Source organism: Ictidomys tridecemlineatus, chromosome 1 (genome assembly GCF_052094955.1).
Source record: "Ictidomys tridecemlineatus isolate mIctTri1 chromosome 1, mIctTri1.hap1, whole genome shotgun sequence".
Taxonomy (NCBI): Eukaryota; Metazoa; Chordata; class Mammalia; order Rodentia; family Sciuridae; genus Ictidomys; species Ictidomys tridecemlineatus.
Genome location: NC_135477.1, coordinates 195415989 through 195488077, shown reverse-complemented (window position 1 = coordinate 195488077; position 72089 = coordinate 195415989). Strand labels below are relative to the sequence as shown.

At 35.6% G+C, this 72089-nt stretch overlaps 1 pseudogene; it reads right to left on the bottom strand.

Annotated features, from left to right (window-relative positions):
• Positions 1–28379: 28379 nt before the first annotated feature.
• On the bottom strand, positions 28380–36201 carry LOC144367361 (melanoma inhibitory activity protein 2 pseudogene; annotated as a pseudogene).
• Positions 36202–72089: the final 35888 nt, after the last annotated feature.

Genomic DNA, 72089 nt, shown 5'->3' with positions numbered 1-72089 from the left:
AAAGTAATTTCCATGGTATTTAAACAACAGAGGGCTTTATGATTTTATTTCATGAATCCTGACTGTTCAATTTTGTGGTTACACAGTCAGACATCACACTCAATTTTGTCCATTCATTGGGAGCCAAATTTTTAAAACTGAAACAAAGGAGAATACATTATTACCTATGCATGTACATTTCACCCTTAAGCAACACAATTTTAAACTGCATGAAACCACTTACTTGCAGATTTTTTTTTTATTTTGTTTTGGAGATTTATGACAATTTGAAAAACTCACCGATGAAGTTCATAGAGTAGAGATACCAAAACAATTTTAAAAATTCAGGTATATCATGAATACCCCAGAATATAGATAATAGTCTGTTTTGTTATTGATGTAAGATATACAGAAATTTATTATAAAAATTTTATCAAAACTTATTTACACACTCAAAGACTTGTACATGGCACCAAAATTGAAGTAATATAAATAAGCATAAAGATTCCCCATTAAATCATGCCTGCATCAAATTAACTCTAGTACATAAGGTAATACTTTAATAATTTCACAGCCACCTCTGGTTGCTTTCCTAGTGAGCTCAAGCATTGCGTGTATCTACTTAAAACAGACATGTGATACTAAACATTTTCACATGAATAGTTCATCTCTCCAGTGAATTATAAGTCATCTCTCACAGTTTTCACACATTTTTCACAATACGGAATATATTTTATATCCAATATATATGTTGAATATAAAATATATATATATTATTTATAAATTTATTTACTTATAAAAATATATATATATATTATTTATAAATTTATATATATATTAATTGACCCTTTATGTTAGCAGTAATGCTTCTGGTTAATGACAACCTATTAAAATTTGGAGAAGTTAAAGTTAGCCCTTGGATTTTTTACTTTGTTGGAGTTAGCATTGCTAGCCCTCACGTTGTTCAAGGATCAGCTGTATATAAAACCAAATTTTATGTTTGCCTTTTGGATTTTTATATAGCTCTTATATGAGCAATTGATTCCCAATATTTCCATAGATAACTATCTCCAAATTACCCAAGTGCTGGAAAATAGTATTTAACAGTGTGTTCTGGCCCTGGTAATGATTGATTGCTTGGTCACAGTGTGGAAAATAATGACTACAAGTGGCTACAAAAGATCATTTGTACCATATACACATTCAGCTTCTCAGAAGCAAATTTTTATCAAAGAAGAGAAGGCAATAATTGTAGAATTTATTGTATTTAGTGCTTATAAATAAAAATGTGTTTTAGTTTTTTATATAAAAGCATATTTTGATAGTGAAGAATCAAAAATTCTGTTCTGAGTTATTTTATGGAGATATATCTGGTCATGGAAATATCCTGGCATGAATAAACACATCTAAAGCATCATGTCTTTCACAAGGAAACCAGTGGCCATTAGAATCTGGAGCAGGTAATTGAATAAAAAATGAATTTATTTATCTTGGAGGTAGGAGAAACTCACTTAATATGGCCATAATATCCAAGAACATATATTTGAGCAGGAAACTGACAGAAGTGAAAATAATATTATTAAAATGCACAGCAAAACCCCACGATGTAAATTTGGGGAAGTGTCATCAATGGGTCCTAATTTATAGTTTGATAGCTGCAAGAAGCTCCAGCATGTTATTATATGATAGAATGACTGCAAATAACAATAATGAACTGTGTTTTTCACCATACAGAATTGTTAAGTGTTTGAAGATATGGATATGTTTACATTTTACATTGTGCACATATACTGACATATTGCATGTTCCCCATTAATATTTGTAATATTTATGTTTTATATATGTATTTTACATTAAAATAAATTTTATTAAAAAAAGAGATTATTATTGTTGGAGACTTAGAGCGTTATCATTATTATATTAAAGAAAAAACAAATTAAAAAACTGGATAGAGCAAGGAGGATGAGATTACAGATGGACATTTTGAATATTTAAACACAGTGAGGCAGAGAGACCTGCCCCAGCTCCAGGAGGCCTGCAAGAAGACAGGCACCCATCCCACCCCACCACCAGGCCACTCGGATAGTGGCAACCCCACACCCACATGGAGAGCCACTCCATAATAGGGCTTCTTAGTCACCAAAGCATGGCTCCACAGCCCAACATCAGAGTACATATAACCTTGAGGATGCTGCAGCTGAGAAACTGGGATATCCCTGCTTCTATCAAGGGACAACAATAAGGACCTGGAAAGATGTCACGAAGGTCCCTGTGGATCTGGCTGCACCAGAGGTGTCTCTGTTAGGGGTGATAACAGTTATCCTGTTGCTGAGGTAACAGGGAGTCTTCCATGGGGTTGCCTTTCTCTTGTTTATTCTATTAACAGCCGACTTCTTTTCACTAATCATATAATTTAATACCTCTATATTCTCACATCCTACATCATAAATATCTCAGACAATCCCCAGCCCCCCTTCTATCATTGAAAACTGTAATCCATTACATAAACCTATTGACTATATTTTAGAAGATAACCAAACTCATCATTTCTGATTATAACAACAAAACTGTAAATGTAAAAATAGAAGTTAACTGATCTATAGCTGCACATTGTGTACATTGAGTGCAGTGATATTAATCTTCCCCTTAAAGGTGAGGTATAGGTAATCTTTAGGGACAATATAAGAAACTAGGGCAGAATCTGTAATACCTCAAATCTACACTGCCAGAGGAAGACACATAGCCATCACGAGAAAACAAGGGAGAAAAGTGCCCCAAATAAACCAAGATACTACAACAATAGAATTTATAGATAGCACAGTAGACAAAATTTCAGAGAAGGAGTTCAGAATATACAAAACAAAAATTATCTGGGTGTGGTGAGCCGTTCCTGTGGACTGTGGTCGCCATTACATGATGGCGCTGGCTCCGTTGTGGTCTGTGAAGGACAACTCCATATCAGAGAGAGTTGGCATGTTCCCAGCTCCTTATCAGAGAAAGTTGGCGTGTCATTTTCTAGCACCCTGTGAGAAGGGTACACGTGGCAGCTTTGCATTGGGGTTCGAGGTGCTTTATTAAGGCTGGGAGGGGCATCCAATTATTATTCCGGGTAGTAGAAGTAGAGTAGAAGAATCATTAAAAGAATATCAGGGGCCTGAATAAACTGCTGAAAGAAGATTCCTGAGTCGCGTCTTCCTTGCGGGCAAGGGGGTCGTGACAAGTGGTGCCGAGACCCGGGAGAAAAGAAACAAAGAAACACCCAGGAACCAGAACTTTCAGCAGTCAGGGAGGCGCGCCGGTAAGTCCCAGGTAAGGTGGGACCCGCTGTTAAAAAGCGGAGGCTCCTCTATACATAAAGAGGGAGCATTAAAAGGTACCTGCTCCTCTGTAAAAAGAGAGAGCGTTACATCTCATAGCAATTGCACTCTGTATTTTCGTTTTTGTTTTCTGTGTATGTTCGTTTTGTTTTGTGTACTTTCACTTTCAATTTCTGTGTTTTCTTGTGTTGCGTCATGGGTGCCGTGACTTCAAGTCCACTTCTTCTGGCCTTAGATGGCCTTTTACGTTCCAAGGGACTGGAGGTGAAACACAGTACCTTGGAGAAATTTTTACAGAGGGTGGATACAGCTGCACCGTGGTTTGCATTTTCAGGCAGCCTCACTACACCCAGCTGGGATAAATTAGGCAAAGACCTTGACTTTGCTCGTGAGCAGGGCATGCTAGAGGGCGGGGTGATACCCCTCTGGAAGATGGTCCGTAGTTGTCTTACGGATGGCAGATGCCAGGAAGCGCTTGTTAAAGGGCAAGAAGTTTTAGAACAATTACATGAAGAAAAATCAGAAACAACAGAGAGTAAAGTGTCTCAGGAAGAGGGGAGTGTGCGGGGTGTGGAGAACCGGAGGAGACTGTATCCAGATCTCAGTGTGCTGCGCACGCCCCCATGCGAAAGTGGGTCAGAGGCAGAAGACGCTGAGGAGGAGGAGATAAGAACGCTGTCCCGGCAGTTAGGGAGTTTAGGTACAGGAAACAGAGATAAGCAAGGGCTCAAGAACAGACAGCCTCCCGATCCGCCTCCGTATGGCGGGGGTGTTTCAGGCTGCCGCTGCTTTCCTCTGTTCCTCAGGGCTGGCATATCATTGCTATTGACATTAAAGACTGTTTCTTTTCTATTCCTTTGCATCCTAAAGACTCACAGCGTTTTGCCTTCACCCTTCCCTCGTGTAATCACGAGGAACCAGATCAAAGGTTTGAGTGGGTTGTTTTACCACAGGGAATGTCTAACAGTCCTACGATTTGCCAGATGTATGTAGGGAAGGCACTCGCACCTCTCAGACAACAATATCCTTCCATTAAGATTATTCATTATATGGATGATGTATTATTGGCAGCCAAATTACAACAGTCAGTTTATGAGGCCTATAAAGACTTGGTGAAGTTGTTAGCTCAGTATGGATTACATATTGCACCTGAGAAGGTTCAAACAGGGGATTCTATTCAGTATTTGGGAGCGACGATTGGAAATGACATATTAAAACCACAAAAAGTTACTATAAGAACTCAAGATCTCCAAACTCTAAATGATTTTCAAAAACTGTTGGGAGATATTAATTGGATAAGAGGTTATTTACATATTCCTAATATCATGCTCCAGTCTTTGTATGCTATTCTTAAGGGTGATCCAGATCTTACTTCCCCTCGTACCCTCACTAAAGAGGCCAGAGCGGCCCTTATAAAAGTAGAAGAAGCTATACAACATGCTACTCTATGCAGGCTCCAGAGTGATAAACCTTTCCAGTTATGTGTGCTTGCCACTATGCGGCAGCCTACTGGAGTACTGTGGCAGGATGGGCCTTTACTATGGATCCACCCACATGTATCCCCAGGAAAATCTTTAGAATACTATCCTGATGCTGTTGCAGCGTTAGCACTTAGAGGGATTCAACAGAGCATTCAATTTTTTGGACAAGCACCTTCTTCTCTTATCATACCCTATTCTAAAGTTCAACTTAATGTTTTGTGTGCTACTCTAGACAACTGGGCTATTCTATGTTGCTCGTTTCAAGGGGATATTGATAATCATTATCCTTCTCATCCATTACTCCATTTTGTTAAAGAGCATCCTATCATTTTCCCTAAAGTAACTTCACCCACTCCAATTCCGGGGGCTGTTAACATTTTTACTGATGGCTCTAAGTCTGGAATGGGAGCTTATGTGATTAATGACTCTCCCCCTGTCCAGCATCAATTTGCTCCTGGAAATCCACAATGGGTAGAACTACAAATTGTCATTAAAGTTTTTAAACAGTGTTCTTTTCCTTTCAATCTCATTTCGGACTCCATCTATGTGGTGCAGGCGCTCAAAATTCTGGAGGCTGTAGGAGCTATTAGTGACACCCATGCTGTGTCTGCTTACTTTAATCAGCTTCAACAGCTTATCTGTAGCCGTACTGCCTCTTTCTATCCAATGCACATTCGGGCTCACACCTCTCTTCCTGGCCCGTTATCACAGGGTAATGCCTGTGCTGACTCGGCAACTAGAAGCCAGCTGGTATGCTTGGCCTCCTCCTTAGAAGAAGCTAAATTGTTTCATCACAACTTTCATGTCAATGCTATAACGCTGCGCAGACGTTTTTCCATCTCCAGAGCAGATGCTCGTCAGATAGTATTACAATGTCCCCATTGTGTCACATTTCTTCATCCTCCTACTTATGGTGTAAACCCACGAGGATTGAAGCCATTGGTCGTCTGGCAAATGGACGTAACTCACGTGCCTGACTTTGGCAACCTCAAATATGTACATGTTTCTATTGACACATACTCTGGAATTATTCATGCTTCTGCTTTATCGGGAGAAAAGGCACGTAATGTTATTACTCATTGCTTAGAGGCATGGGCAGCATGGGGTGCACCTGCATCCCTTAAGACTGATAATGGACCTGCTTATACTGGCAGACAGTTTACGTCTTTTTGTTCTACTATGGGAGTACAACTTGCTCATGGGTTGCCTTACAATCCTCAAGGGCAAGGCATTGTTGAACGTGCCCACCGCACCTTAAAAGAAACCTTAGAAAAACAAAAAGGGGGAATAGGAGTTGACCACACTCCTAAAGAACGCCTGTCCTTAGCTCTCTTTACCATTAATTTTTTGAATTTGGATATTCATGGCCGCTCTGCGGCCGATAGACATGTGTCCCCTCAGCCCTCTGTGACTGGCTATGTTAAGTGGAAGGATGTTCTTACGGGCCAATGGAACGGCCCTGACCCCGTGCTGACATGGGCACGAGGATCTGTATGTGTTTTTCCCCAGGATCGCACGGAGCCGCTGTGGATCCCTGAACGCCTGACAAGAAGAGTCTCGAGATCTACTAACTAGCAGCAGGAGGTGCCACAACAGTCCCATGATGAGGAGCTTCATTCTGATGAGTGCTCTGGCTCTGATGCTGGTGCCAACGGTACAGATGACACCAATGCAGTGGTGGGCAGTGGCACGGGCATGGCCAATGCCAATGCCAGTTCATAGTAATTCTAGTGTCCTCCCCACTCTTTTTTCTACCTCATGTGAGATGTCTGCTCCTTGTACCTCTCCTAGAGGGGACATGGAAGATATTTTTAATCAGTCTCAAGTTAATCTCACAGGAGTTTTTTGTTTCAGCCTTGGGAACACTAATTGTATTAGCCTTAAGACCAAAAATTTGACTAACTGGGAGGACCCATTGCGGTCCAGTAGAGTCTCAGGGAGTATTCTCAGTGCTGTTTTGAGCCAAGTAGTTTCAGGGAAGCAATCAGGCTCAGGGACCCCCGCAACTAGCTCTGTTTTAAACATAACTACTTTAGCTATTATCTCCGAGGTATTGATCCCAATGCCTCCTTCTTCTAATAGTACTTGCTATGCCACTCATTTCAAGGCCTCTCCTTACTGTACCCCTAATTTTGGTTTTCCCCCGACATTTACGCCTTGTCAGGATCATTCTTGGGAGAAACATCAAGTTGCTAAAGGTTTCTCCTTTCCCCCCCCTCTAAAGAGATATGTTTATAACTTTAACAACAATGCTGACTCCTCTACAGGAACAGGTTGGTCCTGGTTTCAATGGCTAATTTCCAATGAGAAGGGGGCTTCGGCCGATATTTCCGCATTGGCTCAATTACTAGGAGCCAAAAGTTGGCTGGCTAATGTTTCTGGCACTACTAAGGAGAGTGAACGAGGTAATAGGCTTACATCTGTTTCGTTCAACTCTCTGTTACATTATGCCACATTGCCTCCTGCAATGGTCTGTATACAATCCCCGTTCCTGTTCCTTTTAGCTAATCACACCTCATCGGGGATGCTGGATTGTTCTATTATTACCTGTTTCTTATCTGAGTGTTGGAATGGTTCTTGGACTGTAGCAGTAATTATGAAAATTCCAACTTTTGTCCCAATCCCAGTCACTGCGGATCCAGATAAATTTCCTATTGTAGAACTACTTAGAGTCCGCAGAGATTTTGGAATCACGGCAGCTATAGTGACGGCCGTGGTGGCATCTGCTGCTGCAGCAGTTACGGCCGGAGTAGCCATGGCCAGTCAAGTACAAACTGCTGCCACTATTAATCAAGTTGTTCAACAAACGTCCACTATACTTGAATCGCAAAATGCGATTAATCAACATATTTTGTCAGGGATTTTAGCTACCAACCAAAGAATAGATTTTCTTCAAGCTCAGGTAGAAGAATTGGCTGACCTAGTACTTTTAGGCTGCATTGACCAACGTGCACATTTATGTATAACCTCTGTCAGATTTAATGATTCCAGGAATGCTTCCCACATCATTGGTGGATATCTGGCCGGAAATTGGTCCATGGAAGCGGAAGACATGATCCAGTCTCAACTAACCCAGATAGCTGTCTTGAATAGTACCCGTGTCGATCCCGTGACTCTGGGTCAATTCACCAATTGGATATCTTCTGCTTTTTCCTTTTTTAAAGAGTGGGTGGGAGTAGGCATTTTTGGTGCACTGTGTTGTTTTGGTATGTTCCTCTGTTTGTGGTTTCTCTGTCGCCTTAAGGCTCGTAGTGCTCAAGATAAGGCTATGATCATACAAGCTCTTGCTGCTTTAGAAACTGGCAACTCGCCACAGGTCTGGCTTGCGCATCTTAAGCACTAAACTTTTGACATGGTCATTGCACCCCAAGTTATTATAACATTGCACTGGGATTGACATGTCTTTCCTAGTTATTCTCTTAGTGTCAGAAAGCCCTTGCACTCTGCCGGTCTTGCTACCATTGCACGCAGATGGGTTTCTACACTAGTGCCTTTGACATGGTCGTTGCACCCCAAGTTATTATAACATTGCACTGGGTACGACATGTCCTTCTTTTGTCTTTCTCTTAGTGCTGGAAAGCCCTTGCACTCTGCGGGTCTTGTTGCCATTGCACGCAGAAGGGTTTCCACACTGGTCTTTATCTATCACTTTAAAGTCCGTGCCTTTCTTTCAGGGTGCTGCCAACTTGTTTGTAGTTGTACTTCTGCATGGCCACAGTTCAACCTCAGCTATTCCCTCTTACTCACCATCGTCACGATACAGGATGCGAGGCAAGGCACTGCACTTGAGTGATCCATTGAGAAGAGGGACCTCAAGGGGAGCATGTCCTATTGCATGCGGGTTTGACGTGTCTCCGCCCCGCCCCACGAAAAAAGGCGTCGGCTGATATGGTGTCAGGTCTGGGGAAGGCGCCCCCTGGGGCTGGCCCATACTATGCAGCCACTTTTGCACAGTGGGATAGGACCTCTACTCTCGCCTATATTGTCTTAGTGAAACAAAAAGGGGGAGCTGTGGTGAGCCGTTCCTGTGGACTGTGGTCGCCATTACATGATGGCGCTGGCTCCGTTGTGGTCTGTGAAGGACAACTCCATATCAGAGAGAGTTGGCATGTTCCCAGCTCCTTATCAGAGAAAGTTGGCGTGTCATTTTCTAGCACCCTGTGAGAAGGGTACACGTGGCAGCTTTGCATTGGGGTTCGAGGTGCTTTATTAAGGCTGGGAGGGGCATCCAATTATTATTCCGGGTAGTAGAAGTAGAGTAGAAGAATCATTAAAAGAATATCAGGGGCCTGAATAAACTGCTGAAAGAAGATTCCTGAGTCGCGTCTTCCTTGCGGGCAAGGGGGTCGTGACATCTGGGAATTAAAGAAAGACCCAAGTGAGCAGATACAGGCAAAATTTTATTATCCAACAAAGAGATAAGAGAGCAAATGTAGGTAGCAAGAGATTACTTCAAAAAAGAGATAGTCTGGAAAAAAAAAAACAGAAATCATTGAATTGAAAGAAACAGTACGCCAAATAAAAAACTCAATAGAAAGCATTACCAACAGATTAGATCACTTGGAAGACAGGACCTCAGACAATGAATACAAAATATACAATCTTGACAATAAAGTTGTCCTCACAGTGAAGATGGTAAGAAACCCTGAGCAGAATATCCCAGAGTTATGTGATATCATCAAAAGACCAAATTTAAGATTTATTAGGATAGAAGAAGGTCCAGAGACACAAACCAAAGGAATGCACAATCTTTTCAATGAAATAATATCAGAAAATTTCCCAAGTCAGAAGAATGAATTGGAAAATCAAATACAAGAGGGCTATAGGACACCAAATGTACAAAATTACAATAGGTCTACACCAAGACACATTATAATGAAAATGTGTAGCATACAGAATGAGGATAGAATTTTAAAGGTTACAAGAGAGAAAAATCAGATTACATAAAAGGGAAGACAAATTTAGATCTCAGCAGATTTTTTTAACCCAGACCCTCAAAGCTAGGAGATCCTGGAAGAACATTGACCAAGCTCTAAAAGATAACGGATGCCTACCAAGAATCTTATATCCAGCAAAATTAAGTTTCAAATTTTACAAGGAAACAAAATCCTTCGATGATAAACAAAAATAGCTAAAAGAAATTACACCAAAAAAACTTGCACTACAGAGAATATTGTTGGCAAAATATTGCACAAGTAGGAAATTAAAAACACCAATAAAAATCTGCAAAGGGAAGAACTACTATAGAAGAAAAGCTAACCAAAGGAGAAATCAAGTTACCCCCCCCAAAAAATAAACAAAAATGACCAGAAATACAAATCATGTCTCAATAATAACGCTGAATGTTAATGGCCTAAACTCACCAATAAAAAGACATAGACTGGTAGATTGGATTTAAAAAAAAAAACACAACAATATGCTGCCTTCTAGAGACTTAACTCATAGGAAAAGTCGTCCACAGACTGAAGGTGAAAGATTGGGATAAAATATATCAATCACATGGTCTGCATAAAACAGCAGGAGTTTCCATCCTCATCCTCAAATAAAGTAGTCTTCAAGACTACTTTAATCAAAATTAATCAAAAGGGATAAAGGTGGACATTTCATACTGCTTAAGGGAACCATATATCAACAACACATAACAGTTATAAATATATATGCCTCAAACAATGGAACATCTACATTCATCAATTAAAGTCTTCTCAAGTTCAAGAGTCAAAAAGACTACAACACAATATTTCTGGATAACTTTAACACACCTATTTCACCACAGGATATATCTTCCAAACAAGTGCTAAACAAAGAAATTACAGAACTCAAAAATACAATCAATAACTTAGACTTAACAGACATATATAGAATATATTATTCATCAATGAGAAAATAAACTTTCTTCTTAGCAACACATGGATCATTCTTTAAAATAGACCATTTATTATGCCACATAACAACTCTTAGTAAATACAACAAAGTAGAGATACTGCCTGTATTCTATCAGACCACAATGAAATGAAATTAGAAATCAATGATAAAATTTTTAAAAAAGCTACTCCAACATCTGGAGACTAATTAATATGCCATTGAATGAACAATGAGTAGCAAAAGACATCAAAGAGTACATAAAAATTTTCCTAGAGGTAAAAGAGAACACTGGTACAACATATCAAAATATCTGGGACACTATGAAAGCAGTTCTAAGAGGAAAGTTAATTGCATGGAGTTAATTCCTAGAAAAAGAAGAACAAACAAATGCCAAAAGCAGCAGAAGTGGGATAATTAAAATCAGCCCTGAAATAAATGAAATTGAGACAAAAGAAACAATGAAAAAAATTAACCATAGAAGTTGGTTCTTTGAAACAATAAATATAATTGATAAACCATTAGCCATGATATCAAAGAGGAGAGACAAAACCAAATTACTAACATCCATGATGAAAAAGAAAATATCACAACAGCCACTACAGAAATACAGAAGATAATTGGAAAATATTTTAAAAATTTGTACTCTAATAAAATAGAAAAAAAATTGACAGCATTAAAAAAATTTCTAGAGGCATATGATGTACCAAAATTAAATCAGGATGATATACACAATTTAAACAGATCAATTTCAAGAAAGAAAATAGAGGACACCATCAGAAACCTACCAACAAAGAAAAGCCCAGGACCGAACAGATACACAGATGAGTTATACAAGACCTTTAAAGAAGAACTAACACCAATACTTCTCAAATCGTTTCATGAAAAAAAAAAAGAGGGAACACTTCAAAACACATTCTTTGAAGCCAGTATCACCCTGATTCCAAAACCAGACAAAGACACATGAAAGAAAGAAAACTTCAGACCAATATTCTAATGAATATAGTTATAGTTACAAAACTTATCAATAAAATTTTGGCAAATTGAATACAAAAACATATCAAAAAGATAGTACACCACGATCAAGTAGGGTTCAACAAAGGGATATAAGGTTGGTTCAATATATGGAAATAAGTAAATGTAATTTATCACATCAATAGACTCAAAGATAAAATCATATGGTCATCTCAATAGATGCAGAGCAAGTATTTGACAAAATAGAGCACTGCTTCATGTTAAAAGCACTAGAAAATGTAGGAATATCAGAAACATATCTCAACCTTATAAAAGCTATGTATGCTAAGCCCTAAGCCAACATCATTCTCAATGGAGAAAAATTGAAAGCATTCCCTCTAAAAACTGAAACAAGACAGAAATGCCCTCTTGAAACTCTAGCAATAGCAATTAGACACATGAAAGTAATTACAGAGATACAGAGAGAAAAAGAAGAACTCAAATTATCACTATTTGCTGAAGATATGATTCTATACCTAGAATACACCCCCCAAAAAATCCACCAGAAATCTTCTAGAACTAAAAAGTGAACTCAGAAAAGTAACAGTATATAAAATCAATACCCATAAGTCAAAGGTATTTCTGTACAGAAAAATTAGGCTCAAAGAGAAACTAGGAAAACCACCCCATTTACAATAGCCTCAAAAAAAAAATACTTGGGAATCAACTTAAAGAAAGAGGTGAAAGACCTGTAAAATGAAAACTACAGAACACTAAAGAAAGAAATTAAAGAAGATTTAGAAGATGGAAAGATCTACCTTCTTCTTGGATAGGCAGAAATAATATTGTCAAAATGACCTTACTACCAAAAGTACTATACAGATTCAATTAAATCCCAGTAAAAATCCCAATGACATTTGTCATAGAAATAGAAAAAGCAATCATGAAATTTATTTTGAAAAATAAGAGACCCAGAATAGCCAAAGCAATCCTTAGCAAGAAGAATAAAGCTGCAGAATTACTATTCCAGACCTTAAACTATACTACAAGCAATAGTAACAAAAATGGCATAGTATCAACACCAAAATAGACCAGTAGATCAATGGTACAGAATAGAGAACACAGAGACAAACCCACATAATTACAGTTATCTCATATTAGACAAAGGTGCATACATTGAAGAAAAGATAGCCTCTTCAACAAATGCTACTGGGAAAACTGGAAATCCACATGCAACAAAATGAAATTCCATCTCTATCTCTCACCATGAACAAAACTCAACTCAAAGTTGATCAAGGGTCTAGGAATTAAACCAGAGACCTTGTGCCTAATGTAAGAAAAAGTAGGCCCGAATCTTCATCTTGTTGGATTAGGCCCCAACTTCCTTAATAAGACTTCTACTGCATAAGAATTAAAACCAAAAATCAATAAATGGGGTGGTTTCAAACTCAAAAGCTTCTTCTCAGCAAAAGAAACAATCAGTGAGATGAATAGAGAGCCTACACAATGGGAGTAAATATCTACCACAAGCATATCAAATGTAGCACTAATCTTTAGGATATATAAAGCACTCAAAAACCTTAACATCAAAAAAACCAAATAACTCAATCAATAAATGGGCCAATAAACTGAACAGACACTTCTCGGAAGGCGATATACAATCAATCAACAAATATATGCATAAATTTTCAGCATCTCCAGAAGTTTCAGAAATGCAAATCATAGCTACTCTACTATTTCACATCACTCCAGTCAGAATGGCAGCTATTAAGAATATAAACAACAATAAATGTTGGGTAGGATGTGGGAAAAAGGACACACTCATACATTTCAGGTGGAACTGCAAATTCGTGCAACCAATCTGGAAAGCAATATGGAGATTCCTTAGAAAACTTGGAATGAAACCACCATTTGACCCAGCTATCCCACCCCTTGGTTTATACTCAAAGGACTTAAAAACAGCATACTATAGGAACACAGCCATATCAATGTTTATACCAGCACAATTCACAATAACTATTGATAGAAAATGAGGTTTGTTTTTTATTTTTTGTGAAATCAACCCAGATGCCCTTCAGTAGATGAATTGGTAGGGAAGTTTTTGAATACACACACACACACACACACACACACACACACACACACACACACACACTGGAATATTACTCATCATTAAAAGAGAATAAAATGATGGTATTTTCAGGTAAATGGATGAAGAATATAATGCTAAGTGAAGTAAGCTAATCTCAAAAATCCAAAAGCTGAATGTTTTCTTTGATATGAGGATACTGACTCAAAGGCAATTGAGGTGGGGGAGCATGGGAGGAATGCAGTAACTTTAGATAGGGCAAATGGGAGGGAGGGGGCAAGGAAGTCAGAATGAGGGTGGAATGAGTTAGACAACATTACCTTAAGTACATGTATGAAGACACGAATGGTGTGAAAATACAACCAGAGACTAGAAAATTTGTGCTCTATATGTGTAAAATGAAATGAATTGCATTCTGCCATCATATATAACAAATTAGAATTAATAAATATTTTAAGAAAAAATAGTGAGGTAAGCAAAGCTCTTTTGAGTGCTTACAGGAATGTTACTAGTTCTTATTAGAAAGCATTCTCATTAACTGTCCCTATTTTAATGAACATACTTCTTGACTCCAAAAATGCATGTCTTAGAATATATATATATATATATATATATATATATATACATATATATATATATATATATATTACAGATGCAATAATACATATTCATGAAGAAATAAGCTTAAAAACATTAATTACAGAGTTTTTATAAAAGAGATTTGAAAACCACAAATGTTATTTAGTTGAATGCAAATTGAATACATCGTGGTACACCACGAAAGAGAAAAATACCATATTCCCACCAGTGAAAAAAAGGGAAGTCTCACCATGAACTGATATTGTACAAAACAAGATAGTTTCTTAAATGGAAATAAGGAGATCACTATTTAATATAAAAACATTTGTATGAAAAAAAACAATTTACAATAAATACAAATATATTCTTATATGGTAGCATAGTATAATCTAACTCTTCATGGAATACCCAAGAATGAGTAATACCTTCAGTCACAGAAACTCAGAAACTGGGATACTAGGAAGAGTAGGAGAATCAAGAGTGAAGACAAATAAATGGAACACATTCTTGGGGTGGGGGTTTTCTGCATATCAAGCTCTATGAACTTGTGGGAACTGATATGCCAGTCTTCTGGCTAAGCACCTGGAGAAGTGAGTCTTTAGCCAGGCATCTAGTGCTTTTTTAAGAACAGTCTTAAATAAATGTACATTTAATCTGACTTTCTTCTGTTTTTAACAGGATTGGAAATATCTTGAAGTTTAAGTCTTTTCAACTACATTTCTTATTAAGAAAGAAAAGAAAAGCTATCAAAACACAGTTTTTCTCCAACAGTATTCTTTATGTTCACTGCAATCTTACTGGGTGATCATCTCAATTTGACAGAAAACACTTTGGTGTCTAGTGTGGTGCCTATACACTGACAGAAGGTGAACAGAGAATAACTTTTTTTTTTTCACTGTTGGTTCAGATATTGGACCCATCATGAGGGTTCTATGTGACTTTTAAAGTTGATGTTCTCTGACTATATATTTTTTATTCCCTCATCTAGGAACCTAAAATAATATACACAGAAAATTAATTTATTAGAACTGATGTAAATAAATACCAGACTTACAGTGATAGAGTTACCCTAATTTATTGATTTTTCCAGGGAAACCACGACTGTTTCCTTTGATGTTATTGAATATTGGAAAACTCTTCTTTCAAAAGCCATTTCTTTCATTTTACACAAAACTGATTATATGAGTGCTTCAAACTTTGAAGTGTTATTTCCTTTGATTTCCAGGTAGACAGAATACCCAGCATCTAACTCATAAGCATTCTTTAATGTCTTCTATAGATAGAAAATGAGGTTTGTTTTTTTGTTTTTTGTTGACTTGTACTGTGCTGGTCTTCAACTCAGTTCTTTGATCTCTATATCTACAGGCTTTTCTAACTGAGGAAATGGCTAACTAATGTATGCTGAATTAGATGGACTGAGTTATCACCAGAACTAATGGTGAGATACTTAGGTTTCCGCATACAAGCCTTGGCTGACTTTTGTGAGCTGTTAAATTTTCATCAATCTCACTGTATCATTTTTGTCTCTTTGGTTTATGTGGTTCCACAGTTTCTCCCATCATTTCTTGCTGGTGCTACCTATGGAGTAGAAATGGCCTCTCCACTTATGGACCCTTGGTGTCTTTTGATGGAGTAGGGCAGTCTCTGGTCTGTGGGCTGAAGATGCTTCCTTGCTGGAAGCTTGCTGTGCCAGGATCATCTGTTGGTCTGGGTGAGAGTGGTTCCCTGGCTGCTGGTTTTTGGGAAATTTTTTATTGCTATTGTTTTTTGGTTATTTTATTTCTTTTTGGCTCTTTTTAGCTACACATGACAGTAGAGAGTATTTTGACATATTATATATACATGGATTAGAAGTTTTTCTAATTCTCTGACTGCTTCTTGTGATGTGATTTTTTTTCCCCTAATTTGGCTTTGAGTTTTCTCTCCTGAGTTTCTAACAACTTTAGGCCTGCCCTAATGAGGCTCCTGTGGAAACTATCTTGGGTGTTTATAGTATAGTTTTCACAGAATACTTCTTCATCCTGGAAAAGGGTCTAATACCTCCAACACTTAACTAGGTGTCCCTCTCAAAAAAGACTTGTTAGCACGGCACAATACCCTTGTGTCTTTTGTCTGACTTGTGTTCAATTTACTTATACCAAGGTGGTCACTCTCTAGGAGAACCCTGGCCTAGGAAAATATTTAGGACAAGTGTGGTCAGATTAGACACTGAGAGGGTATGCATAAAAATGTATAACATGACAGAAGCTCTTTCATTGCTTACAAATCTCAGAGGAGAGAGGGCATCATTGCTCACTGGTCCCACAGGAAGGCAGTTGCTTTCTGGGACACACACACTCCACTAGCTGGTGGAGAATATGTGAGAGACTCAGGCCTATGAGCAGAAGACTTTGGGGTCTAGGACACTATCCAAGCAGGTTGTTCTTGGGAAGTTCTTGTTAAAGCAAACAGAGTTTTTCAGAGTTCCACTGTATTTGAGAGGTGGTCACACTGTCTTCCTGTGTAGTCCACACTGGATATAGGGTCAGTGGGGTGAGTCAAATAGATTGTAGTTGGCAATCTCAAGAAAAAGTAGCTTTACTCCTAGTGAAGCTCGAGATCCATTTCCTTTGCTGGCTCTGCCAGGGCTGACCTGGGGTTTTAGATGTGACTGGTAATCTGTCTCAGAGTAATGGGTTTCTCTGAAATGTCTTCTGTTTTCAGTTTAGGTATCAAAAAATGCCAGATCCATGTCCCCCTTTTCTCTAATCCTAAAATCCCAGACCAGTTGTCTTTTTTCTTGCCAATGTTCAGAAATCTTGTATTGTCTCTTCTGTAATTTCCATGGTTTTTAGTTGACCTTAACAGTAAAAATCAGGGAAAATTAATGCTTAACCATCTTGTCCTATAACTGATGTCTCAATAAATGTTTAACCACACGGTAAGTTTTATGATTTCCTTTAATAGATGCTCCTGCATTTCCTCTCCTGGAACGTAATTGTATGGAGTGCTAAATATAAGCCTCCAGCAATATTAGATATTGCATTATTATTGATATCATTTGTCTGTAGAAGACCATATTCTGGTAAAGTCTGAAAAAGTAAAGACTTTTTAGCTTCATAAATTGCATAGGGGTAAGTGTGCAACAGTCTCTCTGATCCCCCTCAAGGGAATAGCTATTGGATTTCTTTACTACAATAACTTTAGATATATCTATTTAACCTTAACCTGAGACAATTTAATGAATATGGTATTTGCTTCAATATTTGCATCATTATAGTCAAGATAGCGACAGTCTATTTAAATTGATAAGGATACTTAGATGATCTTTTAACTTTTACCTTTTAATCCTTCAGAATCATTTCATATTTAAACCAAGTTCCTAATCCCTTAAGAGAAAGATAGTTTTCATATCTAGACATGTTTTTCAATCCAGTAGAATAGTCAATGAAGTAGTCAGTCAATTAGCTGCCCAAAGTATTAATTTTATTGTAAGCCCTGTTCAGTATGATTTACATACTCAAAGAAATTTATTCAGCATAAAAATGAAGAAAAGCTATGCTTTGTTTCATTTTTTTTAATCTTTGAAGCAGTTGAAAATGTTTCACTCTTTTGCAAATGAGCTAGGGGTGTTCCCCAGAGTCAGCTTTTCATTCTGTCATTTTTATCTGCATCAAGCAGAAGGTGCTAGTATAGTTTTACATAAAATACTAGAAAGTTTAAGATGAATGTGATAGAGTGATACAGAAGAAGCTGAGATATTTTCCAAAAGAAGAAACTATAAAGAGGGTAGCTTCCATGCATAGCTACAGAAATAAAATAGATAAGAGGTATGTTTAAAAAAATAAAATTCTAAATACCTCAAAAAAAATTTAGCACTAGTTTTTTGCACTAGAAACCAGAATATTATAAAATGAGTTTAGGAAACAATATTAAAAAGGAGTAAAAAACATGCCTTGTAAAATGATTTAATTCTATTGTGGCAAATGCTGTTCTATTCTCTTTATAATTATATAACCCCATAACTATATACTCTTGTGTTTTTTTTCTCTATCTCTGGACAGTTTTAAGCTGCTCTGTTCCATCTCCACAGCCCACTGAGTTGAAGTGTTAGGTTCTTATGATCTTGGGAAAAGAGAAACATTCATGTTAAATGATAACCTACTATGTACCTGCACTTATCTCTTTCTTATTTTTATTTTCCTTATTATTATTCACATTTAAAAAAATAGCAATGAATTTCAAACAGGTTAAATAATTATTGACTTCACAACTAGAAGTATAAAATTTAGGTGTAGATCTAGATGTGCCTAGCTTAAGAGCATTCATTTCTATTCAACCATGCTTTTTTTCCTTCATATTTGACCCCAAATCATATCATTACTTTTTTAGTTCTCAAAATTATTTTCTACTTCTATTAATGATATAATCAGCAAATGCTTATGAAATTTCCCAGTATAAAAGTGGTGTGTATTTGTTATAGTATGAGATTAGTACAGAATTGTTTGCAGTTTAGTTACTCATTTAATGAATAGTCATTAAACTATTTCTAAATCACAGACATCATGTTCAAAGTGTAATGGGAAGTATTTTTACTTGCATCCCAAAGCATTTAATTATGTAATATCAAGAATAGATTTATTAAAAAATAATGATACTGCTATGGTTTGGATGTGAGGTGTCCCCCAATAACTCACATATGAGGCAATGCAAGAAGGTGTAGATGATAAACGATTGGTTCATAGGCTTAAAGTAATCTGCTAATTAATCTCTGATGGGACTAATTGGGTGGTAACTAGTGGCAGGTGTGTTGTGGCTGGAGCAAGTGGTTAATTGGGGGGTGTGGCTATGGGTATATATTTTGTATCTGGAGAGTGAAATCTCTCTCCACTTCCTGATTGTTATTTGAACCACTTCTCTCAACCCCACTCTTCCACGATGATGTTCTGCCTCACCTCCAGCCCAGAGGAATGGAGCCAGTCTTCTATGGACTAAGACCTCTGAAACTGTGAGCAACTAAATAAAGTGTTCCTCCTCTAAAATTGTGGTCAGATCTTTTAGGCACAGGAGTGAAAAAGTTTACTAAAACAGATACTGTTCTAGGAGACCTAATTAAAAAATTGCTACATGAGTACTTGAATCGATTAAAAAATAAGCATATTTGTGAGAAAAAATAACTGTGTACTGTTATTTTATATCACAAATATTTGAGATTTTTAAAAATGTTCTTTTGCAGATATATACCCTTACTCTTCCTCATTCTATGACTCTTCTGAAGTATTAACATTTTTTGGCCAGTGAGCTGTTCTCTCTGGTAAAAATAATAATGATGATTATAATCATGATGATAATAATAATATCCCTTTTTTCAGTGGGTTTTGAGTTAGCTTTATTTTCTTTATGCAATAATCTTACATTGAAAGCACAAATTAAAACAAAAAATGAAAAATTCAAAAAAATAATTAGAAGACATTTTGTTTATTAGTTAAGAAATTTTAAAATTTTATTTAAATCTCATCATTTATTTATTTTAGATGTAAAAAGAAATGAATTTGCATAAAGATTATATTAATAATATGCAAAGATAGAAGATACACAAACAATATTGTTGAAAACGTGGAACAAAAAAGTTGCAAAATATTTTACATTAAGCAGAGAGAAAAAAATACTAATTTTATCTAAAAAGTTCTAACAAGGGAATAATATAATAACTTTTAATGTTAACAAGAATTTTATTTGAAGATTCATTCGATGCTAACATGTAATTTTAGTTTATTAAATCCCATGAAGTTAGGAGTTGTTTTTCTAATTTCTTAAAAAAAAATTAGAATGATGCAGGGAGTAAAATTCCAAAATAAATATTGATAACATGAACCATAATGTCTGTTTTTTCATTAATTAATTCATAATCTATAGGACTATGTTTAGGACTATGTTGATAAGCAAATTGTGTTCCTTTAAATCTCTACATGATATGTGATTTTTAAGTGTAAAAATACATATTTCTCACATAGGAAAAAAACCTGTTTAAAGTTGTCTAAAAAAGTAGAGTAAAATCAGAAATGTATTTCAAAATTTAGGAATATAAACATTTTTCCAATTACAAATTTCAAAGGCAGGTTAACATTTTTCATTTTCATTTATATATAGTAACTTGCCTCTATTACTTTTAGTGTTATCTTCTTCATATTTTGTTTAATACATGCATTCCTGGTATAATGTATGTTTATATGTCTTATTTTTAAATTTATCTGGTATTTACAATATCTATATAAAACATTTAGTTTTAGATTTTATTATTCTTTGATACACGTGGTGGTGGGAATTGAACATGCTTTTCATGCTTAGTAAATGCTCTACAACCTAAGTCACATACCCCATCCTCAAGTCTATTCTGGAGAGATATGATTTTGTTATATGATTGAAGCTATTACCAACAATTAGCTAGGGGATGTTCTCATATACTGATGCTAGTGTTAAATATTTTTCAAGTATAAAAAAGATTATTAAGCTAAATGAAAATTGATTAATTCAGAACACTATATTTATAAAGTTTAAATTTGTTTATACATATATCTTAACATGTTAAAAATATGTTCTATACAAACTTACTACAAAATTTCTCTTGGAGATATACTATTGCTCAGCAAAAGGTTTTAGAGTAGAATTCAATGGTAACACTACAGAAGTCAGGATCAGTGTATGCTAAGTACTTTCTTTTGAATATTTGAACCTATACTAGCAGCACTTACCAGTTTCCAACTGGCAACTGGCCTTGTGCAGCTCTTGGAAAATTTGGGTTAAAACTAACTATACCATTTAGTCACACATTATTTACAGATTTGGCAGAAAGTACCTGTTCCCACAACTGCATATTCCTGAAAGTTTGGGCATTGTCTTAGTTTACCTTGTATTTCTAAAACTTCTTTAGTTGTGAGGCAAATACAAAGTAATCAACAGATTTGTTTAAGAAATTTGATTCACTTGGTTGAATAGTGAGATAACATTTCTAAAAAATAATCTTAATTATTTTAAAAATTAATTTTGATAGCATCCATTATCTTTCAGAGTTTTGTATATATTATTTAAAGTTCTAGTTTTTAAGGGTGTGGCTTGAAAAATCAGCCAAAATCATTTTTGTTTACTTCCAAATATGACCAGTCATTTTTTCTAGCTGCTTTTAAAATTCTGTTTTGTTTTGTTTTTGTAGATTAGGCATTTGGCATACATGTACATATATATATATATATATATATATATATATATATATATATATATATATATACACACACACACACATATATATATATACATATATATATATATATATACATATTATTTTACCTCTTAGATCATCTTGTCTATGAATTTTCTAAATTCATTCCTTGATATTTCCTGTACTGTAGTATCAGTGGAGTCTATTGCTAAATTATTCTGTTTTGTTTTGGATGTTTTTATCTCTCTTTTTTTATTGTTTAAGTGTCTACCCATATCTACAAATGGACCTAAAGCAGTGGGGTTTTTACTCTACCAGCTTTTATCCTGTAGGTTTCCAGTGCCTCAGAGATTAGGGGGAGTCAAATAACTGCAAAAACCTATGCATATAACACATAGGATTAAATTAAGTACTTAGTTCCTATTATGACATCTACAATGTTGATTGACACCATAAACAGAAATTGTAGGGTAAACAATTTCTATCAGTAAAGATAGTAGTTAATCATGAATTTTGTCCATTGTAAACTCAAACAATTGGTATTACCTATGAGTTCCAGCGTTTTAACTGCTTCTAGAGAATTAGTGGTGGGGTCTGACATTTTACAAACTAACCAGTGGTAAGAGAAGTTAATAATAGCGGTAAATAAGAGGAAAGAAGAAGAAGATATCAGGAAGACAAAGATTTGCAATTTCAAAATTGGGCTGATCTATAGACAACATAAGGTGCATTATTTATGAGGAGGAAGAAAAGAAATAAAAGTAAAAGAAAAAATAGAGGAAGAGTGAAAGGGAGAACAATGAGTCTGGCTTCTTGGTGTATCTTCTATTCATTTATAAATTTTTAAATTAGTGCATTATAGACTTACACAACATTTAAATTCACCCTGCTTTATTCATAGATTTACAGAGAGAGTTTGGTTTGTTTCATTCTACTTTTCATCCCTCTGTCCTCCCTGCCTTCCCTATAACCACTTCCACAGATATCTCTGCTATTTGTGTTGAATTCTCCCCTTTTTCATTATGTGGTCAAGTATTCACATATGAGAAGAAACATTCGACCCTTGGCTTTCTGAATGTGGCTTATTTCACTTAGAATTGTGTTCTCATTTCATCAATTTTCCACCTAGTGACACCATTTAATTCTTAATGACTAAGTAAAACTTTATTGTATATATACACCAGGTATTCTTTATTCATTAGTCTGTTGATGAGTATGTTAGCTGGTGCTGTAGTTAGGTTATTACAAACTGTGTTCCTATAAGCACTGATGTACCTGTGTTTCTATAGTATACTGATTTCAGACATTTGGATATTTACCAATGAATGGGACAACCAGGTCAGATGGTGGTTGCATTCCAAATTTTGAAAGGGATATTCATACAGTTTTACAGGATGGCTGTACTAATTTGCAGTCCTATCAACACTGCAGTAGTGTACATTTCACCACATATTATTCTTTTTTAAAAAAATCTTTTCAGCAAAGTGTATTTTGACATATTATACATACAAAGACTATAACTTTCCATTCTTGTGCTATATATACTGTGGAGTTACACAGGTTGCGTATTCATATAAGAACATAGGGAAGTTATGTTTGTTTCATTCTACTGTTTTTCCTATTCCGATTTCCTCCATTCCCTTTATCTTACTATATCTAATCCAGTAAGCTTTATTATTTCTTTCCACCTAAATGTTCTCTCTGATATGTGGATTCCCCACATTACTCTTGATAATTGATATTTTGAGTCCAGTAAGATAAAATCTCCATGTAGTTCTTTTTGAATCTAATAGTTTTATTGAAGTATAGGGAAAGAGTGAGGGCACATTAATAACATACTTTTTCTTCCTTGTAGTTTTGATTTGCATTTCCCTGATTCCTAGAGATGTTGAATATATATATGAAACTTGTATTTCTTCTTTTAAGTAATGTCTTGTTTAGATTTTGTGCCCAATTAGTAATTAGGGGTTTCATTTTTTAAATCTTTTTTTAAATTCTGTACATTAATTTTCTGAGATCCAGATGAAAAATGTTTTCTCATATCGGTAGGCTCTCTATTTACATTCTTGTTTCCTTTTTTGTGCAGACATTTTGAAATTTGATTTTATTTTACTTATTTACTCTTAGTTTTATTTATTGTGCTTTAAAAGTCTTGTTAAGGAAGTTGATAATTTTGTCAATAATTTGGAGTGTTGGGCCTACATTTTCTTTAAGCAACTGTAGAGTTTCTGGTTTAATTCCTAGGTCTTTGATCCCCTTGGATTTGGCTTTTTTGCAGGGTGAGACAGATATAAAATTCATATGTTTTTCTACATATGAATATCCAGTTTTTATAGCAGCACTTGTAAAAAAAAGTTTCTGTTTTTTCCGACATATATTTTTGGCCCCTTTGTTGCAAATCAGACATTGTATCTTTGTGGATCTGTCTGTATTTTCTATTCCATTGGTCTTCAGGTATATTTTGGTGTCAGCATAAACCTTTTTTTTTTTTCTTATAAAGCTCTGTGACATAATTGGATATCTGGTACTGTGAAGCTCTCAGCATCACTCTTCTGGTTCAGAATACATTTGACTATTCTATTTCACTTCAGGGTCAAAAAGAATTTGAGAAATGTGCTTTGTGTGTTGAGAAGGATCTCATTAATATTTTGATTGGGATTGTACTGAGTCTGTTCACTGGTTAAGGTAGTATGATCATTTAGATAATACTAATTTTGTTTATTGAAGAACATTAGAAGTATTTCCACTTCTAAAGGTTGTCTTCAACATGTTTCTATTTACCATTTTATAATTTTCATTGTTGAAGATTTTTATCTCCTAGGTTAGATATTTTGCCAAGTATTTATTTTTTTAGGGTTTTTTGTGAATAAAATATTCTCCCCAATTGTTTTGAAGCAGGTTTGTTTTTGCAATATAGGAATGCAATTGATTTATGTATTATGTTCTTGTATCATCTCCTTTGGTAGATTTGTTATCAACATTAAAAATTTTCTGATGGAGCATTTTAAATCATCTAAGTAAAATGTTCATGTCATCAATACACAGAGGCAACAGGACTTCTTTCCTATGTGTATGCCATTAGATTTCTTCTCTTGCCTGTTTGCTCTGGCCAGGGATTCAAGGAGTGGTGAAAGTTTACTTACTTGTTTTGTTTTTATATTTAAAAAAAATTCAACTTTTTAAATTCAGTGTGATGTTGGCATTTGGTTTCTCACATACAGCTTTTACAATTTTGAAGAAATGACCTTCTGTCACTAGTTCCTCTGGTGTTTTAAATATGAATGAGTGCTGAGTGTTGTGGACAGGCTTTTCTGAATCTATTGATTACCTCAGGGGATTTTTGTAATTAAATATGTTTTTACAGTAACTTTAATAAACTAGGATATGAAATTCAGTAAAGTTGTGGTCCAGCTAGAAGCACATGGAACCTACAAGATTGTAGTCACAGTGTAGCTGTAGCATGAGTCCACCTGTCCCTTGAAAGAATAATTCTGTACCCCCTGCATCTCTGTAGACATGATACTGCTTCCCAGAAATGGTCCTAGAGTACTACAAAAGACTCCAAATCTTCTGAGTAGCTGCCTCTTTGAGAATCTTAGAGCAGGAATTGATGCATAAAATCAAATTGCTCAAATTTACTCATCATGTATCGCCATAGTTACAATATTACTCTTCTAAATTTAGATTACTAGAATTTTATTGAACATCCTATACAGGTTCATAGTATAAAATTTTTAAATTAATTTTCTTCACTATTTTAAGATATGTAAATGACAGAAGAGTGAATTCTGAAATAGTATATATACATAGAATATAGCATATAACTTATTCTAATAAGGATCCTATTTTTATGGTTGTATATGATATGCAGTTTCACTGTGTGTATATTCATAGATGAACACAGGAAAGTTATGTTTGATTCATTCTGTCTTTTCTTTTTTCATTTCTCCACCTTCCTTTTATTCCCCTTTGTCTAATTGAATCAACTTTTCTCACATCCTTGTCAACATGTTCTATTACTTGTACTCTTGATAATTGCCATTCCAACTGGAGTGAGTTGGAATGACAGTGTAGTTTTAAGTTGCATTTCTCTAATTTGTAGTGATGTTGAACATTTATTTCATATATTTGTTGGCCATTTTCATTTCTTTTATGATGTGCCTGTTCATTTCCTTTGCCCATTTGGTGATTGGAATATTTGTTTGTACTGTGTTAAGTTTTATAATTTCTTTATATATCCTGGAGATGAACGCTAAACCTGATGTGCAGGTGCAACAATTTTTCTCCCATTGTAAGTTCTCTTCACATGCTTGATTGTTTTCTGTGAAGAAGATTTCTAGATGGGAAACTCATTTAACTCTTGAAGCAATTCAATGATAAGTGAAATATGAAAACCAAAATATAACTTACATGTGTGTCATGCTCATTTAAAGAGCCATAATGCATTCAAGAGATAAAGGCAGTGATAATTCTATTTAAAATCATGAATGTAGGTTCACAAAATGTAGGCCCTTTAACCAAATCCCAGTGTCAGTAAGTCATAGAGTACAGATAGAAAGCTAGTTCTCCTCTGTTATTTGTGTTTTCCCTGAGGCAATCTGCAGTACCAGGCCCAACAATCTAATAAATTCAGTTGGTTTGAATAGACATAATAAGACATTCTTATTAAAACCCATCAGTCAAGATAATATGATGGTTTAACATTATGTCCTTCTTGCCAGTGTTAGATGTTGATGATTTAAAATGTTGTTTAGCATTCATCACAGATTTTCTAAACACAGAAATGTGGGTGGATAAAGTAGGGGGAGAAGCTCTGCTAATGATCATATAAAACAACAAATTGATTCATTCAAAAGTTGACAGATGTTGCTGAAGGGTGTTAGAACAATCAGTGAAAGAAGCTCAAAAAACTCAGTGAGAAGTAAGCCTGTATTCTCATTTCAATTGATACATATATTTATTATATGTATGTATTAATACAAACTGCCATTTGTTTTGCCTGTTTTATTTCCCCTTGAATTTCTTTACTTCAGAAGAAAAGATTAAAGGAGAAAATGCATAAATGTACACAGGAACAGATAAGAGAAGCAAAATCCTTAGACAATGAGCATATGGAAAAGTAAGCAAAAAGGGTCTTCTTTCCTGTACCTTATACCTAGGAATAATTTTATTGTGCTTCAGAGAAACAGATTTATAACTAGACAGGGCTCTTCTGTGAATTTCTCCACTGATTAACTTTCTAAATGATCACTAAATTTAATAGAGCTCAATCAGGGAGTACTTCAATAATAGTTTAGGCACATGCAGTGCCTTCTAGATAAAAAAAAAACATAAGAGCTTAGGAGATAGTTAAAGCACCACTATGTGAATTGGCCAAGATCATTAATTTAGATCACATGATGAAAACAAAGCTTGTGTCCTGGAGGCACCTGACCTTTGTACAACAGCTGGCAAATAGTTTCCTCCTAAGAGTTGAAAAAATGTTGGGAGTTCATTTTGAAATGTGAGGTTCCAGATTAGTTGGTATAATGATCTGTTGTTTCAAGAAGATAAAGATGGTCTGCTTCTGCACCCTGGAGGTGGTGCATCAAGAGTTATGTGGGCTCATGATTCTTTACACTCTTTACAAAATGTGTGAGTACCTTGTAAGCTTGTTGAAAACTTATGGAAGTTAATACCATGCCCTACTGTACCTTTTGATTACTAGCACCCTGCAGAGTTGCTACAGGTGTAAGCCCTCCATTATCAGTGTTTCTTCACAAACCACTATATGTATAAAAAGAGTTACTCTGAAAATAGAATAATTTGTTGAAACAGGAGCCTTTAGACATGATGTAACAGGCAGTTTAAAAAAAAAATTGGAGACATCATCAGTGATAGAGAAGACTTGCAGACTCCAGGTGTTACCAGACCCAAGTCGAGGCACCTCATCACTGGAAAACCAGTAGTCAAAAGATGTGAATTAGTGGGAAAGAAATCAGGTTTACTGTGCCCTCTTGGGGACACAAAGGATTTTTATAAGGACAGAAAGATGGGACTGTGAGGTACTGAAAGGGAAGGTTTCTATTAACAGGATTTTTGTCATCCAGGGTGTGTCTCCTTTTCTTCATTTTTGAATGGCCCATCACAATGGAGCTTGACTTTCTGGGGCTAGTACCTAAACTTTGTTAAATATACAAATTTATTTCTGCATGTAAAAAGTCACAGAAATTTACTTGCTTTATGTTGATATATAACTAAATACTAAGAAGAGGCATGACACATTTGATTTTATCTGAGGATCACCAGATGTTCTGGGGTTTTTAAAGGTGGTTATTTAATTAGAGTGCCATGTGAGGGACAGATAAGCCTACTAGAGTGCAGGCGGTCATTGTTTGTGGTGATGGCAAGATCATCGATATCTGCTCTTCACTTCTCAGGCTGACTGCTCAGCTAGAACCTTCCATCAAATACTCACTCTCCCTTCTTTCTCCCTTTCTTCTTCTGGGAGAGAGATGCTAGTCTACATAGTAGAAAAACAAAACACAAAAATTACAGTAAAGATTGTCCTGAGTTTATAAAATGTGTCATTTTGTTATCTTCCATTTGCAAATCACAGAAAATGCAATTAAAACAGGTTTGGGCAAACAAGAAGGAATAATATTTTGTATAGCTGAAGTATTCAGGGGAAGAGTGGACTGCAGATCCAGTAACATCTAGGGACTCATCAGGGTACAATTTCCTTTCACTTTCATTTTTGCCTTCTGCCCTGTGTCTCATGGTCAGAGAGGCTCTTCCCTCATGGAAGCAGCTCCAGCCTCATGTCCCTCTGAGTTTAGACCCAGAAGAACAGAACTTTCCTCAGGGAGTTATCCAGCCCTAGATGTGTTCTAATCTTATCCTGAGTGGAAGTGGAGGGGGCCTGGGTCTTCTGGACTCAGTCCTTCTTAGGCACTTATCTGCAGAAATGGCAGTGCACACAGTGGCAAGGTGACCAGCAAGTCCACTGCAGTACTCATGGACACGGGGGAGGCTATCACTGCCAGCCTGGGAAGCAGCAGGTGAGAAAAGGAGGTGCTGTGTTCAACTGATGGCAGGTTTTTTATATGTCTCCAGGAAACCATTTCAGGGCTTTAGACTGATAGCACTGGGGAGAACAGAAACTTGGTGAAGCCTCTTACAGACCTTCAGGTGGAGGAGCAGACCCAGCACAAAACCTACTCCTGCTGTGAACTTCACCTTCCATTAGATTTGTGCATGGCAGTGCCACTCTTCAAGGCCACTGAGCTTATTTTCTGTGGGCTCTGAGGTCACATGGCCATTCCCCTAAAAGCTCCTCTGGTTGGAATTGTGTGGCTGACTCACTACCTTTCTCCTCCTCTATACCCATGATGTATTATGTACAGAGGATTTGCAAATATGAAAATATGTGCAGACTCCATGGAGAGCAGTGTGAAGGTTCTTTGAAAGAATAAAAATAGAACAACCATATGGCCCAGAAAGACCTCTCTTGTGTACATTTAAAAGAAATGAAATCAGCATGTGGAAGAGATGTCTGTACTCATGGGTTTGCTGAAACACCCTTCACAATAGGAAGGGATACAATCCATCTTAATTTCCTGTGCGTGAATGGATGGATGGATAAGCAAATTGGCAGGTGGCCTGTGGAATATTATTCAACCCAAAAAGGAAGGAGATGCCAGCACTTTCAGTAACTTGAGTGATCCTAGAGGACACTGTGCTGAATTACATAAGCCAGGCACAGAGAAATCTGGCACAACCTCACTTACATGGACAATCTAAAAATGTAAACTTACAGAGGCTGAGAATAGAGGGTGGTCAACAGGGGTGAGCGTGAAAAATAGATGTTGGTCAAAGCTACATGGGCACATGTATGCCAGGTGAGTGAGACCTAGAGATCTGCACCCTAAGTGCATGTAGTTAAGAATGTGGTCTTTTGCCCTTTAAAACCTGTTCAGAGGACAGCTCTATGGTTAAGTATTTTTGCATTACAAAACAAAGATCACAAGGGAGCATGAGGACATGACAGGAGGACTTGTGACCCCAGGGTGTTCAAGGTGTGTGTAGTGGCCAGCCCACTGAGGTGCCATTAAATAGAAGGAATTATTTGTTTTTCTTGTGCCTCCTACTAAGGAAGGGCTCATGAATTGGCAGTGAAGGTGGCTTCTCCAGGGGCCAGGAGGCATCTCTTCCACCTGAGCTCCTAAGTGGACTCAGCTGCTCAGGCTGAACCCTTTCCACCTGCCCTCACCCTCCTCACTGCCTGCATCTGTGGGAGATGTGCTGCATGTGCACATAGATCTTTGGCCAAGGGGAAAGGACTGGGAATGTAGCCCTGCAATGCTCTTCAGTCCACAATGGAATTTGAAGGAAGGTCCCAGGACTGACTGCTGCCCTCCTCTTCTTCTCTGCTTTTCTGCTCTGTTGTACTTGTTTTTATCATAAGTAGATTAGTAACAAATCCCCTGATTTGGGGGTTGGGGTGTGTGTGTGTGTGTGTGTGTGTGTGTGTGTGTATGATAGGATCCCTTAGGCCTGAGCCTAAGCAACTCCATTTTTAAAAACCTGCAGTTTCACCAGGCACACGCACAAATCTCTCCAGTATGGCCTCAAACAATTTCTTTCCCTTACCCTGATAAAAAGAGTGAAGCCCCTGGCAGGCTGTCCTCACCTGATAAGAGGAAAAGGCCATGTTTCTGACCCCAGGGCAAATGATGTCACTGAGAAATCTGGTGGTAGCTGATAAGGAATGAAAGGGAGGAAAAAAAAAACAAATTTAGTATCAGTGATAAAGCAAATGAACCGAGATTCAGCCAGCTAAAAACTGAAATCCCAGTGTCAATGGAGACCATCTGGATGTCTGGACTTTCCCCCTGTCTGGAGGTAACAAGGCTCTTTTTCCTTCCCAGTGAGTTGCTGCTAGACACAGCTAGTGGGGCAAGAGCAATATATCCCTGCTCAGAAATGACAACACCATCCCAGAGCACAGCACCACTGGGGACTTGTGAAGCTATAATGAGGCACCTCTGCCCCTCAGTTGAGGGTGTTTCTTGTGGAAGTGCAGTGGACAGTTTGAACTCCACCCAAATCTATCAGTGATGAGCTTGCATTGAGAAAGCTGGACTTCCTCCTCCATTGGGTGAAAATGGAATGTGCCTCTCACTTCCCAAAGGAGTGGTACCAATTCAACCAATGAAAATAGAGGAAGTTGGTGCCTGCATCTTCATGATGGAGTTTTAACCCCCTGTTTTCTTCTAGAAGTTGCAAGGTTTCTATTCTAATTCCCAAGTTTTTGGTTCATTTAGATTTGACTTTTGTGCAGGGTTAGAGACAGGGGTCTAGTTTTATTCTTCTACATATTTACATCCAGTTTTCCCAGCACCATTTATTCACGTGGACACAGAGGAATGGGCATGAGGGCTCACTGAAAGTGGAGTCCTCAGAACATGAGGTCCAGAGACAGCCCAGCCTCTGGAAGCACAGGCTGTAACTATAGCTTCAGGTGGGAACTGTAGAGTGAGCCAGGAAGGATAGAGAGAGTAAATCTGTCACTGAGGGGCTTTCATAGCTCCTTATCCTGAAGAGCAAATCATGTGTGAATTTTTGCAGAAAACCCTTATGTGTATGGTCAATATTATTATGTGCTGAGGTGTCCCGTCCAGCAGGACACATCAACCATGGGCAGCGAACCTGGATGGGGAGGAATGAAGGAACAAGAGACAGAAAAGGTGACAGCAAGACAAAAGTTCTGATCAAGCTGCAAACTTTTATTGTTCACAAAGGAGTATTTATATGCTGGGGATGGGGAAGCTCTCTAATCAGCAATTGCTTGATGTGGGTGATAAAACTGCCAGGTGCAAGATGTCTGATGATCCTGATAACCGCAGGATGTTCCAGGGAGATAGGTAGCTGCAGGATGCCTTCCTGGCAGGATGTCTCCCAGGGGGCTGTCAGGCTAATCTTTGAAGGAGAATTTCCTTCTAGTCCCCAACACTGAGGCATCACCAAGAATGAATGGACATTTGAGAACAGAAAATAATAGAGTCAGACTCCCTACATCACTTCATATACATACACACACACACACCCTCAAAATATATCATAGAACTCAAAAATAGGAATCTGTTATTTTGGCCTTACATTTAGAAGTGGTTACTAATTTAAGGCACTAGCTATGCAATGAAAGAAGTAATAAATAAATTAAACCTTATTGAAAATTATAATTTTTGAGTATCAAAGAATGCACTAAAAATGAATTGACAACTCACAGAATGGAAGAAAATATTTGCAAATCATAGATTATAACTCAGAACTGATTGTTACCCCAAATAGAGAAAGAACTGTTACAACTAAACAACAAAGAAAATCCAATAAAAAAGTATCCAAAGACTTGAATATGCACTTCTCTAAAGATCATTATGTTTGATAAGTAGTCATCATTTATCATTTATCATTAAGGAATTGCAAATCAAAGTCATAACAAGAGAACACTTGATGAGTAGAAGGATGGCTACAATCAATGACATGGACAATAGCATATGTTCTCAGGGACAAGGATACACTATGACCTGGTGAAGAAATGTAAAAGATGTGCCTGCTTTCTAGCACAGTCTGGAAACTCCTTCCATATTAAACACAGACTTACTAAATGACCTAGCAATACCACTCCTATGTGTACATCCAAGAGAAACAAAGTTATATGAGTGTTCACAGCAGCATTATTCAAATAGCCAAAAAGTACAAGTGACTAAGTCAACAAACAACATAGTTTAATAAATAAGGCATATCCATCTAATGGAATGTTGTTCTGCAATAGAAAGGAATGGAGTACTGATGACATGCTATGACATGAATGAACCTTGAAAATATTATGCCAACTCAAAGAAGCCAGTCACAAAAAGAAAGGGTCTCACTAAGTTGCTTAAGGCAATGATTTTATCCTTGATGAAGGAAGGGTCACTTGGCACTTTGTCCCCCATGCAGACAGCCACACACCTATCCAGGCACAGTTCGAAACATGCTTACTGAAAAGTTCCTGGGAGAAGCCAGGTTTCACAGCATGATTTGCATGGTCCTCTCCCAAGTTCCTTGATGCCACAATTCCTTTCAACACTTGTTTCTCTACTAGGTCATCCAGACAGAAGGCAGTATCTTCTGGAATATTCCTTGTCATGCTATGCCATTACCCTGCCCAGAGTTTTCCATTCCTGTCTTCCTCCAGACCTCACCAGAGAGCCACTTTCAAGGTTGCTCAGGGCAGAACACACTACTCTCAGGGAGCATGCCCTGCAGCCTCAGAAGATGCTCTCCTTAGAGGCATGGGATAATGGAAAAAAGGGGACTCACGAAAAAATGCATCATGTAATTTATATCAGAGAATTTTTCTATGGATACATAAAATATATTCATATTTTGAATAAAGGTTTACATGTTCCAAAGGAATTGTCATTTCTTATTTCCAGGAATCTGTCACTTTAAAACTCTAACAATAGGAGGCCACATTTGTCATATTTTTGACCTTCATAAAGTTTTATGTTGGAAAAAAAAGCTGCATGTTTTCCTCTAAACCAATATTAATATAGCTAATGCCATAATGACTCATTCAACCAAAATTTCAGGCAAGGATTTATGAACAGCATGCCATCACCAACCAAGCCCTCCCAAATGAATCCTCAAATGGACACCTCACCAGGCTGGATATCCCGGGGGATGTGGAACCATCTAAAACACCTATTGAAATTAGGCCACCTGCCATCCTTACTGAAAACCCACCTGTTTTCCTTTAGACCCACAGCTCCCTCACTGGTACCCCTGAGTTGTTTATTTTCCATTTTACATGTTTGATCCTGGTTAAAATATACATGACATGAAATTTGCTATGTTAACCGTTTTTAAAAATATTTTTTAGTTGTAGATAGACATAATACCTTTATTTTTTAATATGTGGTGATGAGGCTTGAACCCAAGACCTCACATGTTCTAGTGAGTGCTCTATAACTGAGTTTCAAACCCAGCCCTCATTTTTTTAACATACAGTCCTTTTTCAATATGAATACTCTCTAATCCATAGCATATTTGAGGAATATTGATATCCCTGAGTGTATAAATTTAATTCATTTCAACAAAATTCTACCATACCCATTTCCTCTATTGTAGAAGAGTAGATGCTCACCAAGTGCAAGGAAATATTTCAGGCCTTTGGTCAAACCTCTAGAGAATCAAAGAATCCCTGTAATGAATACAACATTAGAAAATAATTCAGGTCTAATTGTTATTGGTTATATATTTTTTGGCTTGTATTTGTTTAATAATGGATATATTCTCATTTTCTTTTAGATCATTGTTAGTGGTTATTAAAATATAATCATGAGCTGGGATTGTGGCTCAGTGGCAGAACTCCTGCCTAGCATGTGTGAGGCACTGGGTTTGATTCTCTGTACTACATATAAATAAGTGAATAAAGTAAAGGTCTATCAACAACTAAAAAAAATTTATAAATAAAACACTTAATCATATACCTATAAGTTTCATTCCCTGTACTATATTTCTCCACATCAGTCATATCAAAAAGACTATTTCTTTAATTATGACAGTTCAAATATCAAAAGAGGATTCTTTTTAGTCATGGAAATTTTGATTTTTATAATAACAGCCCAAATATTTAGGTAAAGTACATATAAGTATGTACTGTATATATTTTTGTGATGCTCCATGAGTGTTTCCTGGAGGAGGTGGAGGAAGAAAAGGTCCTCTTCTCATGAACCAACTCCTTGAATCCACAGAAAACAATGGACCTCTGATTGGAGGGTAAGATGAGAAAGAATAGCCAGATCCAGTTGCTTGGTTTTCAGCAGGGAGAGATGAATCAGGTACATTGGAATCACCTAGATCAAATTTAGTATCATTTCTACTAGATTCCATTTCTGAATATGTAGGCCCATCCATTTTATCTAAAGGTAGCATAGTGGAACTTCTGACTTCTGCTGATCCAGACGGTGTACCATATTTAGAATAACATCCATCTTGCCTTTTTAGAGGAAGATGTGGATCAGAATATGGTTGGCCTGGTGAAGGGATCATTATCCTGTGGGCCTGTTCCCATGGATGTTCCAGGGGCTCTATGTGAGAAGGTGCTCTCTGAGGATAAGTTGACTTATCACAGTTTGATTCTCTTCTTTCATTGCTAGTTGGATGGTCCAGAGGATTCTCTGGGCCCCTTGAGCCTCTTTCTTCTCCTACTGGCACCAAAGTTGAGGGTATGAGTGTAGCTTTCTTTTCCAAATGAGAAGGTCTTATTTTACATGAAGGTTGACCCAATGGTGAGGGACCATTTGGAGAATTCTTTTTGCCAAAGGCTGTATTTGAAGCATCAAGCACAGAAGGATCTTTTTCTACAAGCTTAAATTATAACTCTATTTCAGTTAATTTTTGTATATTGTGAGCATTTTTTCCTTAAATTATTGAGGTAACTTTCAGCACTCCTAGCTGCCAACTCATTACCATGAGCTTTTTTCTTATAGTAAATAATGTGCCCCTGATAAAAAACAAATGGTTCTCTCCAATTCTTCTTCAAGATCTTTTGATTGCTTTCTATTGGTCTCCAGCAGTTTAGTTGTATGGCTGATCTTTTCTTCCTCTTTGAAAAGTTTCTCTTATTGCTCTACCTGGTAATTTTTCTCTCCTATTTTCTATGGAGTTTCATTACATTTTCTTGATATAATTCCATCACGACTTTAAGTTTCTGCTGGAGTTTCTGATTCTCACTTTCAAACTGTGTATTTTCTGTTTGCAAAGATGCTTGTTCTGTCTTAAGATTTATAATATGTTCTATTAGGTCTTCCTTTGTTTCAATTACTTCAGATAATAAAGTAAAAATTTGATTTCTTTCTCTTTCTAAGATTTTAAAAGAGGCCTTTAACTTCACATCATAAACCAGTGTCTTCCAAGACTTTTTTGGCTGATCTTCTAAGTGAGCACTAATTTCTGATTAACTCTTCAATTCCAATTCCAAATAACCGTCATCTGTTAGGACTTTTCCAAGCATGGGAGCCAAATCTTTTATCTGCAGTAAGTGTTCAGTCAGAGAATTAATGTGATTTTATTTGTCTCCTAGAATTTTTTCTGCATATACTTTAGAGTGTTCAAATATAATTTTCTGTTTAGTAAGGCCATTCATTTTTTCTTTCCATACTTCAACTTCTTGTAAAAGCTCTTTATGACTTTCCTGAACTCATTCAAAGCCTCTTTTATTGCTACTGTAATTCTTTCTTTATTCATTTGAAATATTCTCAAGTTTGTTTTAGCTTCAGGTATTTGTGATTTAAGGGATTTTGATTCATCTTCTAGGAACTTAATCCTTTTTGATATATCCACCATCAATTTATCCTGTTGAGAATATTTAGTTTTCTCTTCTTTTAGCTCATTTTCTAGAAAGAGTATTTCATCCTCAAGTTTAGATATGGACCTCTTTAGAATTTTATATATTGCCTCCAAGTTTTCTGTTTTTACTGACTCCTTCACCAAAATGATATCCTTTAAAGGTGACTCTAGGCCTTCCTATGCTTTTTTAACAAGGCTAACATTATCAAGTAATTGACATTTTTCTTGAATTAGTCCAAAAAGTTTTAGAGCAAGTTTTTTTTTTTTTATCTTCTCATGTAATGCCTGTTTCTCACAGACTGATAACTTCTCCACAAAAACAAGAGAACAACAAAAAATCCAATAGCTGTACATATCACCAACTCCCATGGACAGCCATAAGGACTAGAGTGTGTTTCCATGTCTTCAGTCAAGGTAGACCACAACCCTACTTACTTCTTCCAGGACCACCCCCAATTATGGCTGAGAGATAGCTGTTGCCTCTCCATCGTGCTAAGGCTAATTTGGCTATTCCCTCAACAACCATACAATCCCCAGCCACGCCAAAATAGGCTGCGAACACTCAGGCCTTTGGTCAGGAGAAAACCTGCACCAGGCAATGGAGCAGACCATTTTGTACCAGTGAGTGGCGGGGAGGGACTGTGGGCATGGGCATGGGCATCCCTGGTCATTGGATCTCAGGGGCCTAGCACACTTACACTGCCTGTCAGGGAAGTCTTGGTCCCTCCACTATGCTATAAATTCTGAACCAGTGAAGGTTCAAGAGTGTCCAAATCAAGCCAGAGAGAAGTCCTCTCCAGGTCACCCACCCATTTATTTGGTTTAGGCCAGGCTAAGGCAGAACTTATTATGTGCCATTCTATATAGTCATAATGCCACCCAGTTTGATGCAACTAAAATTCTACAGCTTTGTAAATTTTTTAAAGAGTTACTACACCATATATTTATATTTATACCACTTGCCCTTTTGTTTTGATTATTCATTCCTTTCCCTCCCCTCCTGTTCCCTTTTTTTATCCTTCCTTCCTTTCTTCTTTTTCCCTTTCCTTTACTTTCAGTGTTGGGGGTTAAACTTCAGGGCCATGTACATGCTGGACAAGCTCTCTACCACTGAGCTACATCTTTAGCCTTGTTGACAATTTCTACAGAAGTCATCTGAATTATTCCATAGAAAAATTCTTGTGTTAGACATTTGAAAAATAACTTGAGAAGAGTTGCAAACATGGGAATAAATCAGTTTTGATAAGTTGTTTTAAAATAATATATGATATGAAATGTTTCTAAAAATAAATTGAGTTGGTTTTCATTTCATTTTTTGTAGACAACTATTTATTTAAGAGTCTTTGAAATCTTTTTTCAGATGTTCTTTTCACTTCTCACAGGATATAAACACTTCTAAGAAGGCTATTCATTATAAATATATATCAAAGAGAAGGATAAGATAAGTGAGACCCTGCCTCAAACAAAACAAAATAAAATGTTGTGTGGGATTCTCACACAGACAGGAGACACCAGGGTATTCAACAGGAAGCAGTGTTTATTTGTGTGCATCTAGCCTCAGTAGATTCTTATCTGAAGGCTAAACATTTAGTGTAGAAAGTGATCTCTTATATATTCTAGTTAGTTTCATTTTACACACTAGTTTTTGTCTTCATATGAGGTAATAGATATTCCTGATTGGCAATTCTATTTCAATACTACAAAGTAGCAAGAATGTTAGAGATTGATTTCTGGGGCTCACAATGATATAGATGGCATCATGTTATTTTTCTTTTCTTCTGAGATATCTTTACCATAAAATGTAGCTCAGTGGTAAAGCATCCCTGGTGTCTATTCGCAGTACCAAACCAAAGCAAACCAAGTAAATGCATATGCACTTAATTTAGGGCAGAAAGTTTAGCATTATAATGAGTTATAGTGAGCAAAGTTTACTCTAGGTCACTTAGAAAAGCAGCTGTGTATCTTTGACTGGTTTAAGGCCTTTTCTAAAGAGCAGATTCTGAAACAAAGAAACAACTTCAAGTGAAGTTAGCCATGAGCAACTCTTTGCCTGTAATCACAAGTGTTCCTAAGTTACTGCATGTCAGCTGAACACTTTGTAGGCCATTTCCTAGTGGGGAGAAAAGTCTGAAGGGGGAGAAAACTTGAATTCTTGGGTGATTCCCTTCTTATTTGGCTATTCTAATCAACTTTCTGTCAGTACCTCCAGTATCTAACATGCAGAGAGGTTGAATAGCCTCCAAATCTGGATCTTTGAGAATTGATCCTGGCCCTCACCTCACTCCACATTCCTTGGTTGTTTTCTGAAGCACCTCAATACCCGGGTTTTGGAGGATTTCACTTCCTTGCACCTCTATGGCCTCCCGTTCACTGAAATTCTATACAATTGTATACCTGAAATTGGGAAGGAGTTTCTCCAGGCAGGAGATTCAGCCTTTCTAGCAGGCTCTCTTGACCTTGAACCTACATAAGGCAGTCCCTTTAGGGCTACCCAGTAGACCACATTTGGGCTATTACTTTTGGGGTTGAGTGTTAGCAATATCTAATATCTAGAATGGCATATCTCCCTTGTTCCAAGGATCTCCCTCACTGAGGTAGTACTTACTATTTGATGGAGGATGAAGGCTATCTAGGTGCCCGCAACTCACTTTTCTCACCTTCTTTGCCAACTGGTATCAGAATCAGCTTTCTCTCACACAGCCCATTGCACAAGGGCCCAATGACCCAGGAGGCTTTAGAGGCTAATTCTGTAGGAGGGGTGAAGCCATTCTGCATTCTGCAAAGAGACACCTCTGTTCTTAGAGGCTGTAGTGATAGGAATCACCTGCATTTTTCTTCTAGACCATCTTGAAAGTGGGGTTGTGAGGGATGCAGTCAGGAATTCCTTTAAATCAGCTGTCAATTATGGCTAGGGATAGACCCAGGTGCCTGTAGTCTTGGGCTAGAGAGAAAAAAGCATATTGGTTCCTTCTATACAATTTCAGTACAAGTTTTTATTTCTCTGGTTGTACCCGATATAACAACGCACTATATGTGCATTCATATATGTACCTAGGTTAATAATTTCCATCTCATTCCACCATCTTTACTCTCCACATGCTCCCTTTCATCCCTCCCTCTCCTTTTTCTCATCATAGTTCCTCCATTACCCCCCCATTATGGATCAGCATTCAGTTATCAGAGAGAACACTTAGCCTATGGTTTTTGTTGTTTTCTGGAATTGGCTTACTTAGCATAGTATTCTCCAGCTCTATCCATTTACCTACAAATGCCATAATTTTATTCTCTTTTAAAGCTGAGTAATATTTCATTGTGTATACATACCACAGTTTAATTATCATTTCATTTATTGAAGGGCATCTATGATGCTTCCACAGCTTAGTCATTGTAAATTGAGCTGCTATAAACATTGGCAGCATTACTAAGCCATAATCCCAGCCACATTAACAATTTTTAAGTGCAAATAGAATTCAGAAGTGTTCAATACATTCACTATCACCACCATCTATTGATAGACTTCATCTTCATAACAGAAACTCTGCACCCATGAAATATTGCCACTCCATTGCCCATCATCCAGTCCCCTGCTTTCTGTTTCTGTGGGTTTGATGTCTCTATATACATCTTCTAAGCAGAATTACATAGTAAGTGTCCTTTTGTGATTGTGTGACTACACTTAACATAATGTGGGATGAATTATATTCCATTGTGTGGATGGACAACATGTTTATCCATTCCTCCATCAATGGATGCTTACATTGCTTCCACTCTTCAGTTTTGGGGAACTCCTACTTGGCATTTCTGGAAGCTTGATCAGTAGAGGAGGTGGGGAATCTACAGGAAATGAGCTGTGGTTGGGATCTCATGAGTCCATTAATTCCACCGTGATGGAATCTGTACGCAAGAGGAGACATGAGCTGATCCAGGTGAGGGAACCTGCAATTAGCACAGATGCTACAGGTAATGCCAGAACAACCTCTTGACTCTAAAGAAAACAGGAAATTATGAAACTCAAAGACAGACTTGACAAGAGGGCCTACACCTAAGGAAAGATGAAGTTGTGCCACACAAAGAACACTAAAAAGAAATGAATGTGAGTGAAGGATGAGCAAAGCTCAGGTACATCTTTCTTCCCAACATCACAGGTTGTACTTGCCATCCTTTGTTGATCAGTTGGTAAGAATAAGGCTTAGTGTCTACTAGGATTGAGCACTCCAATTCCAAGATCACTGTTACCTGCTCCATTTAACAGAAGGATACCATTTTACAGACTTTCCTTTTAAGGACTTAGAAGTTCCCTGAGTACAAGATTAAGTCTAATCTTTGCATGTTCCAAGGTGCCTCATGCATAGTCAGCACTGGGCCTTTCTGCAGTGTCAGACTGAGGGCAGAGGTCAGGCCCAAAAAGCAAAATTTAGGAATCCATCAATTGAAAGAAGATGCAAGTCACTGGTAATATTGGTCATCCATTATTCAGAGGTGGCAATAGCCTCTAACAAACCCCAAGGGCATTTTCATATATCTTTTCAATATAAAGGCCAAACAAAGAAGGCACATTGCCAACAAGTTGGTGCATCCCCACAAGCAAAAGTGTATGACCTTGATTATGAAGTTGCACCCCCTTTCTCCACAGAAAAGCCTTAACTGGTCTTCTCCAGAATCTTTACCATGGTTGATTTAAGGATCTTCAGCAAAAGAGTTCAATGTAGATAAACTATTTTTGTGTCACCTGTTTACTTGGCCACTGGCCAAGAAGATATCAGCACTTCAAGTGCTGGACACTCACTAGTTTTTCACAAACATATCCAATATACTAGTTTGTAGAAATGTTCAAACAAAGCCTCTGGCCTTGAGCTGGGCTTCACAGAGATGTCTACATTTTTAAGATAAGAGAAATTACTAATTGAGCTCTATAGTAACAGCTGGCAAGGAGAGGAAAGAAAGGGGAGAAGAAGAATCTCTCCACTTTTAAAGTGTTGTTCTTGAAGGGTTAACTTGCCCAAAACACTGAGAGAAAAAGCTGCTTTTATCTGAAGTTCTGTAGACTTCGAACTTCTAAGCCTCTCCCTTTACATGCTGGGTATAAAACTTTGAAACTACCTGAACTCAGGGTTTAGGGAATTGATTGATTACAGAAAAGCTGTGCCCTCTGAACCTGGCTGCAACCAAATAAAACTGCTTCCTGATATCTTCAGGGCCTCACTTCATCTGTTCCTAAAACAATCCAGGCAGTCCTCTCTGTTTTGCTCTTGCAAATAAAACTCTTGTAGATAACTATAATAAGTCATATGCTGGATTATCTCTCACTGACCTTAGAGTTATAGTTAATTCTACCTATAACCAGAGACTGCCCCGTAGGAAATGCAAAAATCCCTTGCTACCAACATACCCAACAATGCTTTTTGGAACGTTCCCCTCTGATAATGATAACATCCCATAGAATTAATGTGTTACTGCCATACCTTCTCTGGGGAAGAACAACATCTATGTGCCTGGGCAAGTGCAGTCCCCTGGAATGTAACTAACGTGCCCAAAAACCATATGGGCTACTTCAATAACTGCTATGCAGAACAAGCCATTACCAATGGGTATGAAGAAAATCAGAATGGCATGATGAATATCACACCAATATTGCTAGCTGCTAAACCCATCAAATGGACAGCAGCTGGCTGGATAAATGGGTCTATATTGAGTCCATACCCTGACCATGGATTTTGACAATTGCCTCGGTAAGGTTATGCATAGTCATAAAATAATTAGCATCCCAAGCACCCTTAATATACTATATATTATATATACATGTATTTGTCTTTGTGCCAAACTATGCTTGTACCCACTATGCACTAGCTTGTGTTACACCACTCTTTGCCAGGCTAATAATCAATGATACTGATGGCATAATTATCACTAAGACAGACATCCCTTATGCAGTAAATATATCCTGCTGGCTAACAAATTGTCTAACCCATGCTATAAAAGCTAAATGTCTATTTATTCTCAGAGTGTCCCCAGCAGTCTGGCTTCCTGTGAACCTGTCTGGAGAGTGGAGGAGTCCATGGGACATGGAAATTAAAAATCTTCTAAATGAGATACTACACTGGACAAGGTAGGCAATTAGACTTATCATCACTGGGATTATTGCCTTGATTGCCACCATTGCCACCACAACCACTGCCACTGCTTCACAAACTCAGAACATCTAGACTGCTCAGACTATAAACAATTTGTCTACTACCATGGCAGAAGCCTATGCCATTCAAAATGACTAAATATATCGTCTCAAGCCGATATCTTAGTCATTCAGCAAGAACTACACCTCTACCAGGAAAAACTAGATATTCTGTTTATGTTGCAAAGGCTCACTTGTGACTCTAAATTTTAGAGTATTGTGTCACCCTATATGCTGTATCTGAAAATGTAACCTTACACTTCTCCAATTTTTTTTTAGTATATTAACAATGTTTGGGATGCTAACTATTTTATGACTATGCATAACCTTACCAAGACAATTGTCAAAATCAATGGACAAAGGTGTCTATCTTGAAAACCTTTTTTTGCTTCCATGAATTGACTGAACATTGGAAAAACCTGATAGCCAAATTAACTAATTTTTATAAAGCTATTACCCTGGCCCTACTGTTCACAATAGTGATGATATTTTCTCTTGTTGTAAGATTGTTATGTAACCATGTGAAGACCACACAACGAAAAACAGCAATGCTGACTGAAATCTTTGCAGCAGAGGAAGAGTGGGAAGATGTGGGAAAAAGTGCATGGATTACTGCATACATGGCATGTGTTAACAGAGTCTGAGTGGCAAGCCGCACCTTTTGTGCTAGGCATGTGAGTTACAGGCCACACCCCTCATGCTAGGCTTGGCTTGTGAGAGACACAGCCCCGAGCCATATGTTGCAGTTCCTGTGCTTGCTCCATGGCCCACTTATTGATTGGTTGCTGCAAGGAAAGTTAGCAGACATTGCATTGGTGGCTACCTGCAATCTGCTTAGCTACTGCCTGAGTATAAATACATGGTAACTGTGCAATACAATGAGACCTGTTTTCTGTTTGGTCTCTGGAGATCTTGATTATTGACTCTGAGGCCACACTCTCCTCGACCCTGTTCTGTGGACCTCCTTGTTGGATGAGGCCACACATAACAAAGAGAGTTAAACATTATTTTCAAAATCACATACTAGTAACTGGCTAGGATAAAACTTGCTTCTTGGTCTGTCATCAAAATAGAAAAAGCTACTTCTACTTGAAGCTATCTTGCTAAACTCTTGGTAGTCTCCCTAAAGATTAGGCAGTCTTTCAAAATAGACCTATACAGAGTCTGACATAGTAAAAACAAAAATAAAAAATAACAAAAAATTCAGAAAAAAATTGCTGAGGGACCTGCCATTGTCCAGCAACGACTGGAAGCTTAAGGGCATGGAGAAAAACAGCAATGAAACCATTTCAAAGATGGTTTCAGAGAACAACATCTGCTTTATTGTACAGCAAAAAATAGCTTTTATACTGGATATGTGCCAATTTACATATAACAGTCATGATACACCAGAGATGATACATAACATATCATCTTATGGGAATCCACACCAAGAGTTTAGAAATTGACATGTAGGCTGAACTTGCACCTACAGAGGAAATACTCCTTGTCAAAGAGGCGACAAAATTGGACTTGCCAATATTGTGACAGCATTGTGTCCCAAAACATGGCATTCTATGTTAGCATTTCCCTGCTGATCAATGAGCAAGACCCCCAGGTAGGTCCAAGATCAGGGCCTGAAACAGTTCCTAACTCTAAATCTTGAACAACCTGAGTTGTTAAGACAATTTTTTGTTCAGCTTCAGGCATACAGTTATTAAGACTTTTGATAGCAAACAAGGTTAACAAGAGAAGTATACCTAATATCTCATATGTTAACAGACTGTAGGGATTAAACCATGAAACTAACTTTTGTCATTGGTCAAGCAAGTGTGTACCCTACCTTTAAAAGAAAGTGGAAACCATAGGCATCTTAATTTGAATAGAATTAGTTTTTACAATTTGGGCTGTCAGATTGAAGAGATTTTGTTGGAATTGATTGTCTCAAGTTCCATGAATATAATTTGACACAATAGTATAATTTTTATAGAGAATCATTTCAGGAAAATTGAGTCCAATAAATGTGCATAAAATACACATCACAAAGCAGTCTTTAAGTCTTTAAGTTTGATGTAGACCTTTGATTCTTTTATTTATATATGACAGAAGAAAGCATTATAATTCTTACTACACATATATAGCACAATTTTCCATATCTCTGGTTGTATACAAAGTATATTCACACCAATTTTTGTCTTCATACATGTGCTTTGGATATTAATGATCATCACATTCCACTATCATTTATAGTCCCATGCCCCTTCCATTATCCTCCAAAACCTCTACCTTATCTAGAGTCCAACTATTCCCCTCATGCTCCCTCTCCCTACACCACTATAAATCAGCCTCCTTATATCAAAGAAAACCTTCTGCATTTGATTATTTTGGATTGACTAACTTCACTTAGCATTATCTTCTTTCACTCCATCCATTTAGCTGCAAATGCTGATTTTATTCTCTTTTGTTGCTGAGTAAAATTTCATTGTGAATATATGCCATTTTTTAATCCATTCATCTATTGAAGGGCATCTAGGTTGGTTCCACAATTTAGCTATTGTGAATTGTGCTGCTATAAATATTGATGTTGCTGTGTCCCTGTAGTATGCTGTGTTTAAGTCCTTTGGGTATATATCCAGAAGAATATAGCTGGGTCAAATGGTAGATCCCTTTCCAATTTTTCAAGAAGTCTCCATACTGCTTTCCATACTAATTTCCAGATTGGCTACACCAATTTTAAGTCTCACTAGCAGTAAATAAGTGTACCTTTTCCCCCACATTCATGCCAACACTTAGTTTTGTTTGTCTTTATAATAGCTGCCATTCTTACTGGGGTGAGATGAAATATTAGAGTGGTTTCGATTTGCATTTCTCTAATTGCTAGTGATGATGAACACTTTTTTATGTATTGATTGATTGATTGATTGTACATAATCTTCTGAGAAGTGTCTTTCTTGGTCCTTCACCCATTTATTGATTGTGTTATTTGAGTTTTTAGTGTTTAGCTTTTTGAGTTCTTTATTTACCCTAGAGGTGAGTGCTCTATCTGATATGAGAAGGGTAAAGACTTGCTCCCAAGATGTGGACTCTCTATTCACCTCACAGACTGTTTCTTTTGTTGAGAAGAAATTTTTTAATTTAAGATCATTCCATCTATTGATTCTTGATTTTAATTCTTGTGCCACAGAAGTCTTATTATGGAAGTTGAGGCCTGATTCCACATATGAAGATTAGGGCCTACTTTTTCTTCTATTAGTTGCAGGATCTCTGGTTTTATTCCTAAGTTCTTGATCAAATTTGATTTGAGTTTTGTGCATGGAGAGAGAGAGGGGTTTAATTTTATTTTGTTGAATATAGATTTCCAGTTTTCCCAGCATCATTTGTTAAAAAGGCTATCTTTAATCCAATGCATCTTTTTGGCACCTTTGTCTAATATAAGATAATTGTAATTTTGTGGGTTAGACTCTGTTTCCTCTATTCTGTACCATTGGTCTACCAGTCTGTTTTGGTGCCAATACCATGTTGTTTTTGTTACTATTGCTCTGTAGTATAGTTGAAAGTCTGATATAGTGATGCCACCTGCTTCACTTTTTCTGCTAAGGATTGATTTAGTTATTTTGGGTCTCTTATTTTTCCAGATGTATTTAATGATTGCTTTTTATATTTCTATTAGGAATACCATTGGAATTTTGACTGGAATTGCATTTAATATGTATATTGCTTTTGGAAGTATGGTTATTTTGATAATATTAATTCTGCCCATCCAAGAGAAAGATAGAACTTTCAATTTTCTAATGTCTTCTTTGACTTCCTTCTGTAGGGTTCTGTAATTTTCATTACATAGATCTCTCACATTCTTTTAAGTTTATTCTCAAGTATTTTATGTTTTATGAGCCTATTGTAAATGGGGTAGTTTTTCTCATTTCATATTTCTGAGGATTTATCACTGGCATAGAGAAATGCTTTTGATATAGGGGTGTTGATATATATATATATATATATATATATATATATATATATATATATATACACTACTTTGCTGAATTTATTTGCTAGTTCTAGAAATTTTCTGGTGCAACATTTAGGGTCTTTTAAGTATATAATCATATCATCAGAAAATAGTGCCAATTGAATTTCTTTTTTTCCTATTTGTATTACTTCAGTTTCTTTCATTTGTCTGATTGCTCTTACCAGTGTTTTAAGAACTGTGTTAAATAGAAGTGCTGAAAAAGGGTACCTCTGTCTTGTTCCGGTTTTTAGAGGGAATGCCTTCAATATTTTTCCATTTAGAATGACATTGGCCTGAGGCTTAGCATAGATAGTTTTTATGATTTTGAGATATATTTTTGTTACCCCAAGTTGCTCTAGTGTTTTGAATGTAAAGGGGTACTGTATTTTGTCAAATGCTCTTTCTGCATCTATTGAGATATTTATATGAATTTTATCTTTAAGCCTATTGATATAATGATTTACATTTATTGATTGTATATGTTGAACCAACATTGCATATCTGGGATAAATCCCACTTGATCATGGTGCACAATCTTTTTGATATGTTTTTATTTGATTTGCCAGAATTTTATTGAGAATTTTTGCATCTATGTTCATTAGAGATAATGGTCTAAAGTTTTTTTTTTTGTTTGTTTGTTTGTTTAATGTATCTTGGCCTAGTTTTGAATAAGGATGATATTGGCCTCATAAAATGAGTTTGAAAGTTCTGCCTTTTTTTCTATTTCCTGAAATGAATCAAAGGGTATTGGTACTAGTTCTTCTTTAAAGATCTTTTAGAACTTGGCTGTGTATCCATTCAGTCCTGGGCTTTTCTTGTTGGTAGACTTGTGATGACATCTGCTATTTTTTCACTCAAAACTGATATGTTTAAATTGTTTATATCATACTGATTCAGTTTGGGAAAAGTATATGACTCTAAAAATTTTTGGATGCCTTCAATATTTTCTATTTTATTGGAGTACAAGTTTTTAAATTAGTTTCTAATTATCTTCTGTATTTCCATAGTGTCTGTTGTGATATTTCTATTTTCATCACATATGTTAGTGATTTGGGTATTCTCTCTTCTTCACTTCATTAGCATGACTAAGGGTCTTCCAAATTTATTTAGTTTTTACAAAGAACCAACTTTTTGTTTTGTCAATTTTTTCAATTATTTCTTTTTTTTCAATTTCATTGATTTCTGCTTTGATTTTAATTATTTTCTGCCTTCTGCTTCTGGTGTTGATTTGATCTTGTTTTTCTAGGGCTTTGAGATATAATGATAACTCATTTAATTGTTGACTTTTTTTCTTTTAAGGAATAAACTCCATGCAATGAGCTTTCCTCTTAGAATTGCTTTCATAGTGCCACAGAAATTTAGATATATTTTGTCTGTGTTCTCAATTACCTCTAATTTTTTTAAAATTTTCTCTTTGATGTCTTTGGCAACCAATTGTCTATTCAATAGAATATTATTTTGTCTCCAGGTGTTGGAATGGATTTTTTATTTTATCATTGACTTCTAATTCCATTCCATTATGATTTGATAAAATGCAGGGTTGTATCTCTACTTTTTATATTTGCTAAAGGTTTTTTGTGGCATAGTATATGGTCTATTTTAGAGAAGGTTCCATGTGCTGCTTAGAAGAAAGTATATCCTTTCATTGAAAGATAAATTATTCTTTATGTGTCAATTAAGTCAAATTATTTATTATATTATTAAATTCTATCATTTCTTTGCTCAGCTTCTGTTTGGAAGGTCTGTCTAGTGAAGAAAGAGGTGTGTCAAAATCACCCAAAATTATTGTGTTGTGATCTATTTGACTCTTGAATTTGAGAAGAGTTTGTTTGATGAATGTAGAGGCTTCATTGTTTTATATATATATATATATATATATATATATATATATATATATATATATATATATATATATATATATATATATTTATATTTAAAATTGTTAAGTCTTGTTGGTGTATGGTTCCCTTGAGTATAAGGTAGTGCCCTTCTTTATCCTTTTTGATTGACTTTAGTTTGAAGTCTACTTTATTTGATATAAAGATGGAAACTTCTGCTTGCTTCCACAGTCCATGTGAGTGGTACAATTTACCCCCACTCTTCACCTTCAATCTGTGGATATCTTTTTCTCTGAGATGAGTCTCTTGGAGGCAACAGATCATTAGTCTTCTTTTTCTTAATCCAATCTGCCAGTCTATATCTTTTGATTGGTGAGTTTAGGCCATTAACATTCAGGATTATTATTGAGACATGATTTGTGTTCCCAGCCATTTTTTTTTAATTTATGATATTTAATTTGGCTTGGTTTATCCTCTGATTTTCATCATTGTTTTTATTTTCTTATCTTGGAATATTTTGCTGAGGATGTTCCGTAGTTTAGGCTTTCTAACTGTAAATTCTTTTAACTTTTGTTTATCATGGAAGGTTTTTATCTAATCATCAAATCTAAAGCTTAGTTTTCCTGGATGTAAGATTCTTCATTGGCATTCATTTTCTTTCAGAGCTTGGTATATGTTGATTCACAGTCTCCTGGTTTTGAGGGCTTGGGTTGAACAATCTGCTGAGATATGAATTAGTCTCTCTCTATATGAGATCTGATTTCTCTCTTTTGTGACTTTAAAAATTATATATTTTTTTGATATGCTGGGCATTTTTATTATAATGTGCCTTGGTTTAGATCCGTTGTAATTTTGTATATTTGGTGTCCTGAATCGTCTCATATTTGGTTTTCCAATTCATGCTTCATGCTTGAAAAATTATCTGATATTATCTCATTGAAAAGATTGTGCATTTCTTTGATTTGAAACTCTGTGCCTTCCTCTATACCAATAATGCTTAAATTTGGTCTTTTGATGCTGTCCCATTATTCTTGGATGTTCTGTTCATGAAGTCTAACTATCTTCACTGTGTGATCAAATTTATTCTCTAGATTGTATACTTTGTCTTCATTATCTGACATTCTTTCTTCTAAGTGATATAGTCTATTGGTTATTCTCTGTTGAAATTTTTATTTGATTTATTGTATCCTTCATTTCAAGGATTTCTGGTTTTTTCCTAGAGTCTCTATCTCTCTCTTAAAGTAATTTTGTGCTACCTGTATTTTTTTCTCTTATTGTTGAAGTGATCAATTTCTGCCTGTATTTGCTCCTTTACGTAATTTACAAATTCACAGATCATTTTAATTATAACATTTTGAACTCCTTCTCTGACATTTCCTCAACTTCACTTTCCATGGGTTCTGTTATTATAGTGTCCTTGTTTGTTTGGGGCACTTTCCTCCATTAGTTTTTCAGGTTGTGTTTGTGTCTTTCTTTATTGCAGTGTGCATATGAGATATTACATTTTTACCTATATTCTTGTTGTACCTGTGCAGATTATCTGTACCTTGACTCGATGTTGGGTTTTCAGACTCTACTGGTATCCCTCAATGAATGCTTCTGCATACTGAATCTGGGTCCTGCATAAGTTGGCATGGGTAAATGTGGGCAGCCAGTCTGAATGTTTCACATTCTCCTCCCTAGAGCAGAGCAGCTCTCACCATCACTACATTATGAAGTGACCTGGACATTGCCCCAGTCCTGGAGGTTAAGGATGCATCTTCAGAAGTAGGCATGTCACCCAATAGATTGAGCTATGCTCACTTGTTCCTTTGTGATATTACCCCTTAGCTCAGTTTGGGATAGAATGTTCCATGGAAATGCCTTTTGTGTGTCCATTTCTCTTGCTCTGGTTTTGGGTATGGCCTTCTTATATGTCAGCCAACATACTGACAGCAGGCTTCAGGAAAATAGACTCAATCCCTGAAACCAGATCCCTTGCCTCATTTGAATAGCTTCTCCTCAACAAAAACGTTCAGTATGCATGTACTCTTTCTCTCTGCAGACACTTATGGTCAGAGGAGGCATCACAGGACCCCCCCCCCAAGAAAAGGTGTTTCTGTCTCTTGTGTGGTTATTTCATGCAGCCCAGTTGACCTGGAGTTACCTTTGGTGTTTTTATCATGAGAAACATGACAGGTGAATCTGGGCTATTGGGCTTGACCTCTCTTGGCAGTCAGGTGACTGTGGTGGTCTGGGTTGAAATTTGGCTCCCACAGTACTCCATTGGTCAGAAGGGATTGTCCTGTACCTGAGGCTAGGCTCTGGTGGGTGTCTGCCCCACCAGGGTAGGGTGGAATGGGATTGCTCTGAGCCTGGGACCACCAGGCCAGTGTTGATTTGTTCTTCTTGAAGTTTATTTTATTTCAGGAGAACCAAGATGGCAGCACATAATTTTTTATTGATTTTTTTGAATCTCAAAAGCAGTGCTTATTTGTTATATTATGTTGTTATGAGCAAAAAGTAAATAAAAATAAAGTGCTATCTCTAAACATGAGCCAAACTTAACTCAAAATTGAACAAGGACCCAAGAATTAAACCAGAGACTCTGTGTCTAATAAGAGAAAATGTAGGTTCTGATCTTCTTCATGTGGGATTAGGACACAACTTTCTTATAGCTCAAGAAGTTAAACCAAGAATCAATAAATGGGATGGAATCAAACTAAAAACTTTCTTCTCAGCAAAACAAATAATCCATGAAGTGAACAGAAAGCCTACACCTTTTTACCCCTCACACATCAGATATAGCACTAATCTCTTGGGCATATAAAGAAATAAAAATGCTAAGCACCAAAAATAAATAAATAAATAAATAACCCAATCAACACATGGACTAAAAACTGGAACATGTACATATAAGAAGAGGATACACAATCAATCAACAAAGATATTAAAAAAATGCTCATCATCTCTAGCAATTTGAGCAATGCAAATCAAACCTACTCTAAGATATTATCTCACTTTAGTCAGATGGCAAGTATTATGAAGACAAACAACAATAGGTGTTGATGAGGATGTGGGGGGGAAAGGTACTCATCCTTTTCTGGTAGGACTACAAATTGGTGCAGCCCATATGGCAAATAGTATGGAGATTTCTTGAGAAGTTGGGAATGAAACCACCATGTAATCCACCTCTTCCTATCCTTGGTCAATACCCAAAGGACTCAAAAAGAGCATACTTCAGGGACACAGCCACATCAATGTTTATAGCAGCACAATTCACAATAGCTAAAGTGTGGAGCCAACCTAGATGCCCTTCAATGGATGAATGGATAAAAAAAACATGGCATATATACACAATGGAATTTTACTTAGCAATAAAAGACAATAAAATCATGGCATTGGCAGGTATATGGATGGCATTGGAGAAGATACTGCTAAGTGAAGTTAGCCAATCCCCAAACAAACCAAATGGTTAATGTTTCCTCTGATATAAGGAGGCTGACTCATAATGGAGTAGGGAGGGGGAGCATGGGAAGAACAAATGAATTCTAAATATGACAGAGGGGGTCAGAGGGAAGGGGAGGAGACAGGGAATTAGCAAGGATGATGGAATGTGATAGACATCATTATTCAAAATACATGTATGGAGACACAAATTGGTTTTCATCTTACTTTATATAAGAACAGAGATATGAAAAATTGTGGTATATATGTGTAATAAAAATTTTTATGCATTCTGCTGTCATCTTTTATTTTAAATCAATTTAAACAAACAAACAAAACAACAACAACAAGAAAAAGAGCTCTGTCTGGCAAGGGAATGGAGAAGTTCCAGGGTACTTTGGAGAAACCTATTGGATAATCAATATCTGCAAACAGTTGAGAATTATTGCTAAAAATTTTAGGAAATGGTCCATCCCTTTCTACACCTATAAGGAAAGGAGCATGAGCCATGAAGGTCCACAAAGAAATAGTCTGTGTACTATTGATGATTAAAGTAGTTAAAGAATAAATTAAGAATATAAAAGGCTGGGAGTCAATTTGATGTGAATTTATCTCATCTGTTCAGATTGTTTGACCAACACTTAGACATCACCACAGGTTTTTGGAAATTGTGGTTTATTGTCGTTGATGATGCTTTCTCATCTTGAGAGTCAGTTTCTGCATCTAGGGAATCAGCCATCAAGTGTTGCACAAGTCTTGCTGGGATCCATATTTGTCTACATATTCTGGAAAAATACAAGCAAAAGCTTTCACTAGGGTTAATAAAGAAGCTCATGGTTGCCATTGTTGTTTTTGAGGATATTTCAAGACCACTTATGGTAACTTGAGGGACTTGTTAATGGCTCCTAGTATTTCTGTATTGGGTTATGGTTAACATCATCAAATTTCAAAAAACATAAGGTAAATAAAGCCATATTGGTTAACATATGAGGAATTGCATCAGTTAGCAAGGGATTATATCTCTAATTTTTGTGTTTTGAGCCATAAAATTTTGATGGGCTGTCTCAAAAATGGCTTGTGCTTTGGGGTTAAAAGGAATTCTTGGAAAATATTTAATGTTGTATTTCGCACAGAATACAGCAAATATTTTGAAAGTGTAATCTGAACCATTGTGTGCTGTTACATTATGTGGAAAATATTTTGTCACAATGCATTTGAGCATATGCTGAATGACATGATTAGTTTTTTTTCCCAACCATAGGAGTAGCTGTAAGTAGTGCAGAAGATGTGTCAATTGTGACATATAAATAGTTTAATTTACCAAGCAATGGTATGTGTATGACAACAATCTTTCATAAAGAAAATGCCTTTAAACCCCATGAAATGACTCCTTGAGTTGGTAAGACACCTCACCCCCCCAAAAAAGAAGCATAACTTTTACAAGTTTTCACTATCTGTTTAGTTTGTAGGATACTGAGTGTAGAAAAAAAAACTGTTTAAGGGAGTGGACTGAATGTTGGAATTAAGCATGTAATTCTTGCAGATTCCCAATCAGTGCCATATTCACTTCACATGGCTTGATCTGTTAAATTATTAAACTTTGAGATAAACCCAGGTAAAACAGTATGTGATGAATCCAGCCTATTTCCATCTTAAGACTGGGAGCCATGTGTCACAAGGTCATGAAAAGTTCATTTCAGTTTTAATGTAAAATACTAATATTTCTATTTGCCCTGATCACACTTTGGTGTTTTAAACTTGCTTGGAACTCCTGCCCAAGCTTTGAACTTACTTATACCTGGCTCTCCCTCACCAGATAACAATGCTTCCTAAAAATCTCAGCTGCTAGTCATTAATTCTGATGGTGGAATCTGAGTTTACTCCCTACCTTGAGATGTTAAAATATGTGGATTATTAACCTGCTATCTGCCATTGCATTATGCTTCCCAGGATTCTGTTGGCTGTAAGCTGCCTAGACATCTTTCTTTGTAACTTTTTATGTTATAAAAAACTTCCCTGCTCCTAGACCAGGCACTGTCCTCTGGCCCTACTCTTGGGTGAGGCAATTCACTGATCAGCTCTCTTGTGAACTCAATATAAGCTTGTTTTAATTTGGTTTAGAATTAGCATCAATAGGCTTTGCTTTGCATTCTGGGTTCAACATAAGAGCTCTGATATGAGTGATGAACAGTGAGTTAGTATATTTTTGGAGCACTCTTTGAGAAGAAAGAAGGAGTATATCCAAAGCTTATTTTGCTTTCCCTTTAATAAAGAAACAGGGAAACCTGGCTATAAGTTTGGCACAATAAACACTATCAGTGACTTAACTTCAATGACCCAAGTTGTTGCCTGTAACTCTAATAATTGGGGTGAGGCAGGTAGCTCCTTGTAAGTTCAGGTTTTGTATTCATCCCTGGTAAGATTATAAATAAGAATTAATAGGCCACCAGAATAACTGGCATCAGTACTGATAAGGTCAGCTCCAGGAATTTGTTTATCACAAATTAACTTTAAAAAATAAACTGTTTTATCAAATAAATCTTGAATAGGTTTGCAAGGAGTAATGATTAACCAATGAAAAAGTCATGATTGAATGTTGAAACAGAATATTATTTTTCAAATGGAGGTTTACTTCCTGTTTAATCAATGGCAAGACAATTTTATCAGGTTTTAGACCAAATAATTAAAGAGTCCTAGTGTGTAGTTGTAATACCATTAGACAAAACATACTAATTTGGGGGTAGTTTTGAAAGAAAAAGCAGCAGAAAGATGCACTGATTCTAAATGGCTACTTTATTCCTGGAAAAGAAGACCAGTGGGAATAGGTGAGGTGTATAAACTATAGCAATAATGTCCTTGTCAAGATCCCATTGGGTAAAATGCAAATCAGCAAGCTGATTATTAACCTCTTATAAGGCTTTGTAAGCTTCAGGAGTTAATCTTCTTAAAGACAAAGAATATAGATCATTCTCCAAACATTGGAACAGAGAAGGTAGAGCCCTTCAAAGAACCTGTTGAAATGTAAGCCAATTTCTGTTTCCTAAAGTCTTTTGTAAATCATTTAATGTAATGAGAGATTTTATGTAAATGTTGAGAGCCTGTACTAAGATCTCTGCAAGAGTTAATAAATGATTCACAAAAAGTGAAAATTGGCTAATTTTTGAACATTTCCTGGAGCTCTATTTAATTCAATTTCTTTAAGTGTTAATTGGACTTGTTGGAAGATGGAGTCTAGGTCTTGTGCAGAGGGGTGGGCTAAAATAATGTCATCCATATAATGTATAATCATGAGGTCTGGTACCTTAAAGAAAGGCACCAAGGCCTGGAATATATAATATTGACAAATAATAGAACTGGTTTTCATGCCTTATGTTAAGCCTAACATCGCCATCTCTGACATGGTACAGCTTGATTTAATATATGCAGAAAGAGTCAACTCCTCTATATGGCACTGTTGCAACATCTGTGAAAAAGAAAAATATAAGAGCTTATAACCTAAGAAGAGACTCCTTGCTCTTTCTACATTCTTTCTCCTGTTCTTTCTCCATTTCTACTTAAATCTCAACATCTCATATCAGATACCCCTTTTCTTCTACATCTGTGTTACCCTCCTCTTGCTCACTATCTTTTCTTCTTGTTAGCTTTCCCTATTTTCCTTCTAATTTTCTCTTGCAATAGCTGTCTTTTCCAAACAACAGTGGGCCACTGCTGCAATCTCTTCTCCACCCAGAGTGAGTCACTAACAGCTAGCAAGATAACATAAAAGAAGTTTGAGGCTTGTTTATGTGTTTGCTACTCCTGCTGAGGAGCATTTTTCAGAGCCAGTTGGTCACCAGACGTCAGTATTAAATATTCCTTCCAAAAGAAACCATGGATTTGTAGATAAAAATTTTTGCCAAAAAGTTTCTAATTCCTCATAGTTTACTTTTATACCCTGGGCATTTAAAAGATGTTGTGTAATTAGTAGATGAGCATGTTTATGTTAACCAGGTAAATTACCCATTGCCCTGACTGCTTACATTTTGAGCTTTGCATTTCCTTATAGCCAGGGATCCCCCAATCAAAATCACCTGATTATCCAATGTTTGAGCACCTGAATGCTGAAGGGCCTACCCTTCCAACATCTGCTGTGGGAGCTTGAGGGCATGGAGAAACCCCTCCAGAGATTGTTTCATAGAACAACATATGCTTTATTTCACAGCAAAAATATCTTTAAGAGTGAGTATTTGCCAATTTACATATAACAGTCATGATATGCCAGAGGTGATTCACAACAGACCATCTTATGAATGTCCAGACATCAAGAGTCTAGAAACTGACATGTAGGCTGACCTTGCACCAACAGGGCAATAACTCCTTGTCAAAGGAACAAGGAAGTTGCACTTGACAGAGTTCTGACAGAAATTTGTACCCAAACATAATATTCTATGTTAGAATTTCCCTGATAAACAATGAGCAAGATGAGCATTCCTCCATGTAGTTCCAAGGTCAGGTCCTGCAACAAAAACTGAAACTAAAAATCTATAAAGTCTTACTTAGAACTAAGGCCTGTTTATCTAAACCTTTATGCTAATGTCTCTTGAGTACCTGGAATTGTTTCTTGTAACAAAATCAGTAATGCATGTATATTGGTCATGGCACACACTACCTTCAAATAGTTAAAAATAAAATATAATTTGTAAAGGGTGAAAAGTACACTAGTGAATGAGAAAAACTATACTAACCTCCTATCTTGAACATCACTATACACATATTTGCATAATTTCAGGGCAAAGTCCTTTACTATATGCTGTAATACTTGCTCTTGACCTCTCTTGGCCTTCTACCTCTCTGTAATGACTTTTAAATGAGTGCCCTACCGCTCGGTTCTGTCTAGTAAAACCTTATGCATCCCTTCCAGACCTGGAGTAGATTTTCAGACTTAACCCATTAAATTCCCAGGAACTCAATTCTATGACTATTTCAATGAAATTGATACAGGTGCATTAAAATAGGTTTGAACTTATCATTGAGAGCTTATATAATATCATATTGCTGCTAATCAACATTATATTTATTTTAATGTACTTATAGTCTTATAACCATTACATATCACATATTATATGTCATATACTGTACTTAGGTTTTCATACGTGTTCCACATCTGTGACGATGGGACACAGTTTCTCTTCCCATGGCTGCATCTCACACAAAGAAAAAGGGCTAACATCAACCATTTGAGTACATATGCATAAGACACCTCTTGGGATGCAAATAACATTCAGAAGTAGGTTCTGCACAGATCCACCTTGGCTAGAATAAAGGCATGGAACATGAGATTTCAGAGATGGCAATAGCCAGAGGTTCTGGAACATTGTTCTGGGTGAGAGGCAATGTCTGCTCAGTATCAGTGGCATCAGGAACTTCCCTAAGCAATATGCAGTATAACTTCATGGTTTCTCCCAACCGTATAGTTTCCAACCCAGATTCTCAGACCCCTTTAGAAAATCTGTAAGCTACCTAATGCCCTTCAATAAATGTTTAAGTCCTGCAACTAAGTATTCTGGCAGATACATAAAGTACAAAATTGGCATCTTATTCCAAGATATTTTAAGACCATTAGTGGATCATGCATAACTTGGTTCTTTTAGAATACACAGGGACTTACACATTATAGTGATAGTTTAAGACATCAAAATGTAATGAAGAGTGGAGTCACAGGGCTTTTTGATGTTTTAACAACTTTAGGCAGAGTGAGCAGTCTGTTTGACCACTTCTTACCTGCTCACTAAAAATTAGGTAGTGTGTTTTCTGTATTGAGTATGGGCAGGACCATGACCAATTGCATCAGTGTTAAAGAAGCTTTGTGACTTCCAAGAATAAATCAAATGACACAATAGAAACATCTCTGCCTTATATCCTGAGATACCCCAAGCCATCATAAAAAAGTCTGGCTACCCAAATACCACATGTTGAAGGTAGCTGAGACCATATTAATGAGCCATATTAGGTGATCTCACTGACAGACCCAGCTGAGAAATCAGTTGTGAAACACAGTCTGATGTTTTGTGTGTTTTTTTAAATTGATACTTGTATTGTCTGGTCTTCCCTTGACTTTCTTGCCAAGATTTGATTATTGGAGGAAAACTAACTCTTGCCTGGTCTTGCCTTATCTGGCCTTGCCTTGCCTCTTCGTGGCATGGCTGCTGAGAAGTTAAGACTTGCTTGGCCTTGCCTAGCATGACCTTGACTTGTCCTTCCAGCTATGTCATGGCTTATGAATCAGAGGAAGCCAAAGCTTGCTCTAACTTGAATTGGTGGCTCGCTTCATTGACTGACCATGGTTTAGTTATGAAGGGGAAAACCAGTCTTGCCTTGCATTATTATTTGTTTTTCCTTTGATATCCCTTGCTGTGATTGAGCTAACTAAGAAAAGCCAAATCTTCCCTGATCTGGCCCGAACTTTCATGGCTTGGTCATGAGGGAAGCCAGGCTTTGCCTGACCTGACCTTGCCTTCAGTATCAGGAAAGCCAACCCTTGTTTGCTTTTCATCCTCACCTTACCTCTCTTCTCTTGCATTGCTATGGCTTGGCTACTGAGGGGAAAACAAGCTTGGCCTTTCTTCATTTTGCCATGCATTGCCTTGAGATGGCTGTTATTGGGAAGCTAAATTTGTCTCAGTGTTTCTGTCCTTGCCCTTAGCTTTGCTAGGAAGAGGAAGCCAAGCCTTTACTTTCCTTGCTGTTTTGTCTTTTAAAGACTTGACTGTAGAGGGGAAGCTGAGCTCCCCTTGCCCCATGCTGCTTTGCTTTCACTTCACTGGACTATCAAAAGGAGGCCTCACCTTGCCTTCTTTTTCTTTCCAGGTCTAACAAACCTCTGTATTTTCAAATAGTAGTATTAAGGTTCTTATTCCAGCTGCCAAGAAGGGTAATAACATGGATGGTGGAAGGAGACAGACATCATTATACAAAATACATGTATGAAGATGTGAATTTGGCGTCAACATATCTTATATAAAAACAGAGATATGACAATTTGTGTTATAAAAATGTATTAAAAATTGTAATGCAAAAAAAGAGAGCTCATGTATAATGGCATAATTTGGCATGAACATAATTTATATACAGAGTTATGAAAAATTGTTCTGTAAATGGATAAATATGAATGTAATGAATTCCACTATTGTCATGTATGTAAGAAATAAATAAGTAGATAAATATATAAATAAAATAATACCATGTCACATTTATTCTTTTATGTGTTAATACTCAGGGAATACTCAGAAATATTCATTTTTGTTTTTTTTTCTCTCTTTTATTGAGTGATTTCCTGCTTGCTTAAGACACCCCTATATTAACTAGCTCATAAAATATACATTATTTTAGTATCCATTAAAGATTATGTACCCATTTTTATAGTCTCTTCAGCATTGTTTTGGCCATACTTTTCTCCACATTATTTGCAATGAATAATATATATATATATATATATATATATATATAGATAGATAGATACAGATATATATAGATATAGATATATACACACACACACACACACTATGGCTCATCAATATTTTATACATATATACATAATTTATATATAAAATTTTTAAAATACTTTATATATAATTTATATATATATATATATATAAAATATTGATGAGTCATATTATATTTGTTTTCACTGCTAAAGATTGACAACAAGGCTTTCTTTCAAATTCATAGCAAAATGTCATAATGGGGACAGATCTCATTTTGTTCTTGTTTGATTATATGTTTCAATTATAACAGGATGATAGTGAAGTGTATATATAGCATTTTTTTCTGGGTGCTACTAGGGACTGAACCCAAGATTGCATTACTTCTGAGCTGTACCCCACAGCCTATTTATTTATTCTTATTTTGAAACAGGGTCTAAGTTTCTGATGTTCTTAATGAGTTGCTGAGACTGGCTTTGATTTTGTGATCCTCCTGATTTATTTTCCCATTACTAGGATTTCAGGCCTGCACCATTATAGCCAGTCACTTTTTTTTTAACATTACATACATGTGGCCCAGAAACCACATTAGACCAAGATAGTTAATAATAAATTCAAAAATATATAAATTAACTAAAAGACCCCTTGAATATTTTTTTAAAGAGAGAGTGAGAGAGAGAGAGAGGGAGAGAGAGAATATTTTTTTATTTTAAACAGAGAGAGAGAGAGAGAGAGAATTTTAATATTTATTATTTAATTTTTGGTGGACACAACATCTTTATTTGTATGTGGTGCTGAGGATCGAACCCAGGCTGCACGCATGCCAGGCGAGCAGGCTACTGCTTGAGCCACATCCTCAGCTCTTGAATATTTCTTAGTAATATATTATAAAAGCTAATTTTAAAATTTTGTTCATATGTGCACATAAAAGCTCCATGAAGAATACATATTTTAAAGACAATATTTCTTTGTAGACACAAATTAGCTTATTTCAAGATATTCAAATATACAAATTGGTCATATGGATTAATTGAATTCAAAAACAGAAATAAAAGTGGAGAAAATTTTTAAGTAAAGTCATTTAGAAATCTGAATTTTTGAAAATTTTACATAGTCACTTGAAAAATATTGTGTGACACAGTTGAGATATGCTTACAAAGGAGCAAGAGAGGTACATAAAGTATTTTTAAAGTGATTTGCTACATTAGCAGAAAATTGGATATTTCATGAAGACCATCAAATTAATGCCTGTAGACCAATCCACAGCATGTTCATATGTGTAAATAAAGGCACCTTTATGACTCTTTTGTTTTATTTTATAGCTGCTAGGCATCAACCTCAGGAACTTTCATGCACACTCATAGTAGGCAATCACCCTGCCACTATTCTAGTAATAAACAGATTTGGAATGAGTCCACTCCCATTCATTTATTGTCTATTTCAGATTTCAGACAATAGCAACAGAAATTTATTGCATCCCAATTCCTAACATAAATAAAATTATTATTTTCCAAATTTATCCCTTATTTATATCTCATTGTGATTTTAAGATATTGAGGATTTTTTAACAATATATCAGGTTTTCTAAGTGAAAAATTATAAGATTAATAATAAAGAACTTTTAATCTTTTTTGTGTATATGTCATTTATCTCCTTTCTTTGCTTAAATGTTTTTATTTTCTATTTAAGTATATAAACAGCATTAGCTGGCATGCCTCAGGTTCAAGATTATAATTGAAAAAATTAAGTGTTTTGCCATCTAAAAATGGCACTATCTCCTGATTTGCAGAAGTGGTGCTAATTTCTTTTTCACTTTCAGTGCTGTTTTAATTAGAAGTACTCACCAAGATGCACGTTTATCTGTACTTCTCATTAAAGTGTTGATTAGACATGAGAATAATATCTTTAACTTATGGATTACTATATCTAGAATGTATTTTTCTTGTTTTATAGATTCTCTTTACAGATGTTCTAATTAGATTTTTCCACTTCCATTCATTTGTAGAACTTTTATGCCATTGAGTTTATATTCATGTTTTTGATATTAATAAAATAAAACACCAAGACTTCCAGGATAAAATTTTGCAGTCCAGAACATATTGAAGCACCTTAGAATCTAATGATCTGATCCTTAAATTTACCTAGAACTCAGTTATTAACCTATACTGTCTGCATGCCCACCTAATGGTAGCTTATAGTCCGCTTTCTGATATAATTTATCCATTCATATTTGTTACTTACTGAGTTATTTTTATTTGTTTGAAATTTATTTTAAAAATAGTCCTCCTTCTTGATTCTCAAGTGAATTGCTATTAATTACCTGACATATTCTTTTGTGATTTTGATTAATTTATTCATTGGTATAGGAGATTGAACTCAGTGGTAGTCTTTCACCAAGCTCCATTCAAAACTTTTTTATATACTAATCTGACACAGAGTCTCATTGTTGCTTAGGGCCTTGCTAAATTGTTGCAACTGGCCCTGAATTTTTGCTCTGATTCAGCCTCCCAAGTAAAATCATTTGGAAAAATGTACACATCAATCTCCTGAACTTTTTGTTTGTTAAATTCTCTTTACTGGACTGTGGTTATTATTCTTTCTCAATACTAGTATTAAAGTTTTGCTTGCCTTATTTTTTCCCTTTATTTAAGGTTGAGAAGCTTGGAACAGTGCCTCATGCCCTTAATCCCAGCATGGTAGAGGTGGAAGGAAGCAGATCATCCTAAATTGGAAGCCAGCCTGGGCACTTAGTGTCTCAAAATTAAAAGTGGTCATTTAAAAAGGATGGTGTGTACAGCTCAGTGGTGGAGTACCCCTGGGTTCCATCCCCAGTACTGGGGGTCAGGGAGATTGAGAACCACAAATTTAATGATCATTTGTATTTTCAATTATATATTTGATAGATTTTTTCCTAATATTTAATTTATTGTCATTTATTTTTTATTGTTTAGTATTTCTTAATACTTTTAAAACTGTAGTTTTTGACATTCTTGTTTCTTAACAGAAACACTAAGAAACCTCATTTTCTAGGCCCCACAGATTTTACAGGATAGCATGGCTCTGTGTTATGGCTTTTCTTGGGGTGATCCTTGAACTAGTTTGCCTTTGGTTGAGAATTTTAGTTTCAAACTTCTCCCTCCTGGTGGCTGCAAACAGGGGAAGATCTTCACCAGCAAGCCCAGTTAAGTATTTAAGGGCTTTGTCACCCTTGCTGTGGATACACTCTCTCCAGACACTAGGCTTTCCAGGAAGAAAGCTGTGTAATTCTATCAAAAGTACATAATTTTTTTTCCACCTGGTTTCTGCACTGTAGGTTCTTTGATGTTCAATGGTTTTTCCTCTTTCTCAATGTGACTAATTATCAAAATATGCCACCAGTTCTGTGTCACAGTAGACAGAAAACAGTTCCCTAAAAATCCAGAATATTGGAGCTATGTTCTCCTTTCTCTGACACCAAAAGGGGAAAACTGAGAATTGGGCAGTGTCTCCTGATCATACTGGTGTGTCAACTTGGGGGAAAGCTGATCTGTGAGAAAGGCAAAAGTTTTCTTTTACCATTTAGTGAGGCTATTCTTGGTTTTGCCCTCTATCTCCAGTTCTTATTAGTTTTACTACAACTATTTGGCTGGGTATTGAGGCTGTTTATATACATTTATGTGTGGTTGTGGGAAAGAGAAATCATTTGTATAGCTGTTTTGGTGGAGTCTAAACTCCCTTCGTCCACTTGGGAGTTCTTGTTATTAGAAGTGGAAATGTTCCATTGATGAATGTGTAATTGTAAAATTAAGTGCATGAAATTAAGTGTAGATGTGTTAAAAGTTAAATTCAAGGGTAACTTTGGAAAAAGTAATTCTTGGAGTTACTTTTCTATGCAGGAAGAGAAAAACACAAGAGTGAGATTCACAAATGAATGGAAGACTTGGGATATGGCTTAGGGTAGAGCATATTCTGGATTAGATTGGAATATCATCAATCAATCAATCAATAAAATAAAAAAAAACTGATTTTAATTTAGTGTTTGCAGACCCTCCTTTTGAAAGACATTGTATCTAAGTGGAATAATGGAGAATAATCTTTGTTCTTCTTTAACTGTATTTTTCAATCTTTACGTAATGATCATATGTAAAACTTTGAAAATTTTAAAAATTACATATGTAACACCAAAAGTGCTAAAAAATAAATTCATAAAAATTTAATCTACCATCACCATGAAAATTTCTTTCTGATTTATTAAATAAACTGAGTATTAATTTTCTCATTCTTAATGATAACACAGGGCTGAAGTTGTTTTTCAGTGTAAAAAAATTTTTCTAGCATGGATGAGGCATTGTTTATGATACTCAGCACCACATATAAATAAATAAATAAAATAAAGATCTATCAACAATTAATATTTTTAAAAAGAAAACAGAATATGTTTCAAGGGCAGATATGCAAAATGCTTACTAATATTGAAATGGTGAACTGAATAACAAAACCTGAGGGCAAATTCAGAAAATATTCTTATTTCATAAACTGAATTGTACAGAAAGTTTATAAAAGAATAATGTGGTGCATATGAAGTGTGTTGTGCATACAAAAGAAAAAACATACATGCAGGTCACCACTCAAGTTTCACAGCATTAGAGGAACATTGGATCAACAAATCAAGACTAAATCCAGAATGTAGCTTGTTTTGGCAAATAAAGTGTTTCTATTGTTGTTTCCTTTTACCACACTGAGATTTGTCCTCAGGCTTCATATGTGCTATACATGTACTCTACCACTGAGCCTCACCCCTTACACTGAAAATATAGTTTTATTGGAATGCCATCAGGCATTCAATTATTATATTTGCAGATTTTAGGCTATGACCACAGAGAACTTCTGGTCCACAAAGCCGAAAGTCTTCATGATGTGCTCCTCTAAAGAAATATTTGCAAATTCCATTTGTATTAATTTTAATATTACCAAATATATTGACATATTGATGGAACAGGGATCCCTATGTGCAATCTACCAGCAGCACTCAGGTTAACTTGAGAGTCAAATATTTGAGCATTTATCCACTGGTTATGAAAATTAAAATCTAATTATAAACTGAAGGAAAAATCTATAGAACTACTACTGAAATACACCATTCAAAAATCAAAATCAAAGATATCATGAATAGCCCAGAAATGCTAAAGGAAGCATCCCAGATTAAAAAAAAAAAAAAAAACCAGAAGAAACAAGACCACTGGACACAGTGAATAATTGATATTAAAATTTCCCCAAATTGGATTTATTTTGGATCAAAAACAATTGTTAAAATAACTGTCAAATTTTGAATAAGATTTGTAGAGTAGATATTCACAATATAGTTTACTTATTTTGATCATTGCACCATAGTTACAGAGATAGTTTCTCATTTTTAGATAATGTGAGATTTTTTTATTTACAAACAAAAAGACATCGTGTGCATCTTGCAAATGTTTCAGAGATAAAAACTGTTATGTACGTAGACTTATCTAAAAATGAAGAATAACATTTAGGGAATGTTTCTTATGAATTCCTTTCACTGCTGTCTTAAATCTTCTATAAATCTGAGATTATAAAAATAGAACATTTCTGAAAAAAAAATAAATTTTTAAAATATTAACAAGTAACAGCAAACACAATAAAATAAACCATAAATCTGTATAGGTATAATAAATGAACAAATTTGGTGATGAATGATACACATTTATATTAATATTTATAGTCTCAAACTATCTTCACACAAATAATAATTACAAAGTAAAATCCTGCAAATACCACATTAATGACCAATATTAACATCAGCTGTAATGATATTATACTTCACAAGATGTGATTCAAAGTGAAAATTATAGAATTGATTTCTCTGGTACTCTTGCCAAAAACATGTAATCTAGCTCCAATCCATTTTAAGCACATTCTACAAGGTTTCCCTCTGAAAAATTCAAGGTCATGAAGGTTAAGAAAAGACTAATGAATATTTAATTCAGAAGGCATCTATAAAATGAAACAATTAAGTTCATTTTATGTCTCTGAAGGAAATATTTTTTGTATAAAGAACAATATTAGGCTACTAGAAAAACATGAAAATAATCTGAGGATTAAGTGGTCCAAGGCATTATGATAGAATGTATAAGTGTTGATTTGAGAAACAGCATTTGCTTAATGTGTGTGTGGTTGTTTTTTTTTTTTTTTCTTTTTTTCTTTATAAAATCTTGGAAAATACTAGTGAAGTTGCAGGTTCTAATGCAAATTACTTTCTCCCACTGAAGCATTTTAAAATGAATTGTTAATATATGCCATTTTTCATGATAGGTTAAGTATTTCCTACAAGTCAGAACATGCTAGATAACAATATAACCTTCATAATGAAACTGATACAATTAACATCTATGGTGTTACCTGTTAATATTTGAAAAATATACTCATAATAAATGAATGTTGAATTGTAGTTATCTAGCATGTTCTGACTTGTACAAAATACTAAAAATATCATAAAGGATAGCATATGTAAGCAATTCATTTTAAAATGTTTCAGCAGACAAAAGTACTTTATATTAGAACCTGTAAAATTTCTCTATTATTTCCCAAGATTGTATAAACAAAGAGAAAAGGAAAAATAAAGATAAAACACTAAGCAAATATTCTTATTAGAAAAATTATTAAGTCAGTGAATGAAATATAAATTTAAAGATGGCAGTATAATAATTGCAATACATTAATCCATTATTGAATATAGTAACCAGCATGTAAAAATAATGTTGCCTAATTCTCTGCACCCATATTCAGTGATATAATATAAATAATCCATCATTAATGTGATATTTAGATCTACCAAATTAGTGTTGACTTTGTTGCTGAATTGAGCTTAAATGCTAACATTTAGATAGTCTGAAAACACATCTAATAATAACTGGTTTGCACTTGCACTTCAAATTTTCTTACAGATATAAACAATTTTCATATTTTGATAATTTCATTATATATGCTACACACATCCATTTCAATAAAGTATTTACATCATACATTTCATAAATAATGTAAATATTATATTAACAGTTTGAAAAACACAATATTAGCTTTCATATTTTTTTCTTAAAATCTCTGTATATCTTTATGATGTTTCCTTGTCTTGTCTTATTAGTAATTCTTAAGGCAGAAGCTCTCATGGTCAGGATTCAAATCCTGCAGCAAGAGAAAAATAATTATATTTTTTCTCAAATATTTTATAAGTATAAATCAGAAAAGAAGTTTAGAACTTTTCATTGTTTATAAGAAGAAAAAAAGATATGTCCACAGTACAAAATCACTATGGAATGCAGTACGCCCATATTTTCATACACAGTTGTCATTATGACTTAGTATCAGAGCTTTGGGTTTTCCACTCCTTATGAATAAATTTGACAACCATATGCTAGGGTATTCTGGCAAGAACTGGGATGACAACATGGAGATGATAATGGACACCTCTCAACAGTCATATACAATAGCTTCAAAAGCAGAAAATCAGGCAATTTCCATACAGAGTCATTGGCATTAGGACAAGGATAAAACAGGTTACTACTGGAACACTTAGAAGAGACTTCTGTCCCAAATTTGTGTCAGTGTTTGAGGTCCTTCAATGGAAGTGATACATGAGTTAACACCTGAAGTAAAAGGAGAAATTGTGAGAGAAAGGGAAGAGGTGCATGCAGACACCAAGATGAGAAAGAACACTTGTGGAATCCCAGTGGTCCAGTGTCACTAGAATCTAGAGCAAAGTGCCAATAAAGCAAGTGAGATGAGATAGCCTGAGTAACCTGACAAAAATCCAGTTGTTTGGATATTTTAATTTTTGGCTAAGAAATTTCATACTTTTATTGAGGCAAATGTAAACTTATGATAGAGTCATGACAGGGTATTTTAAATGTGTGACTGTTACTAAGTCAGTCTGGGATTTTGGCCATAAACCACAGAACATGAGTGATGCCATTTTTTCCCACAAAAGAATGTCAGTGTATAGGCTGACAGTTTCATAGAGAGGCAGCAGTGGGAAAAAAGCAGTTTCACACTTAAGATCTTTAATTTGTTGATATTCAGAATTGGAAAAAATACATAGCTCTTTAATTGTAATTGATTTCAGAAGTTATGACCAGCAGTTTTTAAACATTTGGCTCATTATAGATGTGCACTTGATGAGTTATGTGGTAAATACTTCCAACTCTTATATAAATATCACCATGTGGAGTGTTCTTTGTATAAAACTCTTCTCTTACTAATTCCCCAAATAGGGTATAAGATATATTACTGAACATAGAAAGTATGTTGTAGTGATAACAATAAGGTGGTGTCTAATGCCTTTATACATCTGATGTGAAAACAAATGATTTTGACTGACAGAATTCCCATTCCTTTCTTTACGTTCTATTTTTAAAGAAAACTATTTTAAACAAAAATTTTTACTGGTGCATTTGACTATATATAATAGAGGAATTTATTATGACATATTCACAGATGCACATAAAATAATTTGATCACTCTTACTCTCTAGTAGTTTTTTCTTCTCCTTCTCCCTTCACCTTTGAAGGCATTCTGCAGTGATTACGGAGACATATCTTTGAAACTTGATGAAAGAGTTTAAAAAACACTCTTATATTCAGGCTAGCATGACATGGCAAACTAATATTCCACAAGGAAATGCAGAACTATTACATTAAGTTTTAAATAAACTAACTTATGCATAAGTAAAAAAGAAACATCACTTTCTCCCAGAAATACATTGGAAAAACAGTTGCCTCCCAAATCCCCTTTGCATTGTGTCTACATTCATACACAATTTATCATTGTTTTGTAAATGGTAAATTATCTCATTTTTTTCTGGTAAGAACTAATAAGAACAACTTATACTTGTACCCTGCATAACAACTAACTTTCATTCTCTTTTTGTAAATAGTCATCCAATTTCATGACTCTGAAGCACTTCAAACCCAATTCTCTCATTTTTTTCAGAAAGATATTCATGTAAGCTAAGAAACTGAAAAAAACCCACATATATCAGCTATTAAATTAAATTATAATTTATATGTTAAAATTATTTCTTTTTGTCATAACTGTTTAACTTCAGCATTGTTTTATAAACCTTAGATTTGTTCTCCTGTGATTTTTTAGGTCAAAATGCCAAATAAAAGAATAAGGTTGAGGCCACATTTAACATAGATATTCATGGCTTTACTATGTGTTAAAAGTTCATCAAAACATCATTGAAGCAGGGTGTGATGGCACATGCCTGTAATCACAGTGGCTTAAGAGGCTGAGACAGGACAGTCTTGAGTTCAAAGCTAATTTCAGCAACCGTGAGGCCTAAGCAACTCACTGAGACCCTGTCTCTAAATAAAACATGAATAGGTTTAAGGAAGTGGCTCAGTGGTCAAGTGTCCCTGAGTACAATCCCTGGTGCAAAGAAACAAACAACCAAATAAATAAATAAATAAATAAAACCATGGAAGCTCTAAACCAAGGTGCAATGAAAGCAAGATAGTATCTTTTATTTGTTCATTTTCAAGCAGATATTTCATTATTGCAATAACAACCCTGATAAAAAAAATTGTCAAATATTATAGAAATATCTTCAAATGGGTTCAAAATAGCTCGACATTGTTTTTCTTATTAGCTCTTAAAAATATAGCTCATCATTTTTGGACTAATATTTGACTCGCTCAAATAAAGTCTTAGTATGAAGGAAATCACCGGGTTGTACTGAAGGGCTCCTGTTATACAATGCAACTCTAACCCTAACCTAACCCTAACCCTAACCCAACCCAACCCAGGGAGTTAGGGACAGCACTCAGTGTGGAAAAGTGAAATAAATCTGATCAAATATTTTTGTGAATCCATATGAAAATATCACAGTGAATTTCACCTTCATGTATATTCATAATGCATAATTCAAAAAGAAACTTAAAAACTACAAATAATTATAATATTAGTAGAGCAGAAGAAAGAGCACATTATATTAGAGCACATTATATTTCATGCTTGTTTAATTATTTCAAAATTAACCTCAATATTATTTATGTCTAAATGCACTTTCAAAATTTTCATCAAATAAAAGAATAATTTAAATTTTCCATAAGAGTAAGTGGAGGGATCATTGCTCAGTGGTAGAGTACATGTGAGGCACTGGGTTCAATCCTCAGCATTACATAAAATAAAGAAAATATATAACTAAAAATATTTTTAAAATAGAGTAGGTGGAAATTCTCCATATGTGGGCACAACACTAAAAGAATCAGAACAGAGACAGTGTATGCAATTATGGGTTTGTAATTTCTCTAAAGAAGTGCACATATTTCTAGGGGGCTTCAAACTTCCAATTAAAGCAATGTTGGTGGAAGAGAGACAGAAATCAGTGATGTATGACTTTGCAGGTAACAATGCTGCCTTCTTGAAAGACTCTCCTTGGAAGTTTCTTGAGGATGCCATTAGAAATATGGATATTTTAAAGATAAATATAGTAGATGATGTACACCTTAGTTTATTTGACTACCAAAGCCATTTTACTATGTTGAAGTATATTAAATCATCATGGTTTCCTTAAACACATGCAACTAGAAAATTTTAGTAAAGCTAGAAAGATTCATATTAAGTGAACCAGTTCAAGGACTTAAAGAATGTTTCTTGAAGATATTGTCAAGCATTTATTACCATCATATGTATATTCTACCTATTACCTAGATAAATTAAGCATTTGACAATGAGACAATTCAGAGCAACAGCCACTGGTTCAGAACAAGATAGGTGAGTGGGTGATCAAGATAGATTAAAGCTGCTGCCTAGAAAGTTGGCCCATGAATTTGTTACCAGGGCTTCAGGAGACTGCCCATTCATTCTGTCATTCACAGGCCCCAACACTTATCATCAGAATATTTTTAACTACTTTGCAGATTATACTTCCCATCATCACAAGTATGACAATGTAGAGATGAAAAACTATATAGAACATTTTGTCTCTAGATACCATGTAAGGATTATATTTAAAAATTAAAATAAAAATCAGTTAATCTGTCAGGTGTCAGAATATGCCCAGAGTGTAGTTATAGCAACACTGGATACTTAAGGTTTCAGTTATAATCTTTCAAAAATTGTGAAATTGTTCATGTTTCCATGTAAAAGCAGTTTTGTCACAATATAACTATGTGAATCAAAAAACTTCAAAAATACTTAACTAAAGGTCTAATAGACCAAATTACATATAGGAGAACACTAAGGGAAGAAAGCTTAATAGTTTACCTTCAGATGTAAAATGCAAAGGTGAGTGAAAGATAAACTTCCTAGACTAATATTTCAAGAGTACATTCATTTCCTAACATTACTTCCACAAATTATAGGGTCTAATTCGCTTTTGCAGGCTACCGATCTCATCAACCTTTCTCAAAGTTATGCAGTAGACACAAATTAAGGAGACTAAGTTGCTCTCTTTCAGTCTAGGTTTTGACATACTTGTGGAATCTGGATTGTTCTATATGGAAGTGCCTATATTCTCTCAGTTGCATTTCTTAGAATTTTCAGTTCAGATTCCAGATGGCTAATTCTGAGTTCCATCTGACTTCTTATTGAAGTAAAATTAGTCATTCTGAACTGCTGTAATTTCCGGAGCTGCTTCTTGTGTCTAAAGAACATAAAAAGAATATATTTTAAAAATAATTAGAACCCAAATAATTATTATGTAGTTATTTTATTTACTTCTGAGTCAAAAATTCAGACAGCAATTTTAAAAGTGAAGAAAAAAATATTAGACTGTAAACTTCTGTCATCAGTTTCAATTACATTAAATCTGAACCAATAATAATTGAGTTCTTCCTCTCCTCCTTTCCCCCCTCATTCCCTGACCTCGTCCTCCTCCTTTCTACTGCAAATGGAACCCAGGGCGTTGCACTAGCTAGGCTATCTACCACTGATCTGTGCTCAAAGTAATGAATCATTCTCACATTAGCACTCAGATCACCCGATAATTTAAAGAATAATAGAATCAATTCAAAATATGAAAGTTGAAAATTTTAACTTAACAATTCAAAAGTATATTTCTGCATCATATTTTTTTCTCCTCATAGTCTTACTTATGCCCACTATTATCAAATATCCAACAGTTATCTGATGAAAATTATTACTCAGATCAAATTAGCTGAAAGGATGATGTAAACTGGGGTATTTGAAGGGGCATCAAATGTCTTTCTTCTCTTAGAAATCTACACAACATCTTTCCTTAAGAGATATATAATACACCTATGATACGTATATCCAAAATACAGTTTACAATGAAATGAATTAAAGCAAATTGCAGATAAGTAAGATAGCCTGTAAAATCAGAAATACTTGTTTTTGCTTCTCCTCTAAATCCCATCTTGCTCGATGTTCAATGTCACATTCCCACTGTACTCCTTGGCCTCATTCTACTCGAGTGCTCTGTGTGTGCCTTGGAAAGTTTACTACATTTTCTTCCAACTTCTTTTGATTCCTTTCTATTTTTTCAAATGTATCTTGTATACTTTTTATAATAAACAAGTTCTGCATAAAACATTCATAGTTTGTTCTCAAATGTAAATGCTTTAAAGATGCATTTTTCATCTTTGTAGTGAGATCATTTATCTGCATGAATAAAAGAAGTATGAAAAAACACAATATGAAAATAAAATACTGAAAATATTTGACACAAACTCAAACAACAAATTTTACATAAACTCAATTGCAACAAAACAATCTATACCAGCATTATGAAGAGTAGATTAAGTTTCTATAATAAGGTATATTAGCTTTTCAGTTGGTAAGGATTACACATCTATAAATCACAATTCTTGCTACATAATAAATGTTAAGGAATTCTATGTAGAAGATGATTTTTCCCATACTGAATTTACTATTGGATTAAGTGAATTTAATTTTATATTTTGTCACTGAAATATAGTTAGAATAAAAGTCTTAACAGGCCAATCTACTAACAAAAAATATTGATTGATATCAAATAGTAATTTTGTTAAAACAATATTAGGAATTAATATTTTCCATTAGGCATTAATATTTTCCATTCATTCTAGAATAGGTGTGGATATCAGATATTACTCTCACCTTCGGAGAATTTATATCTCAACAAGATAATCACCATGCAAACACTGTTGGTGACAGAAAAGTCAGAGAAAGTGCATGAAAAATAAAAATTCATTTTATGTGATCTCTGAATAAACATGATCAAGTGAATAAAAACAGACAAGTCAGAAAATACAGCATAAATAAGACAGAGATATGGTACAATAGGCACAATTCATGAAGACCACAATGAGGCAGGGTAATAAAAGCATGTCCAAATATTAACTTATAAATAGATGCCCCTAGTCATGTAATACTGCATT